The following is a 64,586-nucleotide window of genomic DNA, read 5'->3' on the forward strand; positions in this document are numbered from 1 at the left end:
CACCCCCAGGGGCCACGGTGCAGCATATAGTCAGCACTGACAGGGGGAGGTTTTTCACAATGCTTAAGGTGCAAAACACAGGACAGAATGAACCAGGGGGCTGGTAAACGTAAACAGGAAGTAATACAACAGCAGCATAACAGGGTGTAATAAATGTAGTCACCAAAAACTACAAAGGAATAGTAACGATAATAATAATAAGTTAAAGTGACCAACGCCAATCGGGGGAGGCAGAGAGTAAGGTGAGAAGCAGGGTATTTATTGTCCTGACAGGCTTGGGGAAGAAGCTGTTGCTGTATCTGGCAGATGGGAGCAGGACACAGAGTTTGTGGGAAGGAAGGGGGGGGGGTCTTCCACAGTGCTGGAGGCTTTGTGGCTGAAGTGTTTCTGGAAAATGTCCTTGATGCAGGACAGAGAGACAGGACAGGGAGAGAGGACAGGGAGAGAGGACAGTGAGAGAGGACAGGGAGAGAGGACAGTGAGAGAGGACAGGGAGAGAAGACAGTGAGAGAGGACAGGGAGAGAGGACAGAGAGAGAGGACAGTGAGAGAGGACAGAGAGAGAGGACAGTGAGAGATGACAGAGAGAGAGGACAGAGAGAGAGGACAGGGAGGTTCCGATGATTATTTCTGCTGTACGCACTATCCACTGCAGACACGTGTGCTCTTTGACTTTGCAATTCCGGAACCAGACAGTGATGCAGCTGCTCAGAACACTGCTCTGTATGGAGCCCCCGCAGAACCTGGTGAGGATGAGGGGCGGGAGACCTGCACTCCTCAGCTGCCGCAGGAACTGGTGACGCTGTTGTGCCTTCTTGACTAGAGCAGCGGCGTTGAGATTCCAGGTGAGGTCTTCTGCTAGGTGCACGCCAAGAGATTTGGTGCTACGGATTCTCTCTCCACCTCAGATCCCTCAATACTCAATGGGGAGTGGACAGCCTGGGCCTTCTCTTTCATCTTGTCCACAATGAGAGATACAAATTGTTGCCCTTTGATGTTTGAGCAGTGCTCTGCAGCACAATCATGAGTCAGCAGGGTGAACAGAGGTGGGCTGAGCACACAGCCTGGGGGGCACCAGTGCTCAGTACGGTGGTACTGGAGGGGTTACCTAAGCAGAAGGTCTGGGGTCCCTCAGTCAGGAAGTCCAGGATCCATTTGACAGAGGGGTGATGAAGCTCAGTAGCCGGAGCTTCTCAGTCAGCTCCTGAGGGATGATGGTACTGAATGCTGAACTGAAGGCACCGAGCAGCATTCTTATATAGGAGTTCATTCTGTCCATGTGGGATAGGGCCAGATGTTCAGCCAGGGATGTGGCATCGTCACTGGAATAGCTGGCACTAGGCAAACCAGATAGGGCTGTGTGACACTGCAAATTGTTTAATTTTACTCCTTTCCTGCTGAAGTCCTATTAAAAGTTTGGAATCACTTATCCATCCAGAGTGTCACAAAGGGCAGAAAATAGATACGTTCTCATTGTGCTATTGTTTTGTAAAGATAAAAGCAAGTCTTTCCTTTTGAATGGTGGGAAGGAAAAGTCTTTTGTGGGCTTTATTTGTTATTTATTATAAATTAACATTAAAATGGTATCATTGCAGTGTTGAAATCAACAAAATACAGATAGCATGTCAAAATATTCACGTAATATACGTAATATTTAAATTTTTTGTCATTTTTTTCCAATTTTCTCTGTAATTAGCATGAACACTGCTTTTGTTTTCTATGAAAATGAGTCCATTCAGAACAAAACAATGTCATTCCACAGGGTACACAGAGAGTCTAATGTTTATGTAGCACCTTTTAGCAAGAAACACTGGGCAGAACCGAATCTGTAAGTGTTTGATGCCCCACAATGGGAAGGCTGGTGTTATAATAATAAGCACTCGTGCTTCACAGAGCCAAAATCCAGCCAGTTCACAAGTGACTTTGACAAAGGCCAGGCTCCAGAGAGTATTCTGCCTTTCTCTGTAGGTTTTTAAAATTCTGCTGCTATGAATCACTGGATTTTTGAAATTTCATCACTGCCAGTAGCACCCTGAGATAGTGTTCTAATGACTCTTCATGATACTGTATGTCCTGCAGCTGCAAACTATACAATGTGTGAACAAGTTAATACAAATCCTGGTAGAATGTGCAGATTCAGTATTATTTGGTAAGATGTCCTTACTGGAATCAGCAGCAATAATAAGGGGCAGGAGAAAGCCGACTTAAGCCCAGATGAGACACTTCTCATTCCCTGAAAAGTATGAAAGGCCTTTAACTATTCAGACGACTGCATTAGTAAATGTTAGGGATATTACTGTATGAGAAAATGTAGCAAGTTCTATGCTGTTTTTAAGTTGTTGTAATTTAGGATTGTAATTCAGTATGTTATGTATCCATAAACCCTTTTTGAACAGTAAGCCAATAATGCTTGATCATTTTATCTCATCAGGGGTGGTTCTGGGGGGGCAGTGTTCCCGTGACAACATGCATGCCCCCCCATGGCCCCCCTAAATACATATACTACTTGGGTCTGAAATGTATGTATTATTATTATTATTACTATTACTATTATTAATATTACATTAATATATGTTGGCTAAAATTTTGTGCACTGGGAACAGGCGAAACACAAACGTATGCACATTTTCTTGATGGACTCTTGGCGCTAGGTGGTCGAGTGTCTTTGGTTGGTGAAAAATCAACGACAGAAAAAAAATAATCAAGCTGGTGGAAGCAAAAAAGTCTAAGTAAGAAATCAGAGCGAGTTACATATTTGTAAATCCTGTAAAATGTAACTGCAAAGCACTGCATAAATAGCTTACCGGTTTTCAAAATTGTCTTTTGCTTCTTAATGCTAGCAATCTAGTGTAAATAATATTTGGAGGACATTAAAGTCAAACACATCTGGCTCCCCTAACAGAACAACTGAATCAAGTCTGGTCTTCCCAGTTGAAATGGTCTATAACCTCGACTGTGTCTCATATTATTATATTCTGCTACGTTTACAGGCTGGAATTAGACATACAATCTATGCAGTGATGATGTATGAGCTTTTAAGTGTCTCAAATAGTTTTTGATCAAAAATAAATCAAATATTAAAGGTGCAACGAAGAGCTACGAGAATGATTCCTGGTCTTAGAGGAATGTCTTATGAGGAGAGGTTAGCGGAACTGAATCTGCTTAGCCTTGAGCAAAGGAGACTAAGGGGGGATATGATTCAGGTCTATAAGATTCTAACGGGTCTGGATGCTGTTCAGCCAAATGACTATTTCAATATTAGTCTAAATACTAGAACTCGTGGCCATAAGTGGAAATTAGCGGGAGAACATTTTAAAACAAATTTGAGGAAGCACTTCTTTACACAGCGTGTAGTTAGAGTATAGAATAGTCTTCCTGCTGGTGTAGTGGAAGCTAAAACCATGGGTTCCTTTAAATCAGAGCTAGATAAGATTTTAACAACTCTGAGCTATTAGTTAAGTTCTTCCCAAACGAGCTTGATGGGCCTCCTCTCGTTTGTAAATTTCTTATGTTCTTATGTTCTTATGTTCTAAAATTGCCAACAGAGGATTCTGGGACTTTATCGAATTTAATAATAACATCCCATGTCGATTATCAAAATGGTTATATTAATACTGCTACTGCGGGGTGTGGTGCAGGCATAAAGAAGGTGACGATTCACTTGCAACTCCATGACAAAAAGAGATTTATTAAACCAAAACAGAAGATACAAGGGAACCAGACAACACCAAGAACAGAACTATGAGAAAGCAGGAGAGTACCCACAGGAACATGAGCAATGACAGACTGAGGAGCAGGACAAAGGCCAGCATTTCACTGAGCCCAACAATTGACAGGGGGCAGGTGTGGCTATACAGAATTAGGGGCAATGAGGAGCAGATGAGGGCAATTAAATCAATTAAGGAATTAAGGCACAGAATAACAGGTGGAATAAATTACAGACACAGGAACTATGGGAACATTGTCAAATACTAAGGGCAAACACTAGGAAAAACTAGGAACCCAAACACAAGTAGATCAGAATTAAACCTGACACAAGTAAGATAAACCAAAACAGGGAAGCAAAGATAACTAATAAACACTAGGAAAACAGAAAACCAATTAACAAACAAGATAGGTGAAGCTACAGTAGTTCCAGACCAGCCACAAACCCAAAACTGGCAGGTTCTCATCCTCTGCACACTCAGCCTATGCAGCTGTGCAGTTGTGCAGGGAGCAAGGGCAACACGCTAGGGACTTAGAACTAAGACAGAGGGAACAGCTTGGGCAGTGACACCTGCTGGCCAAACAGGGACTGAACACACAGGACAGGGATGGACGGGCACCGACCCTTACAAAGACACTCATTTGAATCTGTATTGAGGTAGTTAAGACATAAAGTGCAAAGTGATGAATTATTACTCTATAAAAAAATAAAAATAATGAAGTACAAAACATGACAGTTTTCAGCCAGGTTATTATTGGAAATCACTCTTTTTTAAAAAGAATAATAATAATTTTAAATCCCAGAATACTACGTAGTGAGGTGGTAAGGGGTTAAAACTGCCCATCTCTTGCTGAGAAAGCATAGCCCTCAATGTAGGAAACAACGGCATCAGTTTCCTGTTTTACCAGGGGGTTTAAAGGGCTGCTCTCCACCAGTCAAACATCATAGGTAGGTTAAGGAAACCAGCCCTGTCTGGTTTTACTATTGATCTTTTAACAAAGTTTGTTAGCACGTCCTATTCTAGAGGTGTTTCGGTCAACAAACAGTATGAAATGAAAGTCCGTATATATGCATAAACATCCATCTCTGTGTAGCTTATCCTAGTCAGGGTCACCGAGGAGCTTAACATGGTGGACACACACTTGGGGACATGCAGTCACACACTATCATATTCAATGAACAACAATTAAGCTAACTGCATGCTTTGGGAAAACAGGAGGAAACCCACACAACAGACCATATATATATTCCAACCCCTCTGACTTCTCTGGTATGTGTGTGTGTGTGTGTGTGTGTGTGTGTGTGCGCGCGAGCGGGTGTATGTATGTGTATATCATTTTTAATTTGGACTGGAAAACCATTGAATTATGAATCTCTGTCTGTGCCTTTATGACTTCTTGCAGTAACTTTCTCTTTTGTTTTCTGCAAAGCCCAATATCATCATTCAACAATAGTAAATCCCCGCAACACTCACATAAAACTTCTTCAGCGTTTCAGACAAAACATTATTGTTTATTATTATTATGTTCGTTTTAGCATTCTTATTTTCACGCGTACGATGCTGTTCAGGCAACAATCCCCGAGCTTCCTGCTCAGGAAGCCGGGGAAATACGTCCTGCGTCCCAGCCACAGACCGCCAGTGCATGTCTCCTGCTGTAGTATGAGATGCCTGATTGAGACGTGAGGTGTCTGAAAGAGTTCCTAAGAATGCAATGAGGCTGAGAAGGTAAACCCATCCCAAAAAAGAGAGCCTGTATTCGCGCAACTTGACTACTGTGGTCCGGACTGGATTGTATTCCTCTCTGAGTAAGTTATCATCTATTTATATACGTTACCGTTTAATTTAGCCCGCATGCACTGTACTGTGGGCAGCGGATCATTATTGTAAGAAGGCAGTCCCAAAATAAACGGAGGTGGGATGTGTTTCTGAAGATGTTATAAATTGCAATTTAAACACAAAAGGTTTTAACGATTATTTATTGACGTTTCTGTTCATTTATTGTATATACAATGTATATACAATAAATTCTATATGTGTTATTTTTGTATATACAAGTTTTACTTTTGTTTCAGTCTTTCGGAGTATTTGGTATTTGTAGTCTTAGTTTAAATGTTACATTTGATGCTCAAAACGAACTTTATTATTTTCGCGAAACCTATATAATAATTAGAATGCGACCATACATTCAATTACAACGATAAAGTAGTTCTCAATTAATATTGTAATATTTTTGTTATGTCATGAAGATTTTGTAAGAAATTTAAACATAACGTTACGGTCTGTAGTCTTTTAAAAACAGTGTCTGTTTCCAGGTTTGTTTTTAATTTTCTAATAATGATCTTATAAACACGATGATTATACGATATCCTCCTTTATTATTATTTTTGCTGTAGTTGTTGTTTCTATTGCGCTTGTATTTTGTATTAATTGTATGAATTATAATATTAGTATTAATATATAATATTACTGGCAATACTACTGCTACTTCTATTACTAATACTACTACTACTACAGCCACTAATACCACTAATAATAATAATAATATATTTTTTACTATTTTATTATTTGTATTTATTTATTTATTTTTGCTGGATAAAGAGTTGTACACAAGCGAATTTGTTGACACAACATTTTTAGATGATAAATAATACTCTGCCCTAAATATAGTTGATGGCCACGATTAGTCATTCATTGTTTATCCCCTTTAGTATTATACAGAATGGGGGGGGGGAGGGGGGGGGTCACAGCACGTTGAGGGTAGATAGTTTTAAGCCTCATAATAATAATATAATAAGGGAATAATGGCTGCTCTGTACAGTATTTATGTATATCATGTACTGTCTTTGCAAGGCTTTAGCACTTATTGCTGTTTTTATGTAATTTTAAGCCAGTTTTGCATAATGTTTTTTTTACACTGATTTTCTAAGATTAAATTATTGATATTCAACACATTCCAAAATATCATTTAATCAGAAAACAAATAAAATGTTAAAATAACAACTTCAAGGTGAATCACTAGAAGGGACATTGTGACGTTTGTTGCCATTTCAATGTTGTGTTTCCAAGCTGTTGCACTGGCTTATGGGTGCGTCCCTAACATCCTTCCCTCGTGTACTTCCTGCTTGGAGACTATTCTTTTGACTTTCAGTAGATTTCTTAGTAATTGGGGGGAAAAAACAACACCTTAGGAGTGGTGTGGTGGCTCAGTGACCGACATTTTAGACTCACACCTCCAGGGCTCCAGTGTTTCTGCGCTTTGCTGTATCTGCTGTGGTTTTTAATGTTATTTCTGCATTCATATAGGTTTCCATTGGTTGCTGCACTTTCTTACAATGCAGTTATGATGTTTTGCCATCTCTAAATTGTATGTACATGTTGGTGTGTGTGTGTGTGTGTGTGTGTGTATGTGTGTGTGGTCTGAAAGAGACTGGCATCCCACCCAGGGTGTACCCTGGCTTGTGCTCTGTGCTTCCTGGAACACGCTTGCTATGACAGGAGAAGTACTTTAGGCAAAATGGAAGGACCAACGCCTTAGGTGAAAATTTTTATTAAAGCAAAGAACAGAATGCAGACATTTATGACACAAAGAGCAATTTTGCCATCAGTTTCTATGAACGATTGAACAGACTTGAAAGTGCCCCCTTAACCCCACTAGTGTGCACAACAGAGACAATAATAAAAGAGTAACAAAAATACTTCACGCTGATCAGGAGTATTATGTTGTATCATGTGGTATTACAATTTCAGTTTTTGGCATTACTTACTTGCTTTTCTTCTTTTGTTTGCAGGATACAAGAAGCCACCCTAGATCCACATCTGGGATTCTCAGTCAGTTGACTTAGAAGCTGCTGCTGTCCCTGATGGCAAGACACATGAAGACCTGGGGTCCCAAGCCTCCTGTTGCACCCAAACCAAGGCTCCTGTATGAGCCAGAGGAGAAGCGCTTTCTGCACAGCAGAAGAAGTCTCCACCAGTGTAGGAGCGGGGGCCTGATTCTTTCTGAGGACGACCTGGACCAGGAAAATGAACCAGGAGGCTTTCGGCGGGGATTAGAGGAGCAGGTTCTGGAGGATGCTGATCAACCCCAAAATGGTGAAGATCCAGGCATGGAGCTTTTCTATAACCTTGAAAATAATGGAACTGAGGAAGAGGGGAATGTGAAAGAAGAGGAAGAAAAATTAAGCAAACCTGTTAGTACTGAAGCTGCTGATTCTGAAGAAGGACTAAAACTTTGTGATATTGATTGCAGTATAGGGTTAGTGGATCCAATGGGGACAACTGACATGGAATGTAGACTTGACATTGAGTCAGAGAGCTGTGGAGCTGGGGAGGCACTCGCTGACACTGACGGACTTTTGGAGTGTGATATAGCTTCTTATCATGAGGCAGCAGATCATTACTCATGCGAGACTAAGAACAGGAAGGTGCCTGAAAACCTGGGAACGGACGAGGATTACCCTCCTGGGGAAATGCACCCAGCCAAGATCCCAAATATAGAACTCTGGTATGTTAAAGATGGTGACAAGTCTTCAGATCATGAAGAGTGTTGTCCAAGATGTCCATCTCCCTGTAACCAGTTAACTGAGGAAAATGAGGACTCCTTTGTTAATGCACATATTTCTAGACTTCCATCTCTGTGTGAGGAGTGTTCCTGTAACGTGTTAGGTGCAGCATGCAACCTGTGTGAACATTCAGAAGATATGGATAATCAGCACAATTCTCCAACTGATGGAGAGCTAGTGAACGCAATGTACGTGCCAGATAATTATCAATATTCAGAGGGGGCCGAGGACATTGCAGGGCCTAATTCAGCCAGTGATACAGAGTCTACCACTGAGGAGGTTAATGACATGGATTCTGAGGGGGAGAATGAGGGCAGCAGCAAAAACAGCACAGGGAAACAATCTGCTGTCTCGGAGGAACAGTCAACTATGAATTCCATTACCAACCCAGATGACTGCTATGAGAGTCACCCAAACCAGGATGTGATTATTACAAATCTGTTCACTGAAAATACACCAGAGGGAATAACTCTTCCTCAGATCCTTGAGGAAAAGAGGACTATGGATAACTGTCATAATGAAGATGATGACTCTCTCTGTCAAGATGAAGAGGATTTACATCAGATTGAATGCGTTTCATCTGAGGACTATGTCGAAATAGGTGATGATGATGAGGATGAAATAGACACAAGAGAGAAAAAAGCAGCAGACATTAATTGTAATGAAAAGGGTACTGATGCCTGTTTGGAGGAGGGTAGTATTCAGTCTCGCTACAGGTTGTGTTCGATCTCCGTGCCTGTGGACATGGATATGAGAATTACCCCTGAGCTCACTGACACTCTGGTCTTCACAAACACTGCTGAAGTGTTCGGGGAAGACATTGACATCGAGGGCCACATAGTACCTTACTTTGAAGATACTGACAGAGAACAGGACAACATTAGCGACGAGCATGTCTATGAGGTGGCTGGGCTTGACACCGAGGGTGAAAACTTTCAAGCTGTGGACAGAAAGAATATTGTGACCAGATCTCGGTCTCTCTCTGGTAAAGTACCGGGCTGTGTACCTGAGACTGTTCCTGAGGAAACAGGCGCTGAGGAAACCGGCAATGAGTACTGCACTGTAGCCTTAGCAAAGAGCAACCACCCAGGGACTGATAGTCAACAACATGAAAAAAAACGAATTATCCCTTCTTGTAAGCCACAACACTTCATTTTTTACCCCCGTTCCATCTCCGTCGAAGGAAGAGACTTGACCATGTCTGTCTATGAGGATAACATTTCATTAGGAGAGCAAGAAAAAAGAAAAAATAATGACAACATCTCATTGCCATTTGTCATGGGATCATCAGGAAGCTTCTCCCAAAGAAATCGGCTCCCCTCCAGTGGCGTGTCTACCCCAACTTCCGTGGTGGACATCCCACCTCCCTTTGAACTGGCTTACATCACCAAGAAGCCAATCACTAAAAGTTCTCCATCTCTTCTGATCGAGAATGATTCAACTGAAAAGCAAAAGAAGAAGTCCTCTTTTAAACGCTTTCTGATGTTGAAGTTCAGAAGGAAGCGAGAGAATAAGGTCCATTTAGACGTGAATGTCTCCTCCTCCAGATCGTCATCTGAGTCTAGCCACCACGGGCCAGTGAGGCTCCTCGATATGGACAGACGGAGTGTAGGAAGCTCCCCGCAACCCGTTTCGCGGTTTGGGAAACCACAACGTTCCTCAGACTCGCCCACAACTTTCCTCTTCTACAAGGATGGCAGGAGAAAAGGGGGCCCAAAGACATTCACTAACAAGAGGCTTTCCCGGGTGGAATCCTTTGAGGACCAGTCCAGGCCTCCATTCACGCCTTTGCCATTGATGAAGCCACGGTCCATATCTTTCCCTAATGCAGACACATCTGATTATGAGAATATGCCGGCCATTAGCTCGGATTACGAGAACATCCAGATCCCACAGAGGCCCACAGGAGTAGGGATGTTTGCAGAGTTCTTTGACGATCCCTGTCGTGCGCTTTCTGCCGCCAACGAGAACGACGGATACGTGGACATGAGTAGTTTTGCTGGGTTTGAAAGCAAGACTGAAACACCTCAACAAGAACCTGACAGGTACTATGAATCTTTTTTTATTGTAAACATTTAAGTACACATACCGTGTTTTCTTTCATTGGACAAAAAATGCCTCTAGGTCTTAAGGGTTATTATGAATTTTCTCTGGGATACATCTTAATTCAAATGGAATCTCTTCTCTGCCAAAAGAATTTCCTCTACATTAGCTCTGCCCAAACAAGAATTTTAATTTAATTGTAAACAAAAATTACAATTTCCATGGCGTAGTCCTCACTATGTGCTTAACGGAGATCTATTCAGGTAATTTTTTTAATTGAGCCCTTTCTAGCATAGTTGCTACAGTACGTATCTGCCTGCTAAGTCCTCCAGACATGTGGGAGTGGAGAATTAAGTATGCTGGTAGGTACACTTACATGTAACAGACATATGTACAAACATACCGTAGCAAATACTACTGCACCAACATTGCTGTTAATGGAAAGCTATAGTGAAGCTAAACAATACTAAAATAATATCCCTTAAGCCTGCATTTTAACCCTAATAATGAGGGGTGCATAATTTTATGCATGAGAAGAAATGCAAGAAGTCTGCATGACATTATAACGTGTATATTTTCTGGATCCAGTAGAGCAACAAGTACAATTTATGCTCTCTAAATCTTCCTGTATTTTCTGGTTGCAAATGCAAAAGCTTTGCTGTTGCCACTAGTACTTTTATTTTTCATATTGTAAATTTAGATGACCATGAATTGTAGGCAGCCATACTGTTCTCATAAATCGCTTTCCAAAGGGTGATTTATTGTTGGCCTTTCATAAAATAGCCTCATGAGGATTTTTCAATAACATTTAGTGGCCGGGGTCTAGTTGTTTGGTGGTCCTGTTAAAATGCATCGTAACACTGGCCGTGTTCACAATTGGTTTCTAAAATACATCTTGGGATATTGGATCACAATTGACAACTGATGACCACTTCTGTTGAAATTTGATTACTGCCTACGTGTCAATTCAGCTTGAAGGTCAAATGGCCCTGTGCACAGTTACTGTGACTTCCTTGTCAGGGACGCATCAGGACACATAAGCATTTACACTTCACAAGATGTCTGGTCAAATGCGTCCCAGACCTCCTCAGAAAGTGGTTTGAGTGATCGGATCCTAATGCGTCTTGGTGGTCGTTTACGCTTATCTTTAGTGCTGTCCACTTGTGCTCTGATCACCCGACATGCATTTTAAAACCAGGTGTAAACAGGGCTACATTATAATGCTTATACTGCAAAAACTTGCCTAAGGGCCCTGCTGTAAGCATGAATATGATCTGTGATGTATAGAAATAACATAATCTGAAATTGAAGAGTTGTGCATTGTCCCCCATAGTCCATTGCTTAAAAACACTTTAATGAATATGGCCATCTCATTAAGTTTTATAGTTATTAGATTATATACAGTCAATGTATAATATAAAAATGGCCGATCACATAATATTAAAGTGATTTATTGCTCAATTCTAGTTTTGTTTGGAATGACAATAAACATGACATTTTGTGGTTCTTATAAATAGTCTCTTGGAAACATATTCCACTCCTGAAGAGATATAGCTTTCATGAAGTCTTCTTCTTCCTCCTCTTCTTTTGTAGCCTACCTTTTTGTAAAAGGCCTCATCTGCTCTTTGAATGGCTTGTTATAGATCCATAACTACAAATACTCGCACGTTTAGTTACAGGTCAGACCTTTATGTTTTATAATAAAAGCTCAGGAACCTGAAGATGGTAATACACATTTTTACTTGGTCCAAAAATCAAATATATATTATATATTTATTATATTAAAATATGAAAGTAAAAAGAGCACTTGTACTGGAATCAGTATTGGTATCGGCAGTTGTGTATTGGAATCGGAAAAGAACTGAAAAACTGTGGATCGGCCCATCCCTAAATTTCTCTGTTATTTGAGCTATTTAAAGGAATATTAAGCTGTTTCCAGTGGTTGTTATTTGTGGTACTTGTATTCAGTGTATGGTTGGCTCTATCCTGAATGTGTTCAAGGGTTGATTTATTGTGTCTGCATTTTCATGTATTGCTCAGAATTCAGTTTTGCCTTCAGTAAAATGCTGGAGTTCCAAGACTGCAGTCACTTCTTTCTACAGTATAGGGTGTGTCTGCTATCTTCTCGTTTAAAAAGAACTCTACTGTTAAACATATTAGGATTTCTTTTCCAGAAGCAATTTGTGCTATTATATAGCATAGAGGCTAATGTGTTGTGTTTGCATGGCCCGAGGGTAATTACCACGGCTGTACTGACGAATCTGTAGTGTCCCTTGCAGAGAACATGCAGAGAAGGTGCAAATTTCATGAAAATATTCAGGGTGGGAATCCAATGTCTGGGGCTAAGGGGGGGAGGCATTGATTATAACAATTGTGCTTCCCAAACACACACACACACACACACACACACAGACAGGCACATAGGTGAACTGAGGGGGACCTACAGTATCAGTGTGGTCACCGGACACTCCATGCTATGGGCCTGCACACACAATGGACAGCAGCTCACTTAGCCACGTGTTTTTGTAATATGGAAGGAAACATACACAAACCAGGGAGAATATGCAGGCCTCAAACAAGCAGAGCAGGGGTGGGACTCAAGCCAAGGAAGTGTGAGACAACAGAGCTATCAACTGATCGCCCGTCCATTTTTTGTTTTTATGCTGATGACTGTCAACTGTATCTGCCAATAAAGCTCAAGAACCCTTGCAATCTTTCTGCAGTCAGTGACTGTCGGAGGAGATAAAGGCTTGGATGGCCAACAATTTTTGAAAATTATATGTTTTAAAAAATCAGAGGCTTGTCGTCCTAATGGACATCTCTCCCTGTCATCAGTCGATTTCGGTTGGTTCTCATTTCATGTTATGCCAAATCTGGGCGCAATTTTTGACTGTGAGCTCAGTTTCGACGAACAGCTAGTTCCGTTGTAAAGGCCAGATTCCATCAGCTCAGGATAATGTCTAAAATTAAACCACTTCTCACCTTTTCCACACCAGAATTGGTGCCGCTGTGTCCTCATGACTAGATCACTGTAACTCATTATATTCTGGGTTGAGTCAGTCTTCTGTAACAGTTAGACTACTCACTGGCACTAAGTAAAGAGGACACACATTTTAGCTTCTCTCCACTGGCTCCCAGTGCATTATGACATTCATTGTTGGATTTTATTATTTGCTTTTAATGCACTACATGGACAGCCCCCTTCCTATATCACTAATCTGATCACACCTTACTATCCGCACAGATCACTGCGCTCGTCCTATCAGCGCCTGCTGGTGGTTCCACACTCATTAATCATGCTTTTTAAAACCAGACTGAAAACCCATTTATTTTCACATGCTTATAAATAACTTGTTTTTTACTGTGTCCCTTTTATTGTGTTTTATTTTATTGTATCATATTGCTCTTATAAATTATCTATTGTTGCACAGCACTTTGGTCAGCCTTGGTTGTTTCAAAATGCTCTTTATAAATAAAACTTACTGACTTACATACTTTTACTTACTAAGAACAATACAGCCATCTATCCATCCATCTGCTAAGTGCTAATCTTGGTCAGGGTCATGGGTTCCTAATAATAATTCTTTAAAGTGATGTATGTATAGTTGCATAGACAGAATGAACAAGCTAAATCTGAACTGCAACAAACTGCATCCCTATATATTTCTTTCACTTGTATCCTACAGGCTTAACTGAAAAAGTCTGGAATGGGAGCCTTTCTTAAAGGTTACTGCTGGGATTTGCAGCCATACTGTGGAATCGCAGTGGAGTGCAGTTGCTTTACTGGTTTCTGTGTTAAAAGTGAAATTCATACATCATTAAAAATGACAGCGATTCTTTCTAGCTTGTGACAGCTGTTTCTTATAAAATGGAAGCCTTAGGTGATGCAAAATGCCTGAAGAAATGAAAATATCTGTGGTTAATATTATATGTGAATGTTGCTCTGATAGATTTGATCTCTGATCTGCACCAAGAAAAATCTTTTCTTGAAAAAGATGGGGCGTGATAAACAGAAACTGTAGGTTGGAGAGTTTGACCACTTTCCCTGCTTGCAGGAACAGACAGCACAGTTACTCACACACTTTACCAGTCAAACATTTTTACACACCAAAGGTTTTTACCACTTTTGCATTTATTTCATAAACTGCAGGTTTTTTTTCTTAAGCATTGGAAAGTCAAGTGAACAACTACAGTATAAATAAAAATATAAGTCAAATAAAATGTTTCCTTTATAACATGTAACAATGCATGTCTAACATCTTTTTAACTGGTTGTGTGGTGATGGCATAGTCAAATTCTATGCTGTCCTTTAACTTTAAATGCACTAGTTCACTGTGTATGCCCATGAAACAGAGCAGCGTTTAAACAGTGCCTCGAATTTTCTCTGCTGTTGTAACTGCTAGAGGATGTTACTTTGATGAAACAAAGATATGACATTTTCTTGCTAATGAAGGCACTCAGATGGTGAACATACTGTAAATGTATTTGTTAGCAGAGAAAATTGAGTGAATTTTTGGTAAATGTTATGTGAGTAATGTGCAAATGTATAAAATCTCAGTGTGTGCAAAAGCTTTTGACTGATAGTGTATGATCCTCAGAACTAGGTCAACTGTTGGCTGTTGCTGTCTGGAAAAGGACTGTGGTCAAATACTGGTCAGCTGTGAATGTTACTGTTTCTGGAGGAGACGTGATTACTGCTCTGCACTAGTTGGATTGTGCTCAAATGCTACAAACTTTATTACATGTCGGTTTCTGGAGAATATTTAAAAGACGGTCGGTAGGTATTGGTTGCAGGGGAATGTCTGAGCGTTGGGTGTTACATTAAGCATAACTGGCTGCTGCAGGCTGTGCACGGTGCCTGGAAGTAGAGCTGGGCGTGAGGCTTCCAGAGGTCAGCCAGAGCAAGGTTACTGCTAGGGCGCCACCGGAGAGGAACCGCCCTGCCCGCGAGCCCCCGCTGTGCTGTTTACAGGAAATGCAAGACAAGGGCACTGAGATTCATGGCGAGATGGACTGGGTGCACATGGGCTATGAAGTTCCCAGACTGGCTTACGGCTGGAACAATGAGCATTGTGCTGCGGAAAGCCTGGCTTCAGAATACCCCAAAGTCGTAGTTATTGCCGTTCTCCGCTCAGGTGTGAGTGGGAAGATTCAGACAGGCTGGTACTGGTCCCAGTTTCTTTAGTTCTTTCTCAGAGCAAAAGCTAAACCCAATTAATGAATTTTACTTTTGAACTGTGAATTCATGGGCGTAAATTACAGGGGGGATGGGGGGGGGTTGTAGCCCCCCCCCCCCCCAATAAATCAAATCAGCTAATACAACCCCCCCCCCCCCCCCCCAATAATCATGGTTCTCCCGTAATGGGTGGAGACCTCAACCCCCCCAATGTTCCAGCCAAAGTTACGCCCTTATGTGAACTCAATAATATATAGCTTGCCATTTTGCCTCAATAAATGCTGTTGAAGATTATAATGAAGTATAATGTACATAAATACACACATGAAAGAATAATGTTTTATATGATAATGTTTTATATGTGTTTTTATGAAAGAAGCTGAATGGGAAGGGGCACCTAAGGTGTCCATTTAATGTGACATATCATGTTACCACGATCTGAAGAAATATTTAACTTTGAAATTCCCCAACAGTTCAAAGAAAAAAACGGATTGACTTATTGATCATCAGAGACCTACAATGAAATGGTCCATTGGATAGTGCTGTTTAGAGCCCGACCAATTCTTCATCTTTGTACACAAAAAAACAGCTAAAATATAGGTCATTAATACCGATCAGACTATCAGTCTGACAAAAATGTGGTTATACCATGGGAAAATTGCATTTTGCATGCTGCTACTTGCGCATCTGATCTCTGCACCTTCTAGGATTAGAGTCACTCATAATGCTGAGTTTGCCTTTGTTCTTTATCTTCCTTCGCTTCCATCAAATTCAAGCAGTGAAAATACTAGGTTTTATGAAATTAGATTGACCTGAAACTGTAAAAGAAAAACAAGTCTGCAAGAAACGCAGAGTGCCATCTACGTTAACTGCGTTAATCTGTGTTGCGTATTTCTAGATCACAAAAGTAAGGTTTTCTGGAGCAGGTCAAGCAGCTCAGAGGCTTCAGGACATGAGTTTGGGAATGTAACCTCTGGAAGTTTGAGTCCGTAGACATTATCTTGCATCAATGCCCTTGAAGTTTTTTATTGTCCAGCCAACAAAAAATTTTATCTTGTTGGGGGCACTTTATTACACATTTATCATCAGGAAAACTAGCAGGCAGAATAAGATGGTGCTTATGCTTCTAACCTTGTTTCGTATCAAGCGGGTGTGGCTAACAGTAGACAATGGGGGTGGCTCTTTTGTGTCTCATAGATATCACATCTTTTCTATATATATATCAGGGGCATCAAAGGCATTTTGAATGTGGGGGGACACACTGACATAAAACTAATATTTTATGTTAAATGTGGGGGGGTCCAAATGAATAATTATGAAATGTGAGGAGGACGTGTCCCCCTCAGATTTAATGGTGGCGACACCCATGGTATGTATGCGTGTGTATGTCCGATTTTAAGCCTTCTGGCAAACAACACTTAAAAGTAGGATAGCTTGTTTTATTGGCTGCCTGTTCTAAAACATACGTGTCAATACTTCTACATGTTCACTGGCTTTAATCTCTTATTAATGGCAGAATTTTACTGTGCTTTGCTGAGCAAGTTCCAAACTGAGAAACAAAATATTCCCTGTCAAGGGATTAGTAACAAAACACATAGTATGCATGTTAGAACTGTATATTTATAAATAAAATCAAAGTAACTGAAGTATACTAGTTCTTTGTTGTCAAACTATCACCAAATACTTTGCAGGGGAGACAATATCAACACTGATAAAGAGCCAAAAATCTCTTTTGTGTTCGTTTGTAAAGTCACACCACTATAGATAGACTTTCCATAGAAAATCAGTTAGATGAGATAAAATTCTAATGTTCATCTGGTGATCATATTTAACTCCAGGAAAATATGCAGTAAGTATATTGAAACCTCTTATTTAGTAAAATCTTATATAAGTTTAACGTAATGCTGGCTTTGTGCCCATAGCCTCTGGGAAAGGCTCTGCTCCCCCCCCCCACACCCTGAATAGGACAAGCGGTTACAGAAAATGGATGGATGGATGGATGGATGGGTACAGCAACCATCTTTCAACCATCCTGGTTTAATTAGCTGAAGAGCACCAATATTTGCCACTGATCACAGGATGGGGAGATTGCTCCTCGTGCTCTTGTTCACAAGCTTGTTGCGAAAGCGCCATTAAAGATTCCGCAGCAGCTGCCAGCCCATTGCCTATATGGTCACATTTTGCAGTGGCAAGACAACAGATGACCGTGCCGAGGTTCCCCTGCCGTCCGCGTACACACGGGCTGAGCAGAGAATCTCCCTCCAAGCCGCCTCTCTCTCAGCGGGGACTCCGGTGATTGCAGCGTGCGCGAACCAGCACCGGCATTTACGCTCTTAATGTCTCCACAATCTGGCCCCAGCCATCCGTGTTATCGCTGCCGGAAGAGAGCAGGAGAGCTAGACGGCAGTGAGGGAAGGAGTATGTGTCCAAAGTGGCATTTGGGAATGGCAGAGGAATGAGGGATAGCTAGCAATTAGTATAATGAAAGCAGTGAAAGTACGGAAAGACACAGAAGAGATACATTAGCATGTATGAAAGCATTTTAGTTATATTGTCGTATAGTTATATAGAATATTTTTAGCACAATCAATATGTGTCTTCAGATACAACAGAAATAAGAATGCATCTGGTGAAGCCTGTTTGTGCAGCTAAGCAAAAAATTACTCAAATCTGCAGCTTTCCAGTGCAATGTATGAATTACGTTAAATTGCTAACAGTAATATTTTGAATCTGTGCTATTTCCCCCTGAAGCTGACTTTACTCTTTCTGTGTTCTTACCCTTGGGGCCGAAGGGGCCACACAGAGCCTGAAGCTGTTTGCCAGGTGTCCACGGCACAGACAGACAAGGCTGAGACTGAGGAGGACCAAGGGCGGACATCAGAGGAAGAGGATGGGGGGGCGGAGCGCAGTCATGACAGACAGGTGAATCAGAGAGGAAGTCAGGGGCTGCGAAAGAGAACAAAAGATTTGTGTCCAGTTTGTTGTCTGTGTTTCATTCGGCTGTCTTTGCCTTGATTCTTTCAAGATCAGTGTCATTGTCTTTCTAATGCGATTGTCTTGTTTGTATTGACTCAATAGACATTGATTGACTCCAGCTACAACATGATGTGGCTGTTGTCACAGTAGCAGTGTTGGTTCTGTCTTCACTTGGAAATAAAGGTGTAGGATTGCAAAACTCCTCTCTTTGCCAGTACAGTCCTCGAGTACAACATGTATCTGGCTGCTGGAGAGGCTGTTATGTGGGTATTGTCATCAAATGGCAAAGTTCACCCTGTGGTTACACAAACAGCCAATTTCTAACACAAAAAGAGAGCCCCACCCCAGTCCGCCCCCACCAAGAAATATCAAGCAGGCGAAGGTCATGTGACCTCTACTTCCTGGTTTTCTTTTTTTTTTTTTTCCACAAAATCATTCAAAGGCAGAAAATACTTGAGTCTATATCAGGAAGCCTTTAGAAAAAAAATGCATTTTGTTCACACGATTAAACATTAGAAGCAAATGTTTATTTGCTGTGTTTTGTTTATGACACAGTTGGGTGTGGTGTTTGGCCCACAAATATCAAAGAGTGACTCTTAGCTGCTGTACGGTATGTGCTCTGTGTTCTGTCGTTTTATACTATCATAATGTACTTGAACTTGAATTCTTATTTAAAAAATAGGTTGATTTTCATACATTGCTGGTTTTGACTCCCCTTAACTATTGACTCATGAATAAAAGCTCCCAGTGCTGTTAGTGATGTATGTGGAATATATTTTAAAGCAGTCTGGCATGTAGTAAAAGAATGGAAACCATCATTACCCTCACACTACAATCATCACAGGTTTTCTTTGTGGCTTGGGGTCAACAGAGGTCTCGAATGATCCTGTGGAAGTGTTGTCTCCTCTCAGGTCCTTCTGGTACCAAGCACTCAGAGTGACAGAGGTCTAGCTCTACAGGTGCACCAGTCACCTTATCTGTAGTAGTTCTCATCCTTCCCCTCTCTATTTGACAGTGCATTGTGTGTCCGGATACGCAAGAATCCATGAGCTTTTCTCTCTTTTTTTGTTTGTTTTATGCTTCACAACTGAACTATGCCATTCTACCATCTTGTTTTTCCTCCATCAATTTTACAGCAGAGAATATTTTTGGCTCACTTTAATTTTAACTCACGATTTGTCAATGTCACACATCATTCCATTTTTCTTTTTTTTCGTTTTTTTCCATTTCATTTTTTTCATCTTCATTTTTTTTGACCGGCCAAGTCGAAGACACATAGCAGGTACAAATGATGTTCGGCAAACAGGGTCGAGAAACAGGCGAGTGTTCAGAATCCAATAGAAGTCAATTACAAAGTAGGGCAAGTCATCAGCTCAGCAATGAGCAAGATCAATACCTCCCAAAGGTGTTACTCCACAGGAGTCTATATATAAACCTTTAGTTTAATCAGGGGATGTGCTACAGGTGTGTCTAGTATTCTGATGAGGTGGAACTTCGTCTGCTTGGACATGGATGTAAGCACTGCTAACTGGAGGCAGATGTTACAGTAGATTTCATCTGCACTGTTTGTTGAACTGTCATCAACTGTACTGAACAGAACCTGAGCTTCAGTTCGGCGGAACTGGACCAATTACAGAATCTTTACCGGATTCTCTATAAAATTTGCTGTTAGAGAAATAAATTCGGCTAAAAGGAGATGAAAGATATCAAGGAACACCGGCAAAAATGTGATTTAGACTGAGACACGCAATCACTGTACGTTAGGAAAAACTGAGTTAGCGGGAAGTCTGATGTTAAGATATGCTGAAATGTTGAGTGTGACGATAAAGTGAGACACGTTGCAGTCTGCAGGGTCTTAGCATCTACCTTTCAAAAATGAAGAAATACAAATCTGAGAAATACGTTATGACAAGTGACCCTATGGTTGTACTTTTGTCGTTTGTATCAATGAGAACTAAAACTCAGCCTCCCTGGGATATACTGACTCCTTCATCTTGACATGTTACATTGAGAGTTATTTTTAACTTAAGGTCATTAAAACATGGGTTTCGACGCTCTGCTCCCATTCATTCATACTTACTGACATTTTCTCTTGCAGGGTGATGGTAGATCAAGGGCGTTTTACATAGCCAAAGAGCTGGTGGATTCAGAAAAAGTGTAAGTAAACCCAGCATTTTCCATTTACACTTCATTCCCAGCCTGTGTATGTATTTTATACTACATTTTAGTGCGACATTCCGCTTTTGGAGCTTAAACAGCGTTTATCTGTCCTTCTTGTGCTATGAAGTCCAGCAGGGGCTGAAAACTACAACCAAATGACGTGTCGTAAATAAATCCTCCATAATAGATTACTGCATTGACACAAGTACAAATTTTCTTCCTAGTTCTTCAAATCAGCGCTCTCCATATAATTGTGTTTAATACATTTGTTATAAAAATAGCTCATTTATCTCATTGCTGAGTGTTTTTAAGACGATATTAGTCCATTAATTCAATATCTGTGTTCAGGATCTTGATCATTTATTAGAGACTTGACCATATATCTTTCTGGTTTTCTTAACAGACACGTGAATGGTCTGAAACTACTCCAGGAGGTAGGAATGTAGACACATTAATCTCCCACATACATGCCCTTCAACTAAATGTCGAGATATGGTGTGCAGGCAGTAGCGTTGAGTTGATTTATATCTATTCCAAGAGTATACATACCAATTGTAGTGCTAGTGACTGAAAACAATTGAGCTGTATGACCTTTTGAAAAAGTAATTTATTTCTAGTCATAAGATTTTTTTTCCCAGTGTAGCCTGGCACCTTTGATGCGTCGTTAGTGGACTGATGATTGGGTTGTACTTATCAGTAGATGAGAACCATGATGCAAAAATTCCCAGAATTCCTCAGAATTCCTCCTTAAACATTTGTCTAATCTCCTTAACCACTACTTAGGTAGTTTGGCCAGGTTGTAACTGTTTATAATAACTGAGCTAGGAGACATGGTGCTATGGGCTTGTGTGCAATTCTTTGATGCAAGCCGTCCTGCTAGCTTTAGGCTTATGTGGGGTTCATTAGTGGACCATCACAGAATGGCGGTCTGGATAAAAAGGCACAGAAGTGCTTCTCTGCCCTCCCTGGGTAGCAGTTAAGAAAGAACAACACAATGCAAAGGGGTACCAAGCAAGCTAGCATTAATACAGTGTAACATGGGGCTGTACAACTGAAGACTGTTCTTATATTTGTTAGGCATCTTCCCTTTGATTCTTTAGGAGAATTTAATGTTGTCTGTTGTCATCAAGCTATTTTTGTCAAATAACAACCCAGAAGTGTATTATCTTTAAAATAAATGTGTTTAACTAGTTGAAAAGAATTCTTGTAATATAATTATATATTCTTTGGAATTATCTGTCATTGTAATACTGTAAAATCTTATCTTCTTACCTGCTCGATTTTTTTAATGATATGGTGAAATGTTTCACATCGATGGATAAGTGCAGGACAGTTTCATTAAGGCTTCTGCCTATCAGAGGGATTGTGTGTCCTTCATGTCACCTTCACATGCTACTTTTGGTGTTAAACTGTTTCCTTTGTGGCTGTTTTTTTCTTGCATTACATACGGCCACATCTGGCAATGACTTGCCCTGCAAATACTGTATCCTAATCTCTCCCTTTATTGTGTAGGATTTCAGGGCTACCGTGGCTGCAGCCATGGGGGCAGATGAGGAGCCGGTCTTGCAGGAGGAAAAGCTCAGTGAGATTCTAGGCCCCCTGTCAGAGGTGTACCAGCTACACTGCCACATTCTCGCAGAGCTGGAGGACCACCTGAGACAGTGGTGAGACCCTGTGCATTTACGCGCTGATGCTAACATGACCACAGCAGGCTTTGGTCAGCTAGCTAGAGTGAGATTTTCAATTTGAGACAAGACTACACACGTATGCACATGCATTTACATGCATGTAACAATTGTATTACCTTGTAAATAGTCTGTAGGATTTGCAAATTTCCCCGATGCTTTTGATGTAGCTAATTTTAGGTTTATAATGGAATGATACAGATTTGCAGTAAGATTTCTTATGTAAACGTGAGCGTCTGAAAACATGGGTGTCACACCAGATGCACGAGAGTTGGCAGCACTACTATATTCTCACTATGTAGACATGATCATGTGATTCAAAATGCCCCGATTCAATATTTCCCAATTTCGATTTCATCATCATATAATAAATGCCTATTTCTATAAAAAAAATTTGAAATGCCCTTTTACAGTACAGTATATACATGTCACTATATAGTATATATAATATTTTGGGGGGCACTAGCTGGGTGATTCCACTTCAGCCTGTCATTCTTTAAGGGAGGAGAGTCAGAGAATTGCGGATGTTTTCCTGTCTCGACGGGCAGAGTTTGCTATCTTCACACCCTACATCACTCAGTACGATCGCAGGGTGGCTCTTCTGGACGAGACCTGCCAAAGCTCTCCCACCTTCTCCTCCATTGTCAAGCAGTTTGAGGTGAGTCCTGGGCTCTGAAGAGCCACTTGCCATTAGAACAATATCGTTCATTTGTATTGTGCTTTAGTATACTGTGCATGGTATGTATATTTGTGTAGTATCTTCAGTATATTGTGGTCTATACAGTATATGATGAACATTGAATTATTGCGGTTGTTGCTTTGTAGTGTTTACTGGGACTTGTGTCCCAGTTTTTTTTTTTATCTTAGATTACTTGGTTCGGTTGTTGAAGGTCAATAGACTGGGAGATATTTTGCAAAAATTGGCATGAACATTCCTCTGGTGACCGGAGTTGTTTCGTGTGCTATTATAACAGGGCAGCTTGCCCACTCAGCTGTTCACACTGTAGCCACAATCTTCCAGGGTTTTGAGTTTAATTCTTCACCCTGGATTGTATCTGTCCATTGAGTTTGCACAGGTATACTTTGGTTCCATCTTACATATTCTTAGGTGAACTGATGTTTATGTACTTCCCATAGTGTGTGGGGTACGTGAGTGTATACCCCGCACCGGGCCGGTGGCCCATCCACAGGGTCCCCTGCCTACACACCTCCAAGGTTGGTGGGTTGGTGTCTCTAAGTCACCCGGCGCGTGTGCCCTGCGACGGACTGGCATCCCATCCAGCATGGCATCTACCTCATGTTCTGACTCTTCACAACAAAATACAATTTAGACTATATATTGTGATATTTGAGATTCTGAATATTATGGAAAAAAGAACAAAGACAGTATTTCAGCATTCTATAAACTTCAGGACCATCTCTGCAACTTTTTTATTCCAACCCTGTTTTTAGAGTTTAGTTTTTGTCATCTATTAAATTGAAAATTACAAATGCATTGGTGCTGTTTTTGTAAAGCGTTCTTCTTCTTTCCCCACTTCTGTTCTGTGTCATTCAGTGTGACTTTATTGGACTGGTTGATTTTTTTGAGCAATCAGAAGAACCTGTGTGCCCCTGTAATAAGAGGGCTGACAGTTCTTTCCTGACACATTGACACCACAAACCCAGTAGTGGTGAGAAATTCTGTGCCAGTAGAATCTATTGTATGCAATTGATTTTTTTGCGTGATGCCTCAGCAAATTGCATAAGAGATAATGCTGGTCACCAGCACTCAGTTAATGATGCTAATAAACAGTCAGGGGGGGGGGGCAGTTGTGGATATAGTCATTGTTAAGCACAGACCTGTAGTTATTGTTCTGTTGGGAGACCTCCCCACTGTGACCTTGTGTTAAAGCGATACAGAAAGGAATACAGATTGTGGAAATGTTTGATAATTCAAGTTTTGTCATATTAAGATTTCTTGGGCTATTAAAAGGATGTTTGATTTTAGTTGTTAACAATATACAATTAATAAGCAATACGCATTCTCTTCATGAATGCACATAACTGGTACACAAGTACGCATTCACCTTTAAAAGCAATACTTCCAGCAAGTTATTGCTTATATGATAAGACACTGTTGTGGATTTTATCTTGGGCTGCAACAATTCTTCAAGTAACTCGAATAACTCTATTTCAAAAATTCCTCGATGCAAACTCCTTGCTTCGATGCTTCATTTAATCCACACAACTATGTACTGCTCAGCCTATAATCATGCATGTGTCACTAATGCTAATGTGAAACAACTGGATGAGTCTTTCAGTCAAGGAAACAAACCAGTCAAAGCACAAGAAGAGCTGAACTATTTAGCCGAGCACAGGAGCCTTTCAGTTTGAAAGTAGTTTGTAAAACCCGAAGTAGCTCAAAGTGTCCTCTCGACATGGATTATCTGGTCATCCTACGCAGGGAAACGTTACGTATTAAGTTGTCCTGTTATCAACGGATCAACTAAACTGCACTGCTACCATGTTAATATACCTGATTAAAATATCAGTTCACAACTCACCTCGGGTCACATGGTTCAGTGTGAACTTACTACCAACTTTATGGCAAAATAGCTTAAATTATTCTATAGTAATAGAATTATTGTTTGCCAAAAAAAAAAATTCATCGCCCTCATGTTGAATTACTTAGAATACCATTGAAATAAAATAAACCTTCTGTTTATCCATATTGACCTCTATTTTACCTTTATTACCCCACCCTCACTCTGCCCCTAAAGTGCAAGGTGTGAATGGAATGTTTGGGGCAATGTCTGCCCATTTTGCGCAGTATAGCTTATTTTATGGATAAAGAACGACAATGGATTTTGATCACTGGACACTTTTGAGAGGTGGTAAATAAATCGGAAGATATTTTTGTCTGGCAGTCTTTATGAAACATTATACAGTATTATTATCTGTTCATAATTTCAATTGGAAATGGTTCAAAATATATTTCTATGGTAATTTTTCAAACAATTGTTTCCCTTTTAAAATTAAGGAATTAAGCTTTACCATGCTGCAATGCGAAAACAGCAACTTCCAGCTTGCCGGAGGACCTGTGCATGAGATGTAAAAAGTTACATTTGTTTACAAACTGTTCTCAGTGTTTGGGGAAGGCGCATTCAGGAAAAGTCTGCTCAGGTACAGCCATTTGTGGCTTGATTTTTAATGTAGTCTGTACATTATGGGTCACTAAATATCCGAGGTATGAAAGTGTTTCCTGAAAGTCCCATGTACAGAAATATGTACAAAACAAATATGTATATAAATGCACTAAAAGGGTTTCGTTGTCTTGGCAGATTAACCATTAAAATGTTTCTTAAAAGGAAACCAATGAGTTGTTAATTTTAAGAGATGTCTTTTTTCTTTTTTGAGGAGTTACTATTGCTCTTTAATAAGACAAAAGTACTCCTCATTCGATTACTCGATTATTCAATGGAATAATCGATAGAATACTCAATTACTAAAACAATCGATAGCTGCAGCCCTAATTTTAACCTTAATATGCTAATTTGTACAAAATTTGTTGTATAAAGGTTAAAATGCACGGTAATTTCATGTCTTAGCAGCACGATTGCACATAAAATGCGTACACATTTGCACTGTTAGAACAATCGATTGCCATACATATCGCTTTTAAAGATTAATGCGTACTTGCATACCAGTTATGTGCATCCGAACAGCATTGTATGTGGAGCCCATATGTATCAGAAGTGGTTAATTGGAAGAAATCTTTTGCTATGGATTGTGTGCTTCAAAAAAAAAAAAAGCTTTGGCCAATTTCTGGTTTTTCTTGGATGTGTTTCAACTGTATTTCATAGGAAATTTAGACCACTCAAGAGAACCATGCAGAGCTGGCATTGTTTATTGGCTGAAAAATGTCTATGGCTTAGACACCCAGAGAGGCCGCCGGAGGGCAGGGAGAGGACTATTTACGTCTCTTATGAAATCTCCTACTGCTCGTTATGTTAGATTGCTCTCACTGTTTCTTTTCCTTTGTTAGAGGTATATGTAGCGTAGCAGAATCAGGAGCGTAGCGGTGTGACTGAGGTTTAATTACTTCCTGGGAGCAGTGGTGGCAGTAGATATATGCGCTTATGTTTGTATGTGTGTGTCACGGGAAGATAACACACAGAACATTGTGGAGTTGGCAGAAGACCTGAGAAAGGATCATTAGGAAAGGCATGGTGTTTATATCTCCCCAATTAAATCAACATATTGCACAGACTGAGTTTTGGCTCCATGAAGTATTGATTTGTATGGCTGTGTTAATTGTGCACTTTCTCTTTCATGCACCAGTGAGTGTACCGTGGAAACGTAACGTACCGTAATTTGCACCACGCATGTCAGTTCAGGGGGCAGTTCAGAGGTGTTCCAGACCCTGAGCGCAAACTGGGGTGATGTGCTTGCGATTAGAAGGTCAGCAGTTCATATCACTTGTGACCGGCCAAGTGAATTCGCTGTTGAGCCCATAATCAAACCCCAGCTGCTTCAGAGACACTGGCTGATGCTGCTCTCCTAGTCCTCAATTATGTTGCTTTGAACAAAAGCATCCAATAAATAAATGCAAGGTAAACACAACAGAAAGTGGGGCATTTTGCACCTTTCCTGATTGTTGATGGGTGTCAGGGCACAAATCTTTTTCCAAAGCAGTGGCCTCATCATGTCCTTCCATTCGTCCACCTATCTTCTAATTGTTTAAGGTCATAGTGTTGCACTGTCTGATGTTCAGAAACAAAACAGACCTATTACTGGAGTTCAAGCCCACTGCAGTGTTTCTGTAGCAGGAACTACAGGGTGTGCTTCCAGGTGTCGTGTGACCTCTGTGGGATCTTCTGAATATAGACGAGGAGCCATGAGTCTTATGGATGGGCTAACTGTAGAGTAGCCTTATTGCAACCCTAAAGAAGATGTGTGAGAGGCAGTTATATGATGATTATTCTCCACCCCCAACACTTTTGTTTCCTGAGAGGAATGTTGGTGAGTGAGGGCAGACTTGAGTTGCTTTGCTAATGAAGGTACTATTTCACAAGGAATTTACAGTCGGCAGCTGTTCACTGCCGTCTTCTACGTCTGGGCGCAGTAATGGCCGCAGTAGTACAGCCAGAACACTCAATCCTGAATGCATTTACACCACCGTACCTTGCCTGGGGTTGATCTGCATCACATGCTTCTGAAAACTGATTTTGTGAAGTTACCACTCAGCAGTATAAAAAAAAACTTCCAGAAGAGTTCAGAGTCATGGATCCTATCCCAGGCATCGTAGGCCACAGGGCACTATCTCATGGTTTGCTCATATACTTTCAGAAATTTAGAAATTCATCTAACTGTATGTCCTTGGACTCTTTTTGGACACCTGTGTAGTATCGGGAAAACACGGACACACACAGCAGTGACTGTCGGTGTTAGCCAACATGCCACCTTCGCAGAAAAACAGGACTTTGTGAATCTTCTGCATTTTGTGAGACCTATGGCATACTGCATTTACACTAGTGGCCAAAATTGTGGAAACACCTAGTGTTTTTGGCTTTATGCTTTAAAAATTACTAGATGGTATTGATGGAAATGTTTATAAACAATCACAGAAGAAGCACATATCATACTCTGAAAGATTAAATAAGTAACTGGAGTAAGTGGAATAAAAGTTCTGCAATCTTTAAAAACTGGAAGCGTTTCCACAATTTTGGCCACTAGTGCATGACCTTGTTTGGCTGATGACAGTGTTGGTTTCTTACTGTTGTCTCCAGAGTTTGGCTGGTGGGAAATTGACCCTGAAACACCAGCTGCTGCAGGTCGTCCTCCGCGTGCTGAAGTACCGCATGATTCTCACAGGTACGTCCAGCTGGCTCCTGAACTCCATCCAGCTCCCAAGGATGGATGGTGCCGTAATATATGGGACACCCTGTTATAGTGTTCAAATGTGCTTAATTTTGCACAAGATTTGAATTATTAGATTATTTATGTCCATTTTCGTCTTCTAACAGATTACCTAAACAACCTCTCACCAGACTCCAAAGAATATGAAGACACACAAGGTAGTTCTTCTTTGATTCATCCATTTTCTGTAACCACAAGTCATATTCAGAGTCACAGGGGGTGCAGAGCCGAATCCAGAAGCTACAGACATGAAGGAGCGAACATCCCAGGATGAGGCACCAACCCATCTAGGGTTCACTCACACATATCTGCAGGCAATTAGCTCCAATTAACCTGAGCATGTTTCTTGACTGTGGGTTGAAACTGGAGTACCCAGAGGAAAGCCCACGACGACAGAGAGAAGGTGCAAGTTCCAGATACATGGAACCCTGACAGAGACTTGAACCCTAGTCTCAGGAGTGTGAGGCAACAGTGCTAAACAACACTTCTTCTATACACAGCCGTAAAAAAGTTCTGGCCCGTTCATAAAGCACTGAGGGGTCTGTATCTGCAAAGTGTCTGGCCATTGCCCCACTGCGGCTCCCTAAAGGAAACGATACCCGGTGTTAGAGTAGACCTCTTTGTGTGCAGAGTGATTCATTTATCACAAGACAGATGTGATATTTACAGGCTGGGGTATCTGCTGTCCTGTGCACCGGGGGTATAAATCATGGACTTAATGACAATGTGGCGCTATGTGGATACACAAGCGGCAATGTCATACATCAGCTGTACCTCGAAATGTAACACAATTCCGTGTGACACTATATGAAGTGATTCAGTGGCGTTACTCGAAGCTTATGACTCTCTGTGTGAGTATTCTGTCTCGGGGGTGGTGTGTAGCTCTGTGGGTTAAGACTCCGGACCTGTGATTGGTTCAGCTCCCATGGTCTGGCAGAGTGATGTCACTGTTAGGCCCTTAATCAAGACCCTCGATGCCAATTTCTCCAGGAACTAGCTGACCCTGTCCCTCGATTTGTATGCTGCTTTGAATTAAATGCATCTATTAAATAAATGAATGTGAATATATGGTGAGGCAGAGCTTTCTGTGTGATGGTACATCTTTCTGGGCCTCTACGTTCCCCCGTCTCCCTAAGTGGAGTGATCGTCAGTTTACAGGCCTCGGGCTGCACATTTGCACCTCTTATGCTTCCCATTATTAATGCTGCCAAAATGAGCACAGTGATGCCTCTTCTTCCTGTTTGCATCGCCAGCTGTACTCTCAATTGTCTCCGAAGCTGCCGACCGAGCGAACGACGGCCTGAAGCACGGGGTGAGCATCCTCAGCCTCCCAAAAGTGCATTTATGTGTTCTTCAGCTCCCATTTTCTGTCTCTGGTTTGTCGGGTGGAACATTCCATCGTTCAACTGGCACACATTGTATGAATTCACCAAATCCCCCCTGATGTTAGTAAAGTCCCAGCAATGGCAGTGTGGCAACTATAATGTTTTTTTATGCTTGAAATACAAAGGTAATAAGGAACAGAGGGCTGATAAACAAGAGATACAAGGGTTCTCAGTGTTACCCGTTAGTCACAGTTATCCCTCTGTATCCCTTAAGCAAGTTTCTGCTTTACATTTTCATTGGTCTCACAACAACAATCCAAGCAAAACTAGAGATTATTCATGTTCCAGGGATCAGGAAAGTGCAACATTCTGAAGTCAGTTTCTTTACTACTGCAGCAGGGCAGGACGTATTTATAACCACAGTCGGTACGTTTCTTTGTCTTTCTCACGTTCCCTGCTTCCATCACACTGACCTCAAAGTGACTCTGTTCCAGGACCTGATAGAAATTACATGCATGCAGAATTTTGCAGTACACAGCCACCTGGTCACCCTGGCTGTTTGTCCAAGTTGACCACTGGTGGCCAGACCATACAGGGGTCAATAGGTGTAGGAAGTTACTCACCCAGTTGCCCCTGACCCTCCCAGTCTCTCTAGCGATCACCCTTGCCAGTTAAGACAAAAGGGTCCACTATCTCGTTCTCCCTCTAATTAAATTCCCAGAAACTCTTCCCCTTCCTCCTTCCCCATGCTCTTCGCCCACAGAAACGTCATCCCTCCTGTCTGTCTTCCGTACAGGAGAACTTGCTGCGCCTGGTCCACATCGAGCACAGCGTCACAAGCCAGAGAGACCTGCTCCAGCCAGGAAGGGTGAGCTTTCTTCATGTTGATAAGGACTTTGTTTTTCAGGCTGTAAACACCGCAGTACCTTCTATGTCTCATATAACGAGTACTAGTACAGCCCCCCCAGGACCCAGAATAGGACAGCGGTTACAGAAGATGGATGGGTGGATGGATGGATAGTCCAGTCCCCAGACCCTATCCTATGTGGAGGAGGCTGATTTGTCTCATTTTCCTTTAAAAATGTGAGGATGATGGGGGACAGATCCCCAGGCTATTATTCACCAGCATGCCTGTTAGTGTGGCAGCTACTGCAACGCAGAGTCACTGCTAAGGGGTGTTCATGTCGTCAGAAAGTAACTATCATACTAACTGTCAAAACCAATGTGCTACAGTAGTTGAATGCAAGCTCACTCACCTTCAGACACCATACATTTAAAATAAACCTTGACTTCCATTTCAGTATGATAGGTAACGGGGAACAGACACGTGCAGCTCTGGAAAAAATTAAGGGACCACAGCACAATTATTTGTTTCACTCATTTCTGAATTTATGGGTGAAAAATATATTTTTTCTTGCGAACTGCAGCCTGGTTCTTCCCTGTTTCTCATTAAAGAAGGGCTTCTTCCTTGCTTTATGGGACTTCAGTCCTAATTCCAGGAAACTGATAAGTATCTCCAGTATCTCCTGCTTCACCTTATTTTTGTGTGCTGCTGTCTTAGAAATTTTGTGCCTGGAAGCAGCCTATCATGTAGCCTTCTGCCAGCAGAACCAGGATTAAACTGTGATTTAAAAATGCAGATTTTAAAGAAATAATACAAAGTGGTCTCTTAATTTTTTTCCAGAGCTGTATTTAAGATAATAGCTGGTAAGTGAATGCTGACAAAGACTCTATAAGAGAGCAGGTCACTGACACCTTCTCCAGACTGCCAGTCATTTAGTGCTCAGGTGAGAAATCCAGAGAGGACCAAGGAGCAGAAATAGGAGGGACTGAGACTGTGAACTGTGAGCTTTCAATAACATTCTTAGATGGACATTGTATTTTACTGTGTAGTTTTGTCATTACAATAACTGAATTACCGAAACAGCTTTACTCTAAACTGCATCCTTCTCATTTTGTCTTTAGTTGTTGCAGATTATTCTCTTCATTAAGTGGTAGCAATATAAAAGTGTTGCTGTTTATTAATTAAGACATATACCAGCAGTGATGAAGGGGTACTTTGCTTAAATGAAATTAAATGTTAGACGTGAAGTTGACCCATCTCACACTATGTTCCTTGCTGTCTTAATTTAAATGCTGGAGTTTGATATTATTTTTTTCTATAGCATCTTCACTGGATTACTGTCTTCTTCCATCTTTCATTATGTCTTTGTATTGCTCAGTTGTGTTATTTCTTTTGTATTATCTCTGTCTGTCATTGTTGGCATTGTGATGTTGACTGTGTGTGCCACAGGTGTTTGTGAAGGAAGGCACTCTGATGAAAGTTTCTAGAAAAAGCAGACAACCCCGACATTTATTTCTGGTAGGTTGACAGCACATAATAAAGTCACTTTCTTTAGAACTGTTCTTTATTGTCATTAAACATGTTGTTTAGCTTAGGTATAAGCCAATTCCTTCTTTGTTTCTAAGACAGTAAAAATGCATTCTTGCATTCCAGAACTCTCATTTATGTGGGTGTTGCCAAATAACAGTATTTCCAAGTTCTCTACTGCTTTTGTGTAACAGGATTCCAATTGTTCTGCCTCGGTGACTGATGATGTAATAATGGTAGTTGATGTAAGAGTGTTGGTGTGTTTTTCCCCGAGGAGTCTAACAGTATTTATGTAATGTTCCACTCAGTGTTCAGTGAGTGCTAAATTACATGCAGATGTTGGCTGATGGGTAACACAGTGGTGAACTCTCAAAGTTATTTGCTTGCCACCAACTTTCAGCGACAGCAGTGTGTCTTTTAGCTCTTTGCGTCAAGATGCCGCGTCTTCAAGACTAATGATGCTTGTGTATTAAGTGCAGGGGAAAAAGCTAGAATGAAATCCACAAGACTTGTCCTACCGGGAACTGACATTGTGATGTGTTTGTTAACTTTATCATACCCTGTGTCTTGAGTTTCGTTGCACTAAAGATGACCAGTAGGCTGCATGTAGGTCACTGTCACAGCCACTCCCGACACACCCCACCCTAGAAGCCAGCCCAAGGACCCTCAGTGCAGCTGTAAGGGGGGGGGGGCGATGCATAGCGGCCTGTAAATGGTAGCAAAGACACCAGGCTGCCCCCCACCCCATTCCAGGGCTTCTGCGGCCAGCCCTGTTATTGAAAGCGCTGTTTCCTGACGGGATGTTTGGAGTGGTTTACTGATACCAGTATCCTGTCCAGGTACAGCGTCGACAAGACTGCGAAGGCTAGGCTGTTCATTTGAGATTATGCAGAGTATTCATTCAAGAACCAGTAGGCAGACATTTGTCTCATGGAATCAGAAGACAGTTTGCAAATGTTAATGATGATGATGCCATGGCTTCCAAACCACTAGAATTGAGTAGAGCATTACTTTAGATTAATTAACTCGTGTCTGTAACATCAGTGAAAGAGCTGCATTTTTCTGCTTAAATCAAACCATGAATATTTTTTAGTATATTATGGAGTATATCATTTCTGCATAGCACAGACCTTCTATAGTACGGCTGCATTCACATAGAGTATTGCAAAAGTCTGACATTGTCATCTGCTCAGTTGTCCTTTATACATGTATTTTGTCACCCCTGTCATCTGTAATACGGCAGAGGCAGTGCCAGGGCAGTTATACCGCGTGAAGACAAAGCTGTTCGTGGGCTTCTTGTTTCTAATGGCAACAAATGAAGGTTGATAGATGCACTGAGTATAGTGTGTATGACTGAAACCATAATGATGTCTTGAGGGCTAGGGGCCAAGGTGAAAAGCGGGGTACCTCTACTGGATTAATGGTTTATGGGTAGAGGGAAATTTATGAGGCAATAAGTATATTGAGTCAAGAAAAGTCACAATTTAACCAGACATTTTGACAGCCCCCCCCCCCCCCCCATTTATAACTCTGCAAAGTGATACATCACCTTGGGAGAGTGATACTTTGAGGGAGGCAAGTTAGGGAGTTAAAAAAACAGGAGTGAATGAGAAGCACGACGCTGTGACAGATTGCACCTCCTGCCCTCGAAGGGGGCATCTCCTCCTTTGCTTTGTGCTCCCCTGGTCGTCCCAGAACCGCTCAGAGCAGCAGAAGAGCCTAGATACAAGGCACTGTTACACATAAAATAACTCCTTTTGTTCATCAGGCTTTGGAATCCAGTTTGGAATGTTATACTTGGGCCTAAAAGAGGTTTCCTCAAGGAGTGAGATGTTTTATATACTATGAAGATGTTTTATATACTATGAAGATGTTTTTTGCAGTCTGATTCTTTTTTTCCAGCGCCTTTCTAAGGAATATTCAAAAGTCTGCACAACTGGTCATCAAATTCTCGCAACTCAGAACTAACAAAAATCTCCCTTGTTCATGACCGTACATATATAAGGGTCTGAAACCTGTGTAGATAGTTTTTATCATTGAACAGTGATGTTAGTTATTGAAGTCTGCAGGTCCCTCTTGTGGAGGATCCTGCACATGACAGTTCTGTGGGCACAATGCCAAAGACATTCTAGTTGAAACCTCATTTGGTCCCTGTTTCACTCACGCAGATGAATGATTTGTTGCTGTACACCTTCCCGCAACAAGATGGGAAATACAGACTGAAGAACACCCTCCCACTCACTGGAATGAAGGTGACACTTTTCCGTATGAATGTAGTAACCTGATATGACATTTAGTGAGAAATGTTGGCACGACATGCTGCCGTTTCTGGTTTCAGGTGAGCAAGCCCATCCTAGAAAATGTGCAAAATGCCTTAAAGATCGAGGTGACTGACATCTCCATCACCCTGTCATCCAGGTGTGTTTCCAATGCCTTTGCCCGCCTGGTCCTAATGCCCACCGGCTTGTAACCCTTTCGCTGTGGCTTTGGGAGGACTTGAATTCTCTCTCCACTCCCGCAGCTCATGTGGCGAGCGAGACGAGTGGTTTCACGCCCTCAGTCGGACTGTGGAGAGCCATGGCCGGGGGCAGGGCGCATCTCGTAACCCCAGCAGCGAGGTGAGGAGGGCGTTGGGGCGGCTGACGCAGGTCAGACCCACTTTACAGGCGTCACATGGACACCCAACCCTGACCGTGCCCCCCCCCCCCCGCCCCCGCAGGCTAGAGAGAAGGTCCGGATGTCACTGGGAGAGACGGCGCCCACCCTGGTCCCGGTGTCCCACGTCATGATGTGCATGAACTGCGCCTCTGACTTCTCTCTCATGTTACGTCGGCACCATTGCCATGCCTGCGGGAAGGTGAGCAGAGAAGCAGCGTCGCATTAACCGCGGGGCTGCAAAAATCGCATGATTCACGTAGTGGAACTCCTAGCCTCTCTCACTAGTTCGTGTGCCCCCCCCCCGGCGACAGATCATCTGCCGGGGCTGTTCCAGGAACAAATACCCACTCAAGTACCTCAAAGACAGGATGGCTAAAGTATGCGATCGCTGCTACGCTGAGCTGAAGAAACAAGGTAGCCTGTCGTGCCGACACCAACACTCAACACCCTATGCGGGCGACAGTGCAAGTCATGGAGACACCTGGTTACATTCGGGCACCCTAAGTCTCCCGCTGTCCATAGGGGGCGCCGTGGATGATGTCCGCGGCAGCGCGAGTCCTCGAATCAGCCGTTCCAGTCGGCCACTCTCTGCCGTCTTCCAGAACATCCACCCCCCAAACCTGTGGAGAAGCAGAAAGACAACGGCCACGTTCAACCAGGTAAACGTGCCCGTTCCGAAGCGACGCCGACAGGAAGTGACGGAGCAGAGGAGCGTATGGCCAAGCACAGGCTTCCCACAGCCTTTCCAAAATCCCAAATAAGTATCGTCCTCCCCTTGGCTGCAGGTGACTGTGGAGCCGGAGGGCTCGGCGATCCCCGGCACGACACACTGCTGCAAGAGGAGCAAGAGAAACTGGAAGAGGCTGTGGTTCCTCATCAAAGACAAGGTGCTCAACATATTCTCATGCAGTTCATCCTGCCTCCTCACAAACCAGTTTGTCTGTTTATATGCGATTTGAGCCACCATTTTGAAATCCGTACACTGTCAGTAGGGACTTTAACAGCAGTAGAGATACATAATCAGATTTGTATGCTGTACACATGTGCCTGTACGTACCCTCACTATCTGCATATAACCAGCACCATCAAAGCCAAAATCTGTGCAGTGTGGTTGTTGCTCTTCACCCTTTTAACATCTTTCTGTTATTTTGTTACAGAGCTTGTGTGGGGTATGATTAGTGTTTAAATGACTGCCCTTGACTTAGAATGTAGCAAGTTTGTTTGAGACCAGGGGCGTAGTTTGAGATGGGTGGGGGGGGGCTGATAGCAAACTATTCATGCCTTAAGCCAGTAAATACACATTTATTTGGGGGGGGGTTAAAAAAACATTTTAGGGGGGCTTTACAGACTGTTGTACAGACCAAGGTCTGAGTCTGCTTTGCGGGATGTTCACCTTCGATGGCACAGGACAAGATAGCTACAGAGAGCCTCCCTTTGCTGGGCTTCACACTGAAGCTGCCAGACACGCCAGAAGCAGGAGACACATCCAGCAACATCTTCCAGCTTTACCACAAGAAGGCTCTGTACTGTACCATTACAGCGGAGGACAGCACTGTTCCCAGGTCAGTGTCAGAGGACACCGTCATTTATTCCTTGACCTTTCTCACCCTGTTGGTCTTTCAGTTGTGACGTTAACTTCTGATTAGCTCAATGGCCTTTATACCTACACATAAACAGGACCGCCACAACTGGCCTGAATGGACATTTAATGAGTAGACCAGATGGTCCACGTAACAAAACTAACTTGTTAATGTCCACTGGCCCAATAATTGTTCCACAGTTTGAGTCAGTGATTTGTAGTCACTATGGCAGCATTTCTTGAGATTTTTATAACTTTCTCAGTAATAAAGCCTAGAGCAATATGACTGTACGGATTCCAGCAGGTTTGTGTGTCTGGATAATGCACTGATGTCGCTTGTTGTGTGTTACAGATGGATTAACGCCATTGAAGAGGCCACAGTTTTATAGCAGCCATCCAAACGCTCAGTGACCCTCATCTAAGATGTGTCCTCCAATTTTGGCCAAGTCCTTAATTTCTGCTCCTCGGAATGTAAAAATGTGAATGCATACAGGAGACTTTTGATTTCCATGAACTGACTGGTGTAATTGATATTTTGTACAGAAACCAAACACAATTGTTTTCATGCATGTTTAGCGTGTGGTGTTGAGGACTAACTTCCATAAGAACTGTCCTTAGTTTTGCCTGCTTTTTCTATAAGTCCTAAATGGAGTTTTAATATTATCCACAGGTCATTTCAGTGCACATCATCTTTCCTGATCAAGTCCATAATGAATAGTATAGTAGAACATAATATCACATTATCTTCCTTTTTGATGCTGCTAGTTATTCACGTGTTCAAGTTTTAAAAGGTCATTTTCGGTTGCCTTGCCTAGAAACCAACAAATTTACATTTCAGTATCTAAATGAAGATTATGGTGGCAGAAGCAGGAGCGAAGCCCCAACATTCTCTTATAACATCTTCTGTTAATCTAATGTTTACATTTTTCTGCCAGGCTTGATTACACATACTTTCAGTGGCCACTATATTAGGTACACATAGCTAGTACTAGGCAGGACCTACATTTGCCAGAAGAACTATTTCATAGGTAGATGAGTTGTGAAAGGAGAGAAGCCATTCTACATACCAGTGCTGCTCTGAACTGTCATATTCCTCTTACCTTATTAGCTTTAATGAGTCTGCCCATTATCCTCTGACTCTTATCATTAACAAGGCTTTTCCCATTGACTGGATGGTTTGTCCATCACTCCATTCTCGAAAAAAACTCCAGACACCGTAGTGGAAAAAATGCCAGGAGAACGCCTGTTTCTGATGCTGGAAGCAGCACATCTGACACCTCCAATCAAGCCTTGTCCAAAATCACTTAGATAATTCTTAGTTAGATCAGAACCTCAACCTCGTGACCCCGTTTGCATATTGCATATATTTGCTGCTTGCATTAACAATCAGGTGTACCTAACAAACTGGCCGCTGAGTGTGTCACACTCATGTGCATCTGCATTCCCCAAAATTCAAGGTCAGCCCAATGACAACACGCATGCTTTTCTCCCATACGTGACCTATCCTCCAAGGCATGCCTTGGTAAATTCATTTCTCTTTAAATACTAAGAGCCAGCACAGTTTAGGGGCCAGTTTTGACATATTCCTTACTACATGCAACCCACAACCAGCAAACCCGTACAGATACAGACATAATGCTTAAGCATGAGGCTAGTCAGGCTAACCTAGTTAGCTTATACATTCCTTAGCCTTTGACCTTGTCAATACTGCTGTTCAACTATGTATGTCCCTGTCATGGTTGGTGTTTTCAATGTCCCATAAAACTCTGTATGGATGAGGCTCTTCCTCTCTGACTTTTCTCTTGGTTTCACTTTTTGCAGCCTAAGCACATTATTTTCTGAGGTCTCTGCTGTATTTTCCTTGTGCCCACATCACCAAGCAGCTGTTTTATTTTTAGCCCGAGACTCCATTTATCGAGCACCTCCGTGTAGTTTTCTGTCACCTATATGCGTCATTGGAAGTCTGTCGGGGTACAAATGTCCACAGTTTTAAGCACTACAGCCCGGATGGAATTCACCATTTTTTGCCCAGTGCTGATTTTATGGATTTTTGCGAATGCCTTTGTGAACATGTCGCATGTGCTGTAAGAAGAAAAACTCAAAAAACTCAAAGTCAGCACAAAAAAGTTATGCATGCGCTTGACCATCTGGAGATGCTTCTAGAAAACATTCTGCACGATCACTAGTCACCTGCACAATGGCTGAGAGCATTTTATCTAGGGGTTTTCAAGGAAGTGTCTGCCTTGTTTCCTTAGCCAACACCCAACAAGAACAAAATATTTGCTGACCAGATTCAACTCCAAGGGTCAAATGCACATCAAAACCATTTTGCTCAAAGATAATATAAAATATCAGTGTTTACATCCTGTCCATGCTGTATCCAGCCTCATGTCAGGCCATATGGTTAGACTGTGTGCCAGGACAAGCAATTAGAAGATGGATGGATGGATTGATTAATAGTACTTATATCATTCTGGCTCTTCTAGGATTGTCTTTTATTTATGGTTTAAGAATTTTTTTTCCTTTAAACACTTAAAAATTCACGTTTTGAATGGCTATGTCCAAAGGTTTTAGTAAATTAATGGTTACTGCAGTTTTTAATTCAGTTTTAAGAGGTGATATTAATAAATCAGTTGTGGAATATTAGTAAGTAACTTTGTGAGGAACAGTAACTTTTCAGACAAATTGTAATTCTTTAACCTGAAACTGGCCTTGACACGGGGGTGGGGTTTGTGTATATTAAACTACAACATGACAGGTATATTCCCCTAGGCACGAGTATCTGAATGGATCTTTCCATTAGAGAACTCATTTCACTGGATCTGGTTTAAAAATCTTTCCCCCCATCTTATGTACTGTATTTTTGAAATGGCCTTGCAATATAATAAATGTAAATATATACATATTAAAAAATAAGCATTTTTATGTTATTTGCATCTAGAATAAAAAGGGATGTAATTATTCCTTCCTCCAGCGTTATTTTGTTATGTCATTATTATTTTACTTTGCCCTAAGCCGAAATAAAGTTTGGTGGTGGAATGTGTCCTCTTTGATAGTGATTACTGTAGCATAGCCTGCTTGTGTAATGAATCCTTAAATAATGTAGATATATGTATATATAAAACACTTAGTGCTTAGTAAAGTTAGGTCTGATTCCAAAGGACAAGCGCCCTAAATAAAACGTGAATTTTAAATAAAATGCAAGATTTATAAAAAATGAAAATAATCCTTAAATAGCTGCCCTGCGTGCAAATTGGTTGTATTCAAGTTCTGGACACTGTCTGTTGTAATACATGTCATGTCCGCTAGGTGGCAGCATCCGCAAAGTGAAACCGAGCAATGTGTAACGGCAGATTGACCAATAGTTAGTCTGGCAGTATAATAATAATATAAAAGACGATTATAGTTTTAACATTCTATAAACCGCTCTTTAATTTGATATATTTACATGTTTTAAATGAATAATAGTGATGCAAAATATTTTTTTCTATTTGTAAGCTACCTGCCGTTATTGGTAGGTGGCTAACGTCACTTAACGATTTGCGTGCATATGCATTTTTAGAGACGGAAATATTTTTCCCATTTAATTTTTATCACTGTATTATTAATGACCGCGACATAAATAGGACACGACAGGCAGCTTCCAGGAAATTTCCAATGAAAAGGCTCGTTGGAGGTTTGGGGTCGTTGTGTATACACCAGCATTTTTATCCAGGACAGCAGGGGGAGGGAAACAGACATAGAAAAGGTCAGGGCTACGCTGTTTCTTGGGCTCCCTGGTGTTCAGCTGACCCAGAATTGTCGGAAAGAGAGGTAAATTAGGAAAAGTTTTTTTTCTTTCTTTCTGAAGGACTTGAAAGTTATGGGCATCTTGTTCCATTTTTAACATAGGACAATTTATTGTTCAACCCCTTGTTGTGCGTGCATGCGCGCGCACATACGCCCTAACAGTTCGTTTAGGAGGACAGGATTTATAATATACTGTCAGTTCTGAAATACCGTACAATTAAATTAATGATTACGATGATCTCATTTTAAATATGTGCTTAATTATTTCTTTAAGGCTACTTATATGTCGTTACTTATATCTAGTTCAAGGAATCGCCCATTTCCACCTTAAATTTATAATTGTTATTGAAATTCATTAAATTTTTGTATTATCCCATGAATAGCACATAGTAACATGTCCGAGATGCTCACAGTATGGGAAACGACAGGGAAAAACTAATTTTCAAATTGGTTAAAAAACAAAAACATTGATCAAACAGCCAAACCAGATGGGAAATAATGATGCTAGAAATTATTTTTTGTCATTTTATATGTAATGTAAAAATATATGTGCGATTTCATGTATAAATACTTGAACAGCTAATTTGACAACTCGATGAATTATCCAGAAAGAAGGCTCGTCTCTTCATCAACAACTTTTCCAGTAGTCGTTGGTCTGTCTTTGTAATGATCGATCACAGAAGATCCAAGTGCAGTATATCAGGATGTTTAGTTCGGAAGCTCAAATCGACGTCAGAGACAGGCAGGGCCAAAACCGGTGAGTCAGAGAAGCAAACCAATCTGAAGACGTAATCCAAAGGGGAGAATGCAGGTACGCGAATGGATCGGTAACAAGGCAACCAAATCCAGGACACAGGCAGGAATCGGAAGCCCAAAAACCAGAAAAACAGACCATACACGGAAAGGCTCTGTAGGTCAGCGCTGGGCTTAAATCAGGTAACTAATCACCGAAGATGCGATGCAGCTGTTCAGACCTCCGCTGATGACGACGGCTGGAGGCGTGGCGGTCACGTGAAGGTGGGCGTGGGCGGGGCTGATCAGACAGTCTGTCATTTTTCAGTTTCATTTAACAAGCTGAGCACAAAAGCTGGAATGAACTATCTACTGTACCTTTTGCTTTGTCTTTGCGATGCATACTTATATTAAGGATAAGATATTAGTAATTGTGCAATATTCAGATATTTAGAGGTCCAAGAATCAATCTGTCACAGCCATGGAACTCATATTAAAAGTTCATTGCCTGACTTTCATTGAATATTGAATCTCATGGAACATTACATCACAGAAAAATTACCAGATATCTTGGTAATAATACCCTGATAATGACTGATAATCGTTACAGAAGCCAAGTTTGCTAATCAGCGTAACTTTTCAAACTGCCTTAGGCATCCATTCATTTATGACACAAGGTGGTCAGAAAGTGAACAAAGTGTCATTCAGGTTCAGTGTCATGGGCAAGAGCATAATGAGCCATTGTGCCCCCCCAAATGCCACTCACCAAGGTCGTTGTCTTATAGTTGATGTGTTTTACTTTAATTTTTAAATTTTCCTTTGTAGTAGCCCATTCTCTCCCAGGGCCATGGCTACAGATCTTCTGTATACCCCCCCCACCACCACCACCACACACACACACACACACAGCCATATATACTGCAAACAGTAAACCAAAAGCAGTAAGATTAACTACTGATTTTCTGTTGGACTTATGTTAGGAGCCAAGGTCCACGCTTTTGTGATTCTAACAATCAAAAGACAAATGAGAACATCAAAGCTTCCGGCTAAAGGGACCAGGATCCACTCTGCTTTCATTCCGAATGACTCTCAGTGGAAGTAGCATCTGCTCATGAGAGGCGCACCCACCCAGCTGGTTTCATAGCGATGTGTCAACAGGCTTAAGGGCTCTGTGCACAAACAAGCACCTGTATTACTGGAAGTATCGAGGTTATGTTTATGCGTCATTGAAAGGCTGACCTGGATAAGCATAGAAAAAGCATGCATGATATGCTCATTTAGTTTAATTACAAAATAGTACTAAATACGAATTACTAGATACTAAAATGAACTCATTTTCTTGGAATGAATTAGCAAACCTGGTAATGTAGACCACGTCTGACCATAACATAGGCCTGCATGCATACATACATACATACACACTACATGCATACATACTATATACATACACATATACACTCACCTAAAGGATTATTAGGAACACCTGTTCAATTTCTCATTAATGCAATTATCTAATCAACCAATCACATGGCAGTTGCTTCAATGCATTTAGGGGTGTGGTCCTGGTCAAGACAATCTCCTGAACTACAAACTGAATGTCAGAATGGGAAAGAAAGGTGATTTAAGCAATTTTGAGCGTGGCATGGTTGTTGGTGCCAGACGGGCCGGTCTGAGTATTTCACAATCTGCTCAGTTACTGGGATTTTCACGCACAACCATTTCTAGGGTTTACAAAGAATGGTGTGCAAAGGGAAAAACATCCAGTATGCGGCAGTCCTGTGGGCGAAAATGCCTTGTTGATGCTAGAGGTCAGAGGAGAATGGGCCGACTGATTCAAGCTGATAGAAGAGCAACTTTGACTGAAATAACCACTCGTTACAACCGAGGTATGCAGCAAAGCATTTGTGAAGCCACAACACGCACAACCTTGAGGCGGATGGGCTACAACAGCAGAAGACCCCACCGGGTACCACTCATCTCCACTACAAATAGGAAAAAGAGGCTACAATTTGCACGAGCTCACCAAAATTGGACAGTTGAAGACTGGAAAAATGTTGCCTGGTCTGATGAGTCTCGATTTCTGTTGAGACATTCAAATGGTAGAGTCAGAATTCGGCGTAAACAGAATGAGAACATGGATCCATCATGCCTTGTTACCACTATGCAGGCTGGTGGTGGTGGTGTAATGGTGTGGGGGATGTTTTCTTGGCACACTTTAGGCCCCTTAGTGCCAATTGGGCATCGTTTAAATGCCACGGCCTACCTGAGCATTGTTTCTGACCATGTCCATCGCTTTATGACCACCATGTACCCATCCTCTGATGGCTACTTCCAGCAAGATAATGCACCATGTCACAAAGCTCGAATCATTTCAAATTGGTTTCTTGAACATGACAATGAGTTCACTGTACTAAAATGGTCCCCACAGTCACCAGATCTCAACCCAATAGAGCATCTTTGGGATGTGGTGGAACGGGAGCTTCGTGCCCTGGATGTGCATCCCACAAATCTCCATCAACTGCAAGATGCTATCCTATCAATATGGGCCAACATTTCTATAGAATGCTTTCAGCACCTTGTTGAATCAATGCCACGTAGAAGTAAGGCAGTTCTGAAGGCCAAAGGGGGTCAAACACCGTATTAGTATGGTGTTCCTAATAATCCTTTAGGTGAGTGTATACATACACACTTCATACATACTGTACATGCATACATACATACATACTTCATACATACATATACATACATACAGTTCAGGGTACTGTTTCTCGCCTAAGCACAACCCTAACAGATTGGAAGTAAGTGCTGCCACTCGGCTGTTGAGGATGGGGGAGGGTGTGGATGTTTCAGGGGAGGAGTGAAGTCAGTAGGCCAACCCCTTCTATACACCTGTAACCAATGGCTTTGAGTATAAAGGGAGTTTGCGGTGTGTCCGGGGGGGGAGGGGGTGCATGGCCAGGCTCTCGTGACTTGACGAGTCCGTTTGTAGGAGTCAGGGAGCAAAACCTCTGTTGTGTGCATGGTTCAGGTCGCCTTCCTGGAAAATCTGCTGGGCGCCAGTAAAAATCTCTCTGGTTCACCCTCCACTGGCCGTGACCTGTGGGTCTGCTCACGTCCGAAGAGCCAGGTTTCCCAACAAAGTCTCCTATTGCACATCTGTGACCAAACACATTATACCACAGGTGTGTGCGTGTCTTTTTCAGTGTGTTTCAGTGTGTATTGCTGCAATTCTGCCTAACGCAAGGATAGCATGACACAACACATGCAAAAACCCCTATCATTACCAAACATGACATACTGTATCTACAATGAATTAACTGTATGAATAATTCAGTTTTCGCGTAACAATTCCTTTCTTGTTGTACATTGAGCTGTTCTGCACATAGCCTCCAGGCTGTAGGTTTGGTTTCAACATCAGTAGGGACCAAATCGCCCCAAACCCCCCACCCCCCCCCTAAAACACAGGGTACTCCTACGTCCCAACCATCCTTACCCACATCTGCACACTTAATATTCCCCACTCTGTTGGCCCATCAGTAACTTGGTAAGGATCATAATCTTAACCCTATTAAAAAATAAAACATAACAATAAAGTAGAAGAGCAACACTACAGATTTTCTTAAGTCTCAGACTGCCAGTGAAATCTGAGAACATTTGAAACAAAGGACGCCCAGAGAAAAGGAGAATATAAATCACCCTAACGTGACATTTCTGGGCCTGTGCTTCATCTGCACGTGGCAGCGTTCTGTCCGCAATGCAGGGGGAAGAGGAGAGGGGAGCGGAGCACAGGGGCTGAGCCTGGCTCCACTCCAGGGCCCTGTGCCCCACTTTACCTGGCCCTCCCCGCCTGCACTGTGCTACAGAGGTCAGAGCCTGGTTTCAGGTAACAGTCCTTTGAGTTGCACACAAGGGACTCGCCTATTCATACTGCTGGCTACCTGCACTGTGACGGAGAGCAATGCATTTGCATGGAAACCATCTGTTACTTGCATTATAAATTCTGTTCCAATTAGGCAAAATGATAATAAAGGCAAAGAAGGGCATTAAGCTGACTGTGACGTTACATTATATATTTACACCAGCAGCGTAAAGGAGCTTCAGCTAGCGGGAAAACCACGTCCAATGTTTAAAGGTGTTTGTAATGGCTGAACCAGCTCCCTCAGTCATCCTGTCCCAAAGGCAAGGGGAGCAGTACCAGTAGCGCTCAGGCAGGGAATTTCAAAGCCTTTGGATACACCTGACGGATGGGTGTTTCACATACTGCCCAACAATCTGCAAAAAACAGAGTTTCTGAGAGTTTCTGTGTTACTACTGAAAAACTGAATTAAAGAAACATTTCCAAAGTTTTTTTAACGGAACTTTGTGCATTAGTGTCTGATGTTTTGCTTGTTGCCATTCACGTATACTTGATATCTAATAACTAGCCCTTATTAATATCGGTCCTTCGTGAGGATTTCACTGTTATATTTACGTAAACAACAATAGGGAGGAAAGAAGTGTAAAGAACAGCAGTAGAGATTTTACACAAGACCACTATTTTATACAATTATCATATTTCTTCTCAATCATGTTTATATTGGTATATATTAATACATGTATTTGATTGATGGTGGCAGGGAGGGCGGGGCCTTCCTCAGAAAGCCCAGGGGATTTCACAGGAACAGCTCACAGTAGTGATATATATACAGTATATATACACACACACACACACAGTGGTACCTCGGTTCTCGAACTTAATCCGTTCCGGACTCCGGATCGAATCCTAAAAAGTTCGAGTTCTGATCGAATTTTTCCCATAAGAAATAATAGAAAACCAATTAATTGGTTCCCGGCCCCCCAAAATTACACCTATTTTTTTGAAAGCATTTAAACACAAAATGAACAGGATAAAACAAGAATAGCATTTTTTTCTTAATGGCTTCCAAAACGATAAAGATCTTATCCCAACATTACCCCTGTGCCGCCCCGATTGTCCGCTCCTTCCGTGTGCCACGCCCCCTCGTTAACCTCGTGTTGATCCCCATGTGATCAGCTGTTTCTGGTTGTTGTCATTAGTCCTCTGAATTAAGTCCGCGTTTCAGCTTGTTTCCCCAGTCCGGTCATTGGGTGCGTTCGACTTGCTTACAGCTGGCTTAAAGCAACGCATTCTGATCCTGACGCAATGCATTACGGTTAGATGAATATCACGTAAAGCAGTGAGAACTGGTTTTCAGTTAATTTACCTGGTAAAATAAAGTTTAAATAAATTACATAAATGCTCTAATAGTACACGTAAGTTAGTGATTTATTTATTGTTAGTTACTGTAATGTTGCGCTGCTTTATTTGATTAATCGTCCAGTCTGTGAAGAAGGCATTCAAGTAAGAATTGCATTGTAGTATGACTCATTTCCCAGCGTGTACAATTTATATTAGGTCAGCGTTCACGGTTCGACTTCTTATATTCAGATCGAGTTCTAGGTCAAACTGGTTTGTTCGACTTTCAAGAAATTCGAGTTCTAGTGAGTTCGAGAACCGAGGTACCACTGTATATGTTTTTTTCAAGACAAGTAAAGCCGTCTTCTACGGCGCCGTGGCCAGGATTTTTAAAATACCGAGGTCAAAAGCGTTATCCCGTCCTAGGTGTGGCCCTGTAATGGATCGCGGTTATTGGAGTTGCATAAAAAATACAGAGGACTTTACCTCGGTGTCATTCAGAAAAGAAAAAGAGGAAGACTGGCGTAGGACGTTGTTCTCATACACATCTGTTAACTTTTCAGACAACGATAATATAATAAAGCTGCAGGACATGGACAGAAGCTGCTTATGCATCCAAACTCTCTGTATGTAAAATTATGTAACTAACCTCTTGGGAAACATATGTTTAGATATTGTAATGGAAAATTTATAATAAACGGTCACCTACAGCACCACAATGCTGAATGGACATTATTTCATAGTTTTTGTATCTACTGCAGAAAATTTTTTTGTTATAGGTCAACAACAATTTTTTCATACATGTATTTTAAATAGGGGGCATCCAGAAAATAAGACTGCATCTAGTGGCAACACATTCAACACCAAACCAGGGTGGAATAACTACTCTGCTGATAAAGTTTCCAAATTTCTGTCTGCCTGTTTTGTGTTGCAGTCTCCATTGTACTTGAACTCACCATTTCAAGCTTATTGGCTAGTGTATTCAGTAACACTTTATAATGACGGGACCTTTATAGTGCATTCATGGAACACTGAGTGCACTTTCATAATGCATTCATGATGCGTATGATTTTTGCTGTTAATGTGTATTACAGCTGTCGTGTCTTATTCATTGAAAGTGTTATGAATGCATAATGCTTTAAGAAATGTATTGAGGAGGTGTTCGTCAGTAATATTCAAGACTTTATCAGAAGCATTTAACTTGAACATGCAACCCAATTTTGATATGGCTTTTTTTGGTGTCACAATGGATGGGATCTCAATTCATAAAAAAAAAAGAAAGATGCCTTTGCTTTTGCTTCTCTTCTTGCAAGAAGACGGATTTTATTATAGTGGAAATCTGCACATCCATCTAAGGCCTCACAATGGTTTAGTGACCTTCTGCAAGTTCTAAAACTGGAAAAAATTTAATACCCACTGGAACCCACTGTTATTATATTTTGAAAAGATCCCAATTATTACATTTGGCTCAGCTCTAAATGGTCCAGTTTGGCTAAGATAATATGTAATATGGAACCTCCCCTTTATCTCTTTATTTATCATTATTATTATTATCTTTTTTTTCTTTTCATTATTTCTAATTATCATTATTTTATTTTTTATTATTATTTAATTGTTTTGGTGGGTTGTTTTGACAGTGTGGAGGGTGAATAGAGTGTTTTGTTGGGGGGGGGGGGAAATGCCTTGATTGTTTGCATCATATGTACACATCCTTGTTCTTTTCAATAAAAATATTGTTAAAAAAAAGAAGAAAGAAAGAAATGTATTCCTGTTCTATGAATGCATTATGAATGCATTATGACTGCATGCACTGAATGTTCTACAAATGCATTGTAAAGGCATCATGAAGGTGCAGTTAACGTAAAGCATCACTGTTTATTATGATACAGATATCCTTAAGCTCCTCTGATATTGTCTTGGACTTTGGAAGTTATTATTTTGCTTAACAATGCTTTTATCCTATTGGCAATGGCTCAACAAACACAGTGGCAAGATAATGTTACTAGAGGAAATACATTTCTGAATGGAATGCATCATTATTTAAGCAGTAATTTTAATTTAATCAAATCAAATAAGCTTCTAGTAACATCATAAATCATGAACAGGTTTTGTTTGTACAAGAATGCAACATATATATATAAGTCCAAAATGGTCAAGTGCAGAAGACGTGGTGGGGCAGGAAGCCTGGCTGATAAGCAGGTTTCCTGGAACCAAAAGGCCTTGATCCAATGCATACGATTCATGTAAAATGTGTTATTCTTCCTTCTCACACCTTCCTTGACCTCAGAAACACAAGAATGGAAATATACACGTACAAATACATACTTATGCAAACACATTTGTACATTAAAAAAAAAAAGGAAAAGCAAGGAAACGCTGGTGTCACTGGTGTTTTTACAGCCTTCTGAGTGTTATGATGGTTGTCTGTTGAGTATAAAAAAGAAAGATTTGGTATGTTGCCATAAGTGTGCTGTTTACTGCCTCTGTCAGAGTACCAGTGGAACAAATAGTGAAACAGTTTTTTCTCTCTCACTGAGAGGATCCATCCTCCTGATGTTTTATGTTAAGAGTTGACTAATCTACAGATTGTTTCATTACTGGTGATCATTAGTCATTGACATTGTTGACATGCCACAGCACACAACAATGAAATTAGTCCTCTGCATTTAACCCACATGTGACATAACAAGAGGCAGCTAATTTTACACCTGAAGAGCAATGTATGGCCCGGTACCTTCAGTAGGTTACTACAGTGGTACTTTGCTGCTCAGGAATCCAAACCAGCAACCTTTCAATTGCAAATGCACTTCCATAAGCATTACACTACCACTCCTTTTTTTATTATACATTCTCAAAATTCAGATAGAATATCAGTCATCGGTGATGTGTCATGGACTCGGATGGATTTGGCGTGAGGGCGAGGTATCGTGCAGGCGGGGAAGAGAATGTGGACGACCCAATGGCAGCTCACAGGAACACAGGGGTTTAACGAAAAACACAAGAAACACAAAATAAACGGGCCGTCAGGGGTCAAAACCAAAAGAGAATAAACAAAGACTAATTACAAATGGGGCAGGGAAACAAGGGGTGGGCAGGCGGGTGGCGGGTAGCGGGTAACAGAACATTCAAACATCACTAACATGCAACAAACATCAATGACTCCAGGAAGAACAGAACAGGATCAGGAACTTAAATACAAAAACTAAACCGGGTAACGACACAACAGGAGTGAGACATAGACAATTAACCAATCCAGGAAAGTGCAGGGCAACCACCAATCAGGTAAAAACACAAGGGCCGGAACAAGAACAGGCAACAGCTGAAACTAATAATTAAACTCAGGAAACTCAAATTAACAAAGAAACTAAGAAACCAAATCTACACTATAGGGAATAACAGACAGGGAAAAACACGAGCACGCGCACAAAGCATGAAACCAAAACCAAATACAAATCACAAGACACAGGAACAAAAAAGCTCACACAAATGAAACACTAGGGAACAAAATACAAAAACAGAGGATGTGGGATTCAACCACACAGAGAAGTTAACAGGTAGCTGCATGCTCAGCTCCTTGAGCCATGTGGCCAACAGGGAACTAGGGAAACACTACAGACTAGGACAACGGGGGAAGACAGGATGGCCAGCAATACCTGCTGGCCAAACGGGGAGAAGACGCAAGATTAGGACAAAACTGGTGCTGACCCTGACATTATGTTGTTATTCTTGAATTATTTTTTTTTTAAATAAGTCTCTCCCAGATAATTTATTGAGTGTTAAGTAATATGGAAGACACCTGCTGTGTGATACTACCCGTGTCTACTCTGTAATGCATTCATGTAGCTAAGAGTTCTTTGTGCATAAAGTGCAGTTTATATGAGAGAAGGCAGAGGAATAGATGAGAAAGGAAGCCCACAGTACATAGATAAGCATTACATGGAGAGCTGATAGGGGCAGGAAGTGAACATCACTGTTATCACAATCCTTGTGAAGAAGTGCTCCTCAAATGGCCAGTTTGATGGCTTTATGTGCTGAGCCTTTATGTACTGAGCTGTAGAGTGCTAAATATGCTGTTTTTGGTCTATTTATATAAGTGAGACCACAGGTGGGCTTCAACCAACAGGTAACGTGCTTGAACCTGCAGGTTTCCAGCAAAGCATCAATACAGAAAAGATTTCAAGGGTTTTTACTTCAGAGGGTATTGGCTGCAATGTCATTAGGAGAGTCATTAAGAAAGAGATAAGTCAACCAACAAGTCAAGCAATCTCTGCTCTTACAGGGGATGTGGGGGTCTTTTCAGGGGACAAGTGTTCATGCATCAATTATTCTTGTCAAATAGATGCATTTTTTGTCTACTCAGTCAGAAGCAACAAATTTGCTGTCAACTAAACAACAGTTTTGAACAATTTTACAACGATGAGACTGTAGAGAACATGCATGACGCATAACACTAAAAAAAGGAAGTACAAATAGTAACGGATATTACCACCAAAAATAATGTATCTCATTCGATCAATAAGTACCAAAATGCCTTAACATTGCTACATACTGCGGCTACTTTCAGTAGCATTAATCTGCACTGCCGCATAGTAAATCTAGGACAACAGTGAGCATTGCGGTTTGCCAGTAAGGCCAGACAAGTATAACCTTCACTAGGATTGCAGATCAGAAAACGATAGCTTCAGTGCAATAAGCAGAATATGGGAACATTTTAGAGAACGTCACAGCGCGTTTCCTCTTCACTGGAATACCCGTTTTACCTTTAAATGCGACTTTTTTTGTATTGTTATGTGGTTTGTTTTGACACATTTGCTATTGCGACATATTGCCTGAGTGGCAATCAGGATATTGTAAATACTCCTCTTTAGTGAAACCGGACAAATAAAAAAACGTTCTCAAAGTTTGTTAAGAAGGGGAAAACCGAGGAAATAATTGTAATCGAATACAAAAACGCTTAACACCAAAAGCAGGTATAATGTTGGACTATGGTGAATAAGAACGATAAGAAAAAGCGAAAACAGCAGACAGGAGGAAGTAATCCACTTTTGACGGTGCGTCTCTATCTTTTTATTTCTGTTTTTCTTATATCTATCTATTTATTTCTAACTGTTCATGTAAAGTTAATTTTAAAATACTGACGTGACCGAGACGGGTATCACCGGGACTACCGCACAGTCGCCGCGCCTATGTACGCGTGTTCGGCTGTGTGAGTGTGTATCCATGCACCTGGTCGACGTCACGAGTCCAGTGCGCCCACGAGCTTGAGAGCAAGCGGTACTTCCTCAAACAGGCGGCAGACTCGCGAGGCGAGAGAGGGAGAGGACGAAGGGAGGTGAAAGAGAGAGAGAGAGAGAGAGAGAGAGAGAGAGAGAGAGAGAGAGAGAGAGAGAGAGAAAGGAGAAACGCATCGAAAGGCTTCGAAAGGCTTCGTCGGTCGCTGCGAGACGGCGTAAGTCTGTTCAAAAAGTTTGTTTTTGCTATAATGAAACTCTCTGCATGGGAAAGAAAAAGTAGGAATATTTAATTTAAACGTTAGTTAGTGTTTAAGTGTCTTCTCTGTGAATATTACATGTTTCGCGTTGTGATGCGCGTAGTGGGAGGACACCTCGTGTCATAGGGTTCGCGTTTAACTTGACGCTCTTCTTAGCTGCTAAGGCCTTATCTTCAAATCCGACTGACTTGGGAGCTGAAGCGTGGGGTTGCTGGATGAAACAGGAACGTTAAGGAGATCTCGGCGCCTTTATAAGTCTACGGAAAGCTTAACTGGCAGCGAGCTGGCGAAAGAACCGATGATTTAGTATTCGGGAAAAAAATTACTGGAAGGAGAAATAGCGGACCAGTGGGAAGTTATGTCAAGCGATTACTGTATGCAGATGTTGCCTGCAGTAATAGGAACAGTTGGAAACTTCTCCACTGCCAGGTGTACGGCGAATGGGGGCTGTGGGTGTGCGTGTGTGTGTTAATGCAAAGCAGCCACCCAGCCTTTTGACACACGTCTGGGGGATTAACAAATTGGGCGTAGCAAGTGTGGTGGAGTGGCGTATTACCCCCCTTACGTCCCAAACGATGTTTTCTTCTTTCTTTACGAAAAGTGTACAGAGCTTGACAGCTTTAGCTCCCTACGCGTTTCATGCGAATAAGCCACTTGCGTGGACTGTGTCGGGAGCTCTTCAGACTGGTGTTCCTCCCTTTCGTCCCTTTTCCCTGTTTTAACAGATTTTAAGAAAATTCAATTCTTAGGTCACATAATTCGTAGCAATGGCTAATGTAAAGAAGTTTGTGCGATGTATCAGGCGTTTAATACGTGAACGAATTAAGTTGGGATACTTCAGTTCGCTCTAGGCTGCTAGACGTTTGCCTGCGGGTGCAGCACCTTTACGGCTTGTAGCCTGATGTCTTTATAATGCAACTTCAAGTCACTACTGTCGTACTGTATGTACGTAGAGAGTGAACCCATGGCTGGCGTTTTTCGACACTTGCCCATTCTTGTGGTTTCTGCGATGTCAAACAGCTAAACAGCTAAAAACGCCTCCGGCTCCCGATCTGGCACCTGTGTCGTGTGACAAGTGACGCCCCGCAGGCAGATTCCTGCGGTCATTCTCCATTGAAGGATATTACTTCACCGTGAACATCCCGTTGCCGCCTATGTTGTGAATTCTCATTAGTTGGCGGCTTTGACAGGAAAGTCTAATTCCCTCTTCCGCATAGCCGGGTAGTTTGGGGAAGCGGGCAACTCCCTCCTCACGTCTGCATCTATTCTGTGAGGTAGTGCTTTTGTGATCTGATACTACAAGCCCAGAAACGTGTACAGTCCTGCCCGTTGTACCCAATTACAAAGTGGGGTCGCGATGTGCTGGTTCTTCTGTTACAGACCCAGTTTGATTTGTCTAACTCCGGGTTCACTTTCACTGCTCCACGGATTAAATCTACAAAACAGATGGGAAATACCTAAAACCCAGTCTTGACCCTTGGCTCAAGATGGCTATAATTTTATTTATTTTATGCTACAATATTTTTTTAAAGTCATATTGTCCTGCTCAGTCATGTGAGCTATATAACTCAAATAACCTTTGTGAATTACCTGAGGTGAATTTAAAGCCACACTAGTATCTTTTGCTGATAGGTTTCTTCACAAACCATTGTTTTTTCATCACATTATCTGAGTAGAGCCTTTGGTGCCAGTGCGGGATGTTTTGTCTCCTCATTCAGGGTGTTGCTGTTCTTGGAGTAAAGGCTGTCTCTGTTGTACCATTAAAGTTCTCTGGTGGAGGGAAAAGCAAACAAGGGCGAGTCACTGCTACGTCGCGCGGAGCCCCGTGGGAGCCAGAACGACACCTCAAGAGCCATTAGCCTGTTTTGGTTTAGTGAAAAGTTTCCTGGGGGTGCAGGCAATATCTAAGTACATGTTTTCAGCAGTGGCAAGCTATAATTAGTCTAACTTAGGCTGGGTTTCCACAGTCCTGGGCCACAAATGTAACCATATTTGATGTAGTGAAGCACCTGCGACCTGCCTGAGACTCAGCTGGCTTCCTCCCAATATTATTTGGGGCATTGTGTGGCTCAGTGGGCTAAGCCTGTGTGCTTGTAATCAGAAGGTCACCGGTTCAAACGCAGCTGCAGGTGGCAGCCCTTTGTGGACAACTACAAAGAGCAAGTTGAGTGAGGTGTAAAAAGAGGATTTCCCCATGGGGATCAGTAAAGTATCAATTATTATTATTTGCGCGGAAATAAGTAAGAAAGCGGGTGGAAGTCCCAAGCCGTTGCATTGCTGGTTCGAGGCGTCTTGCACACACTGCTGCTCCAGTGTGGCCTCCTGCTTCTCTTATCTCTGGTTCCCAGTCATCTCCCTAGATCCCCTACCGTCCTTACTCTGTACACCCCCTAACCTGCTTCTATGTCCTCTGAGTTGCCTTTGGTAAGGAGGGACACTTTGCCTCCAGGAACATGTTGTTAATATGGTGGCTGCTTGAGATTAGATAACAGCCTTGATCCAGGATAATTGTGCTGGAGGTAATGAGAGGCTGCCATTATGTTTTGCACCACTGCCTCTGCTGTTTGCTCAGAGACAGGAAATGAAAAACTCCAGCTTTGGAGCGCAGTTAGTCTGAAACAAACCAACATTACCAAACATGACAAAAAGCTGATGACCTGTTGCCCAAATTTGTGGGCATTTTAGGGTGAAGGGAGGTAATGACGGTAATGGTTTTGTTTGATATTATTTACTGCCCCTGCAGTGTCAGTCCTGAAGTGCTGGAGAGTGTTATGCAGATCATCTGTACTCCATGTGCTGGACCTGTCCCAAATTGCAAACCCCAAATGACCTTTGATCTTTGACCCACTCACTCCCCACCCTGCACCTTTGCTTAAGTTATGCTGCATGTTAGTAGAGTGCTGCTAGGGAGTGTTTGGTACTGAGTATAATAACCCTAAAGGTTTAAAATTATAAATAATGTTTATTGCAAAAGTCAATTATAAAACAATGGTGAAAATTTAGAGATCTGTATATGTTGCAATATTTGACTAAATGCTTATTATATAAAAGCACTATGTTAAAAGTTGAATTGAAACTTCCATTTTATTTAATTAGATTCATTGATTGCCAGATGTCAGGACATAACCATTATTATGCATGCATCAGTCCCCTTGCTGTTGTTGCATTGTGGTAATCCCCAGTTTTACAAGAATACCACAAATGGCTTCAAGTAGTGGCATCTAAATGTCTCCGTTTTCCTTGTTTGCACTCACTGGGGGTCTCCCTTACAGATTTTAAGTGTGTGTGTGTGTGCTTATAATTATTACATTGTGGGGACCAAATTTCCCCACAATGTGATAAATACCTATAACTTTTAACATTGGTCCCCACAAGGATAACCTCAATTTTATAAAAAATCTGTTACTGCAATCAAAAACTAAAAATGCAAAAAGTCTCGTATTTTATTTGGTTACTTATGGTGAAGACTAGGGCTGGATGGGGGTTAATATTGTCAGAGTTGGGATTATGCCCATACAAATTAATGGAGAGTCCCCATAGAGATATGAATACATGGGCTATGGTCACATGCGTGTGTGTGTGTGTGTGTGTGTGTGTGTGTGTGTGTGTGTGTGTGTGTGTCATTTTTGAGTTATTAACCCTCAGTTTACCATATATATGCATCTTTATGTCAGTATAAATTTTGTGTTGACCTCTGCCTCTGTGTTTCTGCTTGGAGGGCATCCATGTGCCTACATTTATCTGTCCATACCAGGTTGTGTGTGGACTGAAAGTGTTTAGAAACTGTATCTGTGTCTCTTGTTCTGTTTCTGTCTCCACTAAGCTTTCTGTGGCAAGATTTAGTATGCACAGCTCCCCCCCCCACACACACCTCAGCTAGAAAGTTGGCCAGAAACTGCTCCCGTGGGCAATCCAGCTGCCGCCTTCCTAGAAAGAGTTTAATCACCAATAGGCATATTGGTCTGCAGAAGATAACAAAATGAACTTGAAAGAGAGGTCAGGGTTATCCACCCTGCAGCATCTATTAAGTTAATAACTGAGGTGCAAGCATCACGATTGGTTCATAATCAAAAGTTATCTGAACAAAGCTGCGCTTGTAAGCTGACACTCAGACGTTAGCTGCCGACATTGTGTGGCGGCACAGGCACAGCCGGCCCATTTAGAGCAGGATTATTTATTAATTTGGATGCTGGCTATTTTAAGTTTGAGGCTTGTCAAGTTTTCCACGCGGTGTAATTTGGCACAGATGAGTAAACCCTGCGGGCTGTCCCACCTTGAGGGCATGTCTTTTCAATCCCATGAAATGGTCGGTCTGCACTTATACATTTTTTCTCCATTTACAAGAAAAAGTCATGCTTTAATGTGCACAGATGGGATGTACCCTCCCTGGGCACACAGATACTGCTGCCATTCACTGACACCACCGGTGTCCCTCCTGAGTAGATGGAGCTCTTTGTGATGCCACATGCAAGACCTTCATACAGCCTGTACAGGTCAGCATGCCTTATCACATTTGTGTGGTCTAGAGGACCGATGCTCCTGAAAATGCCAGCCATGGGCAGAACATAAAGAGTGCTTGATGAGGGCATATTGACATGGCACTGGTGCTGTGTAGCTTTGGTCATTCCAGCGCTGCACTCAATGGATTTCCTGCGGGCGTTCAGGCCCTTGCCAGACTCTTAGCAGACGATCGATTAATTACTGTGTAGAAGCCAGTTAGCTTTGATTCATTCATGCGGAACTAAACCTGACAAGGATGCAGTTCTCACAGCCCCCCCCCCCCCTCCCCCATGCCCACCTCTGCATCATTTCCTTTGTCGCTGAAGTTTTTCGGCTGGTGTGAATCGTAGGCGGGGAGAAGCAGGGGCTGGTCTGCACAGCGGATGACAGCCAGTCCTACTTACACCAGCTGGGGGGAGCAGAGATCCTGCTGTAATTTGGTAACGGGTAGCTTTTCATTGGTCACTGGCCTTTAGGAATCGACCATGTCCCCCATGGGGACAGCATGCTTGTCCATCAAGGTCATGCGTCATGGTCCCCTGTGAGAAGAATGCCCTCATCACCACTCTGCCGTCAAATCTAGAGCCTGGCAGTCTCATGAGAGTCCCATAAATTATTATAAATTGACTTCCTTTCTCCCCATTTTATTTGCTTTCTTAGCTGTATAGACAGCTTTCTAATTCGCTACTTTTTTGATTAAATATTAGCTAGCTCTCATATTATACTTGTCCTTTCTTTGTCCACCTGCAAAGAGATTCCTAATGGAGTCCTGTGACAATCCTAGGCATGCAGCATTACTCATGGACCTGTCCCCTGCCCCTTTGTGATGGCATACCTTTGAACTTACTGCCTCTTCTGTGAAGGCCACGTGTTCAGGCAGAGGCTTGGCAAGCGTGTCGCATTAAGTGTGAGCCCCAGGGAAGCCTGCAGTTGTGGATTTAATTGGGTGGGGTGGGGTGGGGGGTGAAGGAGACTCTGTTGCCCTCAGAGTCTAGTACAAGCGTTCCTTGTGCAAGAGAACGCTGCTGCAGCAAGACGTGGCTGTCAACGCGAGGGGTTTCTTTAAGATGCCTGTAATTAACAGACAGAGCGTTACTTACGTTACACACCCACTCCCTCTTTCCATGTGTAGCAGGAGCCAAAAAAAACTCTTAATTCCCAAGGGATGCAGTTGGCCGTTACAGTGAGAAGATGTAGAGATCTTGGTTACTGTTCTGCTGTTGGCATAAAGACCAGACTGTTTTAGGGCATCTCCCTCACCTGGAAGGGATATTACATGAATGGCGGTTCTGCAAGTAGGCCAACAGCCAAAAACATATGATGGCACATCTTATTGGAATGCAGTTGATTGGCTGAAACTACAGCAATGAGACACGAAACGGGAACAGATGCACCTAGAAATTGTAAATGCTTTATTGGTCATTAATTGGTTATTTATTTTAATAAATAGTCTTCTATAGACATTTTGGTTTCCTTGGAATATTAGTCACCCATTAATACAGCAGAAAACCATCTATCTTCCGTAACCAGTTATCCAGAAGTGGGTCATGGTGAGCCTGGAGCCTGTCCCAGGCAGCACAGAGAACATGGCATGGAACAACCTGGACTGCATGCCAGTCCATCACCATGCACACACTCTCTTGCTGCTTTCTCATACAGTGATCACGAACAGATTTATGTTGGTTATAATTGTATTGCCCTTGGATCTCAGTGGCTTGGTTTTGTCCTGTGTCTCTGGTTCTCTGTATTTATGAATAAGCTGTCAGACACTCTCCCTCTAGGCTGGTTTGGCTTGATGCTTTTATGGCTGGTCGTGGATGCTCAAGAGTAATTCTGGGTGGTGTTTCAGTTTAGCGGCCCAGCCTTCCGGTGTGTCTGAATTGACTGTGGCCTAGGTCCTAACCTGCCTGCTGGCACTAAAAAGCATCCTGGATGGCCACCTCGGGGTCATGCTGAAAAGGTGGTGCAGTGAGGTCCAGCAGGCTGTACTGGGTTTGGAATAGGGCCAGTCATTCTTCTGTGAAGTTTGGCTCATGAATTCGGGAGATTAAATTGACTGCTGATTCAACAGTGGTGAACTGTATGGAAAATAATCTCTCTCTCTCGCGCGCTTGCTCTATTGCTCTTTCTCCCCTCCCCTCTCGATATATACTGTATAGTTGACTGCCAGAGGAATGCGAGAGTGCAGTTAAAGGGGCTATTGTGTGTGTCTGTGCGCCTAATGTGGGCAGAGCTGTATGGCTACATAGTGTTGTTGGGTGCTCTCTGCAGTTTCCCCAGTACTGCCTAGTTTGGACTCTGTGGTGCAGGACTGGGAAAAAAAGCCCCCCTCCCCCCATTCATTCTGCTCCCTTTCGCACTCTGCTGGGTTATTCATCTCAGGCTCTGCCTCTTTTCCCCTTGGCCGCCATTGTTGGAGTCCTGGTCTTTTTTCTCAGCTCTTCTGTTCATGAGCCAAAGTTCAGAGATGCTCTGAAGAGAAGGGGGGACATGGAAGATCATGATTATTTTGTTTCAGAGGGCTGTTTTTACCTTAAAAGGGCCAATGAGACTTGTGTATGGCACATGTTTATAAAGATTTCTCTTACTAAATATTAAGTTGTCATTAATTCTGTTGTATGTGGGGGCTTCTTCTGTCCAGGGGAACCACAACGGAGGATGCACTGGTTTATCTGAGGCAGGAAGTAAAACGTGGGCAAGCAAGCTTACATAACTGTAATTGTGGTGAGCACTACAGCGCATGAGCTCTCATTGGTCAAAGGCAGCACAGTAAAAGCAGTGGCATAAACCCTGCGCTGACCCTTATTTTAAACAAAAACAGCTGGTGACGCCCTTGGGGCCTATTTTCTGCTGTTGATAGTCATAGCCTCAGCCGTTGCTGACGTAACGCTTGCTTGTCACCAGGGGAAATGTCAGTTGGCCCTCTGTGGTTGCGAGGGGTTCCGGTGGACAGCTGTCAAATTAGCAAAGCTGATCCATAAAGACCAGGGTTCTGTTTGCACTCAGATGTAGGTGTGTTTACTGTCTCTCAGTTGCAGTGTCCGTATGATTGGGTAAATAGAATTATGGACATTTGCTGAATTACATTCACTTTACAAATGGGCTACACTTTACTTCAGTTCCTTTACAGCTTAATTAACAGGTTTTTAAATCCATTAAATGAAATATTTGTTAATTGATTCTTGGGAGACATTTCAGGCTAGAAATGTAGCAGATATTTCAGGAGAGGGTCCTGCTTTTACCAGCAGTGGGATGAATGTAGCTGTTTATTTCTGGGTAGATGGTGTGAGTTATGTAAGCCTAAAGATGGTCACACACTATACTGTGCAGTCACCTAACCTGCAAATTTCAGCCGGGAGTTATCATGTAGGAATAAGGTGGATCTCTTTTTGGTTCTGTGATAGCTGGAGGTCTATATAGAAGAACTCAGCTGAAACTGGGATAACTTCTAATTTGGTACATTTTAAAAAACAAATCTGTAGGGAGAGTTGAACCAGAAATAAATTCCACCTTTGTTTTCGGTTAGTTTGTGCTGGGGGAAAAAAAAATGTTACACAAATAGTTTGTTGTGAGTGTATCGTTACATCCCTAACCTATATATTAACATTATTTGATATACTGATATCAGTATTGTATCGCAATACCAAAAATGAAAGAATTCTACTATTTTGCAAATTTTAATATTTATATCATGTAGCATTTTTGGGAGAGTCAGTCACACTCATTTCACGTATCTTTTGTTCGGAGAAGTTGCATCGATAGAAAATGAAACCGCTGTTGTGTACTGCTTGCCTCTAGTTAATGACCAGGGTGACAGAAGTGAGAATTGTTGGCATTGGTGTTTATTTGGTTTGAACAAGGTGAGCGCCCACACCTGACAGCCCCAGTATGCTGTATGCATCTATCTCTCACTTGTGCTTTTCTGTTATAAAGTTAAAGATCATCAGATGTGCTGCTGAGGCCAAATTATTATTCTGCTGATAATGTTAAAAGTATACCATAGGCTATTTCTGTTGGTTTAATTAATAAATGGGCCTGTTTATTTGAAAGCAATATAATATTGAAACGAAAATGTTCTACAGTATTGATGTTGTATTGATTTGGTTTTGATATCGAGGTGCCAACGCTGGTATTGGTAAAATTCTAGTATTGATCCAGCTCTATGTGTCTGCATATAATAGTATATTGATTGGTACTTTTTTATTTTTAAACTCTGCAAAACATAAATGTGGTTGCTATCAGTTGACATTTGTAGTTTTTTTTTCTACATTGATGACATTTTTGAAGGACATTCCACAGGAGTCTCACAGTAACACAAGCACTAGGCTGGTTGAGTGTTGTGACTCTGGATTGCGGAGAGCCCAACCCATGGGCAGAGAACTGCAGCAACACCTGATCCTACATACACCTTCGATCTCTCCCCTTTGCAGTGGTGGAGGAAGTGCTGAAGCTTAGTACTTAAGTAAAAGTACAAATATCCTGCAAAATATGTACTTAAGTAAAAGTAGAAGTTCTACATCAACAATCTTACTTAAGTGAAAGTACTAAGTACTTACTTTTAAATTTACTTTAAAGTATTTTTTTATGTAAAAGTACTCACACAATGGTTTGTCTCAATGTCTAGGGTGTGCCATTTTGTAAAAGAATAGTAGATATACTGACTTGCGCCTCTACCGATGTCATTGCTCGTAATAATTACAAGCAACTATACAGTATACAGTATGTGTATTGGAAAGTTTGGTGTGCTTATTGTGCAAGCACTCTGCAATACTGTCTGTACCCTAACCTTAGAATTATGTGGATGACAAGTTATCTACTAGGTATTACCCACTAATATACCATTAAGATAAACCAATCAGGACATGATATATCTTTACATCATTTATGTACTTGCAAAACTATTCAACACATCTGCCATCATTGGAGCTAATAAAGCCACCTGATTGGTAGGAAATGGCAAACAACGCCAGAACGCAATAGGCTAACTATTTTTTCATGCAAGATTTTGAGATAATTGTGTTCATAAAATGTTACGACTTACAGCATAAATTGTAGAAATGTAGTGCAGTAGAAAGTACAGATAATTGCCACAAAATGTAATGGAGTAAAATAAAAAGTATGCATTATTATTTTTACTTAAGTAAAGTACAGATACGTAAAAATGTTCTTAAGTACTGTAACGAAGTACAAATACTTTGTTACATTCCACCACTGCCCTTTTGCATAGCCTGTTAGCAGAGTCACTGAAGATGGATGAAAGCAGAGGCAGCCTCCTGAGAACGTAATGGATGTCATTACAATTTTTGTCCCATGAGCCGACGCTGGGCGTGAAAGGAAGTTGCTTATGTTAAGTATAGGTTCTGTTAAAAATCTGTATTTTGATGAGGCTGAGGTAGGGCTTTTTGTGATTTAATGCTACAGGTTGGCTAACCTACCCTCCCAACTCTACGAGAAAACCTCCTGAAGTTTCCAATGGCGAGTTTGCTAACGATTATCCTAATAATCTGTACCTAACTGTTGCTGCCTGCGGTGTGTGTGTGTGTCTCTGTCTGTATGTCTGTTCTGAGGGCACTCGCTGTCAGGCTGTGGGGAATATTGACTGCTTCCCCTGTGACACCACTGTGAGCCAGGCTCCTAATCTGTTTGTCCACCTAAAAAGCCATAAGCAGTGTGTCAATAGTGAGATCGTTAAATATTTACTTTTTCCAATTCAGAGGTTTCTGCTGTCCTTTACGATTTTTTTTTATTGCAGCTTGAACATCTTTCACTTTCCTGTGAGTGATCAAAAAATCCAATTTGTCTTTTGCGTTCCCTTGTTAATAACAGGTATGTCAGGAGGCATAGAGTGGCATACTGGTACAATGCTGTTTCACCTGTCTCCCTCACCTCCTCCAGTTCACCTGTCTCCCTGACCCCCTCCAGTTCACCTGTCTCCCTGACCCCCTCCAGTTCACCTGTCTCCCTCACCTCCTCCAGTTCACCTGTCTCCCTCACCTCCTCCAGTTCACCTGTCTCCCTGACCTCCTCCAGTTCACCTGTCTCCCTGACCCCCTCCAGTTCACCTGTCTCCCTGACCCCCTCCAGTTCACCTGTCTCCCTCACCTCCTCCAGTTCACCTGTCTCCCTCACCTCCTCCAGTTCACCTGTCTCCCTCACCTCCTCCAGTTCACCTGTCTCCCTGACCCCCTCCAGTTCACCTGTCTCCCTGACCCCCTCCAGTTCACCTGTCTCCCTCACCTCCTCCAGTTCACCTGTCTCCCTCACCTCCTCCAGTTCACCTGTCTCCCTGACCCCCTCCAGCTGTAGGCTGCCTGTCGATTTCCCTCATGCCTCTGAGCCCTGTTGGGAAGACTTCCATATTAAACATTAAGTTTGTGAGCAGCTTGTAGTCACAGGTGTTGTTTGCAAAACAGATAGGGGGGGCACATATCAGGCATCGATCAGCTCAGAATTAGAAGGGGGGGGGGCACATATCAGACATCGATCAGCTCAGAATTCGAAAGGAGATGGCTTTCAAGGAATGAGATTAAAATGTTACTTGGTTACAGTAGAACAAATGCTAAATGTTAACAGCTGTTGTCCTCTAACGGCGTTAGAATGTACGTTTTCCTGAAAAGCAGCATTTTCTATTCAGCTCCAGGAGGAAAATAAAGCTGGCACAGCAGAACAGGAAGTGTAGTCACACACACGCTGCACAGTGACTCACGGCCTTTCATAACTTCCCTGTTTGATGAGTTAGCTCTGAAAGCACCGGCAGATGAGCCTGGTTTGTAATGCCTGCAGTGTCACTGGAGCTCCTTGCCTTTGTAAAGCTTCCCCAGATCCAGCAAGACTGTTTTCATGACATTTACATGCTTAGCTGAACATCTGTTGTTTTTTTTTTCCTGATTTGTGAATTTGTTGCCTCCCCTGCAGTGTATATCCTTGTCCATTTGTTTTGCCCTGCCCTCAATTAAATATTTAATCTAAGATGGAAGCATGCTTAATATTATTTTAATATTAGTAATAGGTACCACAAACGTCAATTTATTATTTCCTTAAAGTTTTGCCTGCAAGTATGTAAGGTAATTCCACACCAGTCTTTTTAAGAAAGTATGCGATTAATATTCTGCAACATATGTTTAGTGCATATTAACAAAGTCTGTCCCTGGAGGAAGTAGAATGTGCTGCATTTCCTGTTTTATGACCACAGATGCCACTAGCGCAGTTTATATGGCAACAAACGATGCCTTCAGCAACCAAAGACAAGGGTGGCTTAAGAAAATTTCCCACATAGAAAAGGTTTCAACAGCTTATAGAGACCATCCACCATCAGAAACTCACATAAGCAAAGATCCACACTGCCCCCGGTGGCGGGTTTCTCCTGTGGATCTGATCGGATTTATCATCCTAAAGCTTTAGTGACCCATGTCTGGCTGAGGTTTCCTGTGTTTTTATCTCATGCAGATAGCATTACAAATACAAACGATGGTGCTAAATAGGCCCAAGACCTTCTCCTTAAAACAAAACAAACTGTTTGTGTAATGTACGTCTCAGTATACATGCAAGAGCACTCAGGCAGCACTGAGACCCCCAGAACTTGTGGTCGGGGGGGTGGGGGGGCTGATAACTATCAGGGAGGAAAGAGTTGTGGCCTCGCTGCCGGTGCCATTTTTGCTGTGCACTGTGTGCTCGCACTGCCAGTTTGTGCCACTGCCGTGCCATATGACTCTCACACAGGGGCTGCTTTGTATCCCTGGCATCCTCTAAATGCACAGCTCGCAGCTGCAGTGTGTCTCACTGGCTAACGGAGCATGTGACTATGAATAAATGCATCCAGTGCCACATATGGTATCTCTGCAGCCTGCAGTACAGCCTCTCTGTACAGGTGCCCCCCCCACACACACACACACACACACACTAACACATAACTACTGGCACACGACCAATGGCATCTTTAGTGTTAAAAAACAGTAGTGTGCTTGTGTTGGCTTTTATGAAGTGGGTGTTGAGTTTGAATAGAGGTTCAGTGAAAGCGAGGGCACTGTGGCGCGTAGATGCTGCCAACTGTGGGTGTGGAATGGACCTACTGCTTGGCTGCCCTTCCCAGGAGACCCTCCCACAGCCCTGCTCGTTGCCACCTTCGGTCCAAACGTTTCAGATCCTCCCCTCCCCGCTGCCATTTTGACTTTGGGAAGAGGACCCATACTATCAGCTCAGCTCGAGTTTTCACTTCACTTTCGTACAAATATGCGTAGCTGAGTGGAGTTTTTGTTTCCCCTCCAGTGCTTTGGGGAAACTTTCCAGCTTAAATGGGTGTTACTATTCTGCTCCTCCATCTTACTGGATTGACCCCTCCCAGCCACCCAAATTAAGCCAATGGATATCCAGAGCTCTGCAGTTTTCCTGCGATGCCCCTGCTGCTGCTGTGGCATAAATGTCCATTAAATAGGCTCCATTTGCGATGTGGGTTAACCACAGCTTTCTGAAATGGTGACACTGGGCTGGAATGTAGGTGCGACGTGCTAATGGGGGGGTTTATCTTTAGCAGAGAGCTGGGTGACCCGTCGCCATGTCGCCTTTCCTGCGGATCGCCTTCAACGCCTTTGACCTCGGCGCCCTTCCCCCGCTGACAGACCCCCCCTTCTGTGCCATCAAGATGAAGGAGTCACTAAACACAGGTGAGAATCGCGTCCTGCTGGGTGTCTCACACACACACAATCATGTGTGGTCATCCACTGGGCTTCCACAAACATGGAGCT

The 64,586-nt window shown here is 42.1% G+C and overlaps 2 protein-coding genes across 7 annotated transcripts in view; both read left to right on the forward strand.

The window, feature by feature from the left end:
• Positions 1-409: 409 nt before the first annotated feature.
• LOC111840566 (FYVE, RhoGEF and PH domain-containing protein 5-like) lies at positions 410-39,100 on the forward strand. 3 transcript variants are annotated; one of them, XM_023805528.2, is made up of 21 exons: positions 410-844; positions 7,495-10,312; positions 18,276-18,409; positions 20,562-20,620; positions 21,027-21,057; positions 22,136-22,287; positions 22,810-22,966; positions 28,077-28,161; positions 28,314-28,364; positions 29,460-29,518; positions 30,328-30,399; positions 31,825-31,893; positions 34,071-34,154; positions 34,241-34,320; positions 34,424-34,520; positions 34,622-34,759; positions 34,872-34,974; positions 35,083-35,219; positions 35,346-35,447; positions 35,968-36,122; positions 36,492-39,100. In XM_023805528.2, exons 2-21 carry the CDS (start codon positions 7,567-7,569, stop codon positions 36,526-36,528), a joined length of 4,548 nt encoding a protein of 1,515 aa, XP_023661296.2. In that variant the 5' UTR covers positions 410-844; positions 7,495-7,566; the 3' UTR covers positions 36,529-39,100. The 3 variants fall into 3 exon arrangements, with proteins under 3 accessions (XP_023661296.2, XP_023661297.2, XP_023661295.2); XM_023805529.2 differs by lacking the exon at positions 410-844 and adding an exon at positions 4,668-5,511 and having other exon boundaries at positions 7,495-10,313; positions 18,280-18,409; XM_023805527.2 differs by lacking the exon at positions 410-844 and adding an exon at positions 4,668-5,511.
• An 11,994-nt stretch (positions 39,101-51,094) lies between these two features.
• The window catches only part of LOC111840581 (protein kinase C delta type-like), a 25,283-nt gene continuing 11,791 nt past the window's right edge, over positions 51,095-64,586 (forward strand). For 2 of the 4 annotated variants that reach the window (XM_072712914.1, XM_023805558.2), the window contains exons 1-3: positions 51,155-51,191; positions 51,228-51,303; positions 64,373-64,505. In XM_072712914.1, the coding sequence (XP_072569015.1) occupies positions 64,397-64,505 (109 nt within the window). In that variant the 5' untranslated portion in view covers positions 51,155-51,191; positions 51,228-51,303; positions 64,373-64,396. Of the gene's footprint in view, positions 51,192-51,223; positions 51,304-64,372; positions 64,506-64,586 lie in introns of those variants that run through there. The other 2 variants (XM_023805556.2, XM_023805557.2) reach the window with 2 other exon arrangements.

Source organism: Paramormyrops kingsleyae, chromosome 6 (assembly GCF_048594095.1).
Source record: "Paramormyrops kingsleyae isolate MSU_618 chromosome 6, PKINGS_0.4, whole genome shotgun sequence".
Taxonomy (NCBI): Eukaryota; Metazoa; Chordata; class Actinopteri; order Osteoglossiformes; family Mormyridae; genus Paramormyrops; species Paramormyrops kingsleyae.

What these genes read in the sequence shown, in the direction of transcription:
- LOC111840566 (XM_023805528.2), top strand. Translation starts at nt 7,567, where the DNA reads ATGGCAAGACACATGAAGACCTGGGGTCCCAAGCCTCCTGTTGCACCC. An exon ending in CAACGGCCACGTTCAACCAG is followed by an intron (nt 35,220 to 35,345) that starts GTAAACGTGCCC and finishes CCTTGGCTGCAG; the next exon opens with GTGACTGTGGAGCCGGAGGG. An exon ending in GAGGACAGCACTGTTCCCAG is followed by an intron (nt 36,123 to 36,491) that starts GTCAGTGTCAGA and finishes TGTGTGTTACAG; the next exon opens with ATGGATTAACGCCATTGAAG.